The sequence below is a fragment of the Nuphar pumila genome, chromosome 4, assembly GCF_984573655.1.
Source record: "Nuphar pumila chromosome 4, dmNupPumi1.hap1.1, whole genome shotgun sequence".
In the NCBI taxonomy this organism is placed as follows: domain Eukaryota; kingdom Viridiplantae; phylum Streptophyta; class Magnoliopsida; order Nymphaeales; family Nymphaeaceae; genus Nuphar; species Nuphar pumila.
The window spans coordinates 130,774,465-130,846,553 of NC_143252.1; the positions used below are offsets into that span (position 1 = coordinate 130,774,465).

At 38.0% G+C, this 72,089-nt stretch overlaps 2 protein-coding genes across 3 annotated transcripts; both read left to right on the forward strand.

The window, feature by feature from the left end:
* Positions 1–26,755: 26,755 nt before the first annotated feature.
* On the forward strand, positions 26,756–35,932 carry MLO1 (Seven transmembrane MLO family protein). Of its 2 annotated transcripts, none has more exons than XM_090003568.1 (14): positions 26,756–26,968; positions 27,110–27,167; positions 28,090–28,316; positions 28,929–29,045; positions 29,220–29,280; positions 29,450–29,544; positions 32,217–32,291; positions 32,415–32,503; positions 32,717–32,766; positions 33,821–33,861; positions 34,695–34,904; positions 35,039–35,106; positions 35,210–35,270; positions 35,378–35,932. In XM_090003568.1, exons 1-14 carry the CDS (start codon positions 26,840–26,842, stop codon positions 35,636–35,638), a joined length of 1,542 nt encoding a protein of 513 aa, XP_089859694.1. In that variant the 5' UTR covers positions 26,756–26,839; the 3' UTR covers positions 35,639–35,932. The 2 variants fall into 2 exon arrangements, with proteins under 2 accessions (XP_089859694.1, XP_089859695.1); XM_090003569.1 differs by having other exon boundaries at positions 35,039–35,074.
* Positions 35,933–47,682: 11,750 nt separating this feature from the next.
* On the forward strand, positions 47,683–54,092 carry LOC149841067 (uncharacterized). Its single transcript, XM_090004646.1, has 3 exons — positions 47,683–48,676; positions 50,377–51,238; positions 53,649–54,092. The coding sequence occupies exons 1-3, from the start codon at positions 47,708–47,710 to the stop codon at positions 53,693–53,695; spliced, it is 1,878 nt and encodes a 625-aa protein (XP_089860772.1). The 5' UTR covers positions 47,683–47,707; the 3' UTR covers positions 53,696–54,092.
* Positions 54,093–72,089: the final 17,997 nt, after the last annotated feature.

Sequence of the window (72,089 nt, forward strand, 5' to 3'; positions counted from 1 at the left end):
GGCGATGACTTCGGAGGACACCGTTTCACGGAGGACGGCGACACCAGAGGACGGTGACGACGTCGGAGGACGGCGACGGTGACGACGTCGGAGGACGGCAACGGTGACGACGGAGGACGGCGACGAGTTCGGAGGATGTCGTTTCACGGTGGATGGCGACGAGGCTGAGCAAATGTTAAAGGAAGGCGACGCCGATTCACGGAGGACGGCAATGCCGAAGAGCACCGGTTCACGGAGGACGATACAAGTCTGTGAAATCCCTGTCGGGTGCGGTATAAGTTCGGCTTATTGCTGCCGGAATACCGCCCGACAGGGATCAATTTTTTTTTTTATTTTTTTTTTAAATTTAGCGACAGATTAGCGACGGATAATGTCCGTCGCTAATCTGTCGCAAATTTGCGACGGAATTAACGACAGATAAGTTTTTTCGCCAATTAGCGAGCAAAAATTCGCGATGGCCTCTATCCATCGCTAATCCGTCGCTAAGCCGTCGCTAAACTGTTTAGCGACGGATTAGCGACGGATTTAGGTCGTCGCTAATCCACAGGTTTCTTGTAGTGTGCTGCCAATGCTTGAAATTCTGACCAGCAAACTTTTTCGGCATACCGGACATGTCCACTTTTGGTATAAAAGTGGAAGAGGTCGACATGCTTAGAATCTTCTCTAAGACTGTTGGATCATATTTCGGATCACACAGTTTCACAATCAACATCATGACATAAAGCAGGAAATACAACAGTATGGAAATCATGGTTGACAGTCGATCAAAACAAGAACAGGGAGCAAGCACGACAATTTTCGCATAAAACCAAAATCCAGACAGCAACATATGAACAAACATATACATAGAACACAATAAAACCAACAAAAGCATGTTAATAATGTGTAAAAGGCTAAGGCGTACGAAAGTACTCTTCTTAAAGAAGATTTGCCCCCACATACAGTGCAAACAGGGTTCGACGTCCTTCCCACTACAAGAAAAATGCTAATTAGCGACGGAAATTTGCGACGAATTTTTTCTGTCACAAATTTGCGATGGATCAGCGAGCGAAATCTATTTGTCGCTAACATTTAAAATATTTGCAAAATTAGCGACGGAAATATCTTCGTCTCTAAATCCGTCGCTAATTAGCGATAGCTTAGCGACAACATTTTTTCGTCGCCAAAACACTATGAAAAAATGCTAATTAGCGAGAGAATTTTTCTGTCCCTAATCCATTGCTAATTAGCGACGGATTAGGGACGGAAAAATTCCCTCGCTAATTCTGTCGCTAATTTTCGATTTAAACCGTCCACCTGAGGCGCGAAATTTTCCCTCCCCCTGTTCCGCACTAAATCCCAATCGTCAATTTGGGGTGATGATGTCATCCTGTGCACAACCCTTATAAAAGGAGGTAAGGAAGGGACGGGGGTGTTCTTCCCCTCTTTTGAGTAGGAAAGCGAGAGGGCAAGGAAGTATGTGCTTGTGCGAAGAGAGCCGTCGATTTCTTTAGCTGGAAGATTCCTAGCCGTAGATCTCCCGTGTCTCTCTCTGTGAAAGATTTCGGTGCCCGTAGGATTTTTCTGGTGAGTCGACAGGTGATGGTTTTCGACCGGTCGAGGGTTTTCCGGTGTAGGTATTCTAAAACAGTAAGTCTCTCTCTCTCTCTCTCTCTCTCTCTCTCTCTCTCTCTCTCTCTCTCTCTCTCTCTCTCTCTCTCTCTCTCTCTCTCTCTCTCTCTCTCTCTCTCTGCTTCGTCTTGGATTCGATTTTGAGAGATTTCCGATGTTCTCTCGTTTCAGTTAAGTTCCTTTTTTATTTTTTAACTTTAATTTTTACTTTTCTTAAGGGATCTCAGTTTATGAGTTTTTGGTTTGTTCTGTAGAAACGATCAACCTTCATGTAGTCACGGATCTCTCTTCTCTTTCTCGCCTAAATATTTCGTCTCTCTTTTCTGTGCGAGTTTTTGCGGCGTCACAAAATTTGTGCATTAAGCACCTGATTGCCCTCCATCACGCCATACGACCCCTTCTCCCGTCATGATTGGCTCGCTGCGGAAGAGCATCCCAACGCCAGAATGCACCGGTTCTGTAAAAAAAAAATTGCTCCCTGCCGGAGAACGCGCCGGCAGCGAGCAATTTTTTTTTTCTTTTTTTTAATTTTTTTAAAAATTTAACGACAGATTAGCGACAGATATTATCCATCGTTAATTTAAAATAGCGAAGGACTCTCGATGGATTATATCTGTCGCTAATCCATCGCAAAGTAGCGACGAAATTAGCGGCGGATAAGTTCTGGCACTACTTAGCATCGAAAAATTCGCGATGAAAGTTTTGTGTCGCTAATCCGACACTAATCTGTCGCTAAACTGTTTAGCAACGGATTAGCGTCGAATTAGCGACGGATTTAGGTCGTCGCTAATCCACAAGTTTCTTGTAGTGTCCCCTAGGATACAATAGCCTTGGTGATCTGGATCGGTGCACGCCGATGGTAGATCGCCCTTCGAAAATAACATCAGGAACTACAACTCCAGACCTCACAATTTTAGCAAAGCAAGAGAAAGAGAGAGATGATAGAGTGTACATTCGTCCCATTGGAACCTCTCTAACCACGTTTATATACACGTGAAAGAGATTTGTTCGAAAGGACATGACTCTTAAAGAGTTGCCCATTTAAAATAGACATGACCCTTGCAAAGAGTTACCAGATTTGAACAAGTGTGACTCTGCCAAGGGTCACCAATTCTGAATGGGTGTGACTCTGCCAAGGGTCACCAGTTCCAAAAGGCATGACTCTTTTTCTTTATATAATCCAAGAAAAAACAGAAAACCGGGGCAAAAGGATACATTGGTCTTGATTGGATATGGCCCTAAAGGGCCAATTACCCGAACTTAAACCCGGCTCGACACGATGGGCGGGCGCGCGCACGTGTGTGTGGTAGTCATCCAAACCCCTTGTTCTTAGGAACAAGCGTAAGGGTTTACATATGAGTTATAAAGCCCACAACAAACTCAAACACCATCAATATGGGACTATTCCACACCATCAAAACCAAACTTTTTCCAAAAAGAAAAAACACCCCACGTTTCTTCTTGGAATTTTCTCTCCCCTCCCTTCTTGCACCTAACATTCTCCCACAAATTCAAAGAATGAAACGGGAGAAGGGAGACACACAAAGAGATTTAAATTTAACTGGGAGAAGGGAGACACACAAAGAGACGAACATGAGAACGTGATCATCAATATATGCCATCATCAGAGGTGTGTGAAATACCATAGTGACACTCCCAACAATGATAAACCATATGCAATAAAGACCGAAACCACTAGCGACACTCTAAACCAATGGTAAACCAAGGTAGCTCCTTTCAACCAAAATGTCTAATGACACTCAATCAAAAAATATAAGTGATGTACAACTAGTAGTGAAATCAACTCTTGATTTTTAAATTCAACGATCTCAATAATGGTAAACCATGTGCAACGAAGACCGAAATGACTAGCGGCACTCATGGATGTGTAATCAATAACAAAATTAGCTCTTAATTTAAATTCAGTTGAGTGAAGGAACATACAAACAGACGAACGAGAGAACACAATCATCAATGTATGTTTGTCATCATCACCGACATGGGAAGTACCATAACAACAATCCCAATAATGGTAAACCATGTGCAACGAAGACCGAAATGACTAGCTGCACTCATTGATGTGCAATGAATAGCGAAATCAACTCTTGATTTTAAATTCAGTTGAGAGAAGAGAGATACAAAGAGATGGACACGAGAACATGATCACCCCATAATGAACCATGTGCAACAAAGACTGAAATGACGAGTGGCACTCTGATGGATTGGTGAACAGAATTAGATCTGTACAATCGAAATGACTAGTGACACTCCAAATAACATGTAAATGATGTACGGTCAAAATGATTAGAGTTGATTTCGCTATTCATTGCGATTGTGTTCCAAACCACTAGTCATTTCTATTGTGCCATAGTGGGCATCTCCACTGAAATGCTCGTCACTTAGTCGAGGTTTATTCCTTATAAGATTTCATGGTTTGGAAGAGATGACTACAATGCTACATGGCGGACCTTGGAAAGTGGCCTGGAAGACGCTGGTAGCGAATCAATGGATGCCTGGTAGGGAATTGAAACTTAAAAGCCGCTAACAAGGTACTGTTGTTGGACCAAAGATGTCTTTGAGGGCATAGCCAAATATGTGCATGGATATTGATGGACTGATGTGTGTTTGCTCTCCTATGTCTTGGTTCAGCTTGACTTTGTGCGTAAACCGCAGATTGAAATTGATATTCTCAACAAGCAAAAAAATTCTGTCTACGTCAAAAAACACTAGCTCAGTCCACGATCCCCCCTCCCACGTCGTGAGGCATTTACAGTAGAAGGGGGAACCACCACCCCCTTCCTCTCCCATGAAATCGAACGTGGGAGAGAAAGAAAGGGGGGGGGGGAGGCTCCTCCCCCTTCCCCCTTCGAAGTACTGATGAGAAGAGGGAGAACGGGAATTAGGAGCACCGGCCTCAGGTAAGTTCTCCTCACCTTATCTTTTGTTTTTCTCTGTTGTTTTGACGATGAGTCGTCGCAACTCCATAGTTGCCGACATGTTTTAGTGAAATAGGGATAGGGAAAGCCTTGTCCCTGGGCCACTGTTGAAGAGTGGAGTAGCAGAGGTTTTTCCTCTACTACCATCACTAAAGGAGGAGAGAGGGATGGCATCTACATGGGATCGGCGATCGCCAGTGGTGCCCCCCTCCCCCCCTCCTTTACAGAAAATGGCAACAGACCGACAACAAGCATTATTAGAATTGTTCTGCAGACCGAGTTGGCCATCGACTTGGACGACCCAAACTTAGCCGGGTCAGCCTGACCAAGTAGGCTCAGTCTTGGTGTGCCCAAACTAAGCCAAACGAAAAAATAAAAAACAGATCGACTTAGTCTGGACAGACCGAGTCAGGTCTGAGTTATTCGACAGACTGATTTGATCTGAATAAACTAACTCGGTCTGAACAGACCGAGTCAGATCCGGGTTAAGCAACAGACCGACTCAGTCTGGACAAGACCAAGGCAGGTCTATGCTTTTTGACAAACCGGCTCGGTCTGGACAGACTAAGTGAGTCTGTGTTGATAGCAAGACTGACTCAGTCTAGACAAACCGAGTTGGGTCTGGACTAGGCGACAGACCGAGTCAGGTCTCGGTGGTTCGATGGATCGACTCGGTTTGACAGACTGAGTTGAGTCTGTTAGTTAATAGAATGACTCGGTCAGTGTCGATTCGGGTCTAATTACTTTTTAGAACCAACTTGATCGAGATAGATCGAGTTAGGTTTGGAGTCTAGCTGACAAACCGAGTCGAGTCTGTGACATTTCATAGACCGACTCAACCAAGTCGAGTCGATGGAATGCAGGAATCGAGTCAAGTAGAGTTTTTTGTTTGAGGTTGACTCAGTTGGAATAGAATAAGTCGGATCCATTGTTATAGATGGACTTGATCAGACCAACTCGATCAAGATCGAGACAAACCATTGCAAGCAAGTTTGGATTGAGAATACCGGATTCAGGATGCAATATGAAATTGAGTTAAGAACCTAAGCGATCCATTTTAAAATTTAGTATAGATGTGGATCTGAAAGTAACATAGCGTAAAGATGACATAGATGTCGTTATGATTGGTCAAAAGAGCTAAAAAACAATTTTGCCCTTGATATGCCTACATAGTAAACAAGATATAACTTGGTACCCCGAAGTCGGATTAATTAAGATAATTTTTGGATAATTGGATTCTACTTATTGAGTAGGATCCATTAACAAGGGATGTGATGACAAACTCTGAAAAAATAGTGTCAGAGTTTGACATTTAAGTTTAAAGGTATTTTGATAATTTTGACAATGATACGAGATATTCGTAGATTTTTATGCCTTGAGAGGGGCATTGTAAGTGTCATGAATTAATCTGTGGTAGGTTGTCATCCTTAACGGTTTAGACATGTGAACATATATTAAAAAGTAGTTAGTGGATATACATTGATGATTGTATAATGTACTGACTTCGAGATGTGAATATTGAAAGAAAGTTGTGTATAGGATGACCACAGAGAACATGATGGAGAACTCTACTATGAGGCATAGTGTGGGGCAATGTTGAGGTGTGTACCTTGTGAGTAACTTGAGAATATCTTAAACGTTCCTACGTGACCTTTAGGGGTTAAAATATTGCTCACTAGACACATGTAAGATGTATTATGAACCACACAATCTTTAGGGCAGGTATAGCTCCTTGAGATACCCTGGGGGCAGGTATAGCCACATTGGCTCTTTGACTAGCTATCGATTGAGCTCTTGAGCTCTCGGCTTGCAATCGGCGAGCAGCTGCAACACCTGTGTTCGTAGTCTGGGTTGGTTTGAACTACGTTATTTGTGAGTGATTTATATGTCTGGCTAACATCGTAGACTCTAAGTTGTCTATATTGGTTGCTACGCCCGAAGAGGTTGTATCTGGAATAGCCGATTAGAGTAAAGTATGTGTTTGAGAATTATGTGAGAGATACATAAAAATAGGATAAAACTAATAAATAACATATATGTAAAATTAACAAACTAAAACGAGACTATTAGCTTAGAGCTCAATACAGTTGTACCGATCATATTTATTTGTAAATAAAATCTTATTGGGTTGTAAACTTACCTCTTTTTCTTTTTTTACAACTGTAGGTTCAGGAGCTGTTGTCACTCACAGGACTTAGTAACAGACTGTGAGTCTGCCACATCAGAAGTATGGTTTACCACTACTTTTTTATATTACTTATGTATTTGGATGGTTATGAAATTGTAAAGGGTTGCATGGACCTTTAATTATTAAATAGAAAAAAAAATTTCTGGCGTGATTTTGAGTTTATTTTTTAGATTATAAAGTAATTTTTTCTTTAGAAACTAACGTCCACCAACCCAACCTCAAGAGTTCTGGGATTGAGTCGTTACAAAGCAAGACCGCCTTCACCAATGAAATCGGCCTATGCAGAAAAAATCTATACAGACTTTTGAGATGATAGATTATGGGAGAAGAAGAAAATTCAAGAAAGGTCCCTTTGGAGATACCTAGGCACAACGATAGTGGACTATCATCTTCTGGCCATCAGACCGATGTTATGGCATTGGATTCAACAATGCCTTCCAAAGCTAAAAAGAGAACAGATGACGTTTCAACGTCTAGTGAAGATCATTTGATGGTGGATACCAATTCGGAAGCAGCATCAGAACCTAATCAGAGCCCTTCTGCACATCAGGGCAGTCGCTCCTCTCCATTTCCGGCGTCGGCTTTCGGCACTCTTCCGATGATGCATACGGTAACTGCCCCATTCTCCAACTCCACACCCACTCCCGATCAAACAATGCCACATCACCATAAACCAAAAACCCCTCCATCTTTCACGCCAAAAATCGCTCCCTCTCAGAACCGATACCCTTCCCATCACCCACTCCGCCCCATCAGGATGCCACTTTCCCCATCACCCACTCCGAAGCTGCGCCTATTTCGAAGCCTTCCTGACGATCCGAACGTCTTCAAAAACGTCGTGGGATGGGAGATGATCCAAAAGATAATGAGGAGACTCATTCAGATCAGTCAGTACCTTCTCCAGATTCAGATGCTTCTTTACCTGTTCAGACGGGTCCTACAGATGTCAGTCCACTGACTTTGATCAACTGTGATACCTATGTTTCCTCATGAAGTGCGTAACTGGAATATTCGAGGTCTCGGGCGCAAGTAGGCGAGGCTTTTCATCGCTGACTCACTGAATTCAATTCAACCAGACTTGGTATTTCTCTTAATTAGAAACGAAAATCTCTGAATCTGCCTTCATTACAAATGCAATTCCCTCAAATATGAAATTGTGGGTAATTTGGAATTCTCGGCAGCAAGTAGCATTCTCTGTTTTTTGGCAAAAAAACAGAGTGAAAGTGGATATTTTATGGATGTCAGAGCAGTTGATAACTGTTTTAGTTGATGACGGATCGGATGCGGTAGTGGTTTGTGGAGTTTATGGCAAGAAACACTACTGAGCATCGTCTTCTTTGGCAAGAGCTTAGCGCTCATCAAATGGATTCACCGTGGATGGTTGTGGGTGACTGGAACGTAACACGGTCCATAACTGAGTGATGGGGCTCTAGCTTTCATCATATGGGTACAACTGACTTCAACAATTTCATTTCAACTTCTGGCCACCCACTTTGTCTCTTCACTTGGCATAACATGCAAAACAGAGCGGCATATCTTGCCAGTAAGCTCGATCACTGTTTTGTGAACGATTTATGGATGCTAAAATACCCATCTTCTGTGACTACTCACTCTCCCAAAATCAATTTTCGATCACAATGCCTTATCTATTACTACTTGTGTTCGGAGTCCTAGTGTGCAGTCTTTTTAGACAACTTATTGAGAGAAATAGAGAGAGGAACAAAGATTTGCATATGGTTTTTATTGATTTGGAGAAGGCTTACGATAGAGTACCTAGGGACGTTCTCTGGTGGACAATGATGAAGAAAGGTGTTTCTCTCAAGTACATTAGTATAATTAAAGATATATATGAAGGACTAGTAACCAATGTCCGCACTTGTGGAGGGGTGACAAACAATTTTCCTATAACGGTTGGGTTACATCAAGGATCTGCTTTAAGCCCTTTCCTATTTGCTATAGTGATGGATGAGCTTATGAGATCAATTCAAGAAAATGTGTTGTGGTGTATGTTGTTTGCTGATGATATTGTTTTGATTGATGAGTCTAGAGCTGGGGTTAATGCTAAGTTAGAATTATGGAGACAAACATTGGAAGCAAGAGGTTTTAAGTTGAGTAAGAGTAAGACAGAATACATGGAATGTCGATTTAGTAAGCAACGAATTAGTGATGGGAGTGTAGTGAAGCTTGGTGAGCACGAAATACCGGTGGATGATTCTTTCAAATATTTGGGATCTATCATTCAAAAGTATAGAGAAATTGATGGATGGAGATGTAAATCATAGGATAAAGGTTGAGTGGATGAAATGGAAGAGTGCAACTGGAGTGTTGTGCGATCGTAGAATGCCTTTGCGGTTGAAGGAAAAGTTTTATAGGACGACTATTAGGCCCGCTTTACTATATAGTACAGAATGTTGGGCTGCAAAGATACATCATATTCAAAAAATGAGTGTAGCTGAGATGCGTATGCTGAGATGGATGTGTGGAAATACAATAAAAGATAAGATTCGAAATGAGGAGATACGTAAGAAGGTAGGCGTTGCACCCATTGAAAATAAGATGAGAGAGAATCGTTTACGGTGGTTTGGACATATTCGACGAAGGCCTAATGATGCTCCAGTTAGAAGGATGGAGAAATGGGAAAATATATTAGTTAAAAGAGGTCGGGGTAGGCCTAGGAAGACATGGATGGAGGTGATAAGAAAGGATATGAATGCTTTGAACCTCACCGAGGACATGGCATTGGATAGAAATGAATGGAGGAGAAGGATTCATGTGGAAGACCCATAATGATTTTCTTTGTTGGTTCATATCGCCGACCCCAATTGTTTTGGGATGGTGTAGTTGTAGTTGTTGTTGTTGTTGTTGTTATGGATTTCCATTCCTTCTTGCTATGAGATTGTAGCCCATGCTTGGTCCACTAACATATGCGGGTGCTCGATGTTCAGGGTGGTTTCAAAATTAGGTTGGGGTTGTTCGTAGAACCCTTAAGGAGTGGAAACGGTTGGCGATGAACCCTTAAAAATCAAATTTCAAAAGCATTGACTCTATTGCAATCTCAAGTCAAATCATGAATTTTGGAAGCCAATATTGAAAAAAAATCTATTCTTCAAGTGGAACTCTGACATCCTACGCTTGGAGTAAGCAGATTGGAGATTTTTCAGAAAGCCTCATGCTACTCTAATCTTTTTACCTGCACCACTATCAGCAACAATACTTATTGACGGACCAGCGGCCCCTGGAATCAGCTCGGAAGAAAATGCCATGCTTTCTGCTCCAATTACTGACGATGAGGTAACCCGCGCAATATTTTGATCTAGATGGGAAAAGTGCACCTGGTCGGGATGGTTTCCCAGGTAAATTCTTTATAGCTTTTTGGGAAATTATTTCCAAGGAAATATGCTTAGCTGTGAAGGATTTTTTCCAGAAAAGAAAAATCATTTTGAGCATTAATTCTACTCATATTATCCTGATTCTTAAAGAAGACGATGCTCACAATCTTGCTAAATTCAGACCAATCGGTTTGTATAATTTTATCTATAAAGTTATCACTAAAATCATCGTCAATCGTACGAGTCCTATCCTTCAACGTATCATTTCTCGTAACCAGAGCTATTTTGAAAAGCCGCACCATTCAGGAAAGTATTCTCTTGGCCCTTGAGTTAGTAAATTCTATGGCCTACAACAAGTCTCCGTCAATTCTTTTTAAAACTGATTTTGCTAAGGCCCACATGATAGAGTGGATTGGACCTTCCCAAGGGACTCCCTTTGTCGTTTTGGATTTGCATATTTTTGGGTTCATTATATTATGAGATGTATATCAACTCCTACTTTGTCGGTGGATTGGACCATGTTTTTAAACCAATTTGTAAACCAAACGGTGATAGTAAAAAATGCTAATCAAGAGAGAGAGAGAGAGTCACACAATATACAATAATTGAGAGAGAGAGAGAGTCACACAATATACATGGTTCGGCAATAATGCCTACGTCCACGGGCCAATGAAGGCTTCTTCCCTTAAGTTTTCTCAACGTGTTTACACATTGTTATATACATTGTATTAGTAGCTTGCCTAGGAGATATGATAAACTTCTTATCTTTTCTAACTTCCTCCACGTTATCAGAATTTTTTTTTTCCTAAATTATCTCTTGTGCTATCGACATTTGTGAGAGGCCAAATGTGGTTATTGACATCTTTGAGAGACCGATCGGTCTCTAGTTGTTCACGGCAAATGTGGACATGTGTATCTCGATTGTGATCTTTGCTAAACAGATCTAGATCCGATAATATTGGATTTGATAATATGCCCCTTCAAACTAGGCAGTGGTGTGGTCCACAAACTGAGTTTGGGTCGAAGAGAATGAAAGGTGGCCTTAGTCAATGGCTTGGTGAATATATCAGTAACCTGGAGATGAGACAAAATGAAGGTGGTAACAAGCTAGTGTTGGGCGATTTTCTCACGCACAAAGTGGTAACTGATCTCAATATGCTTAGAGCGATTGTGAAACACGAGGTTCACTGTCATATGCAAGGCAGAGAGATTATCGCAAAAAATCATGGGAGCTTGCGAAATGTAGAGGTCAAGATCACGAAGTATAAATGTGATCCAAGTGAACTCAGTAGTGGCAAAGGCTAAAGAGCGATATTCGGCTTCAGTGCTCGAGCGGCCAACCATTGGTTGCTTCTTTGTGCTCTAAGAGATGCAATTACCATCAAGGCACAATATCTAGAGGTAGAGCGACGGGTGATGGAACATCTGACCCAGTCAGCATCTGAAAACCCATAGAGAACGAGAGGATTATGAGCAAGAAGGTGGATGCCAAAATGGATGGTGCCTTTGATGTACTGAAGAATATGCTTGACGAGCTAAAAATTAAACTCAGTAGGGGCGTGTATATACTGACAAACATAATTAACATTGTAAGATATGTTCGACCGAGTGAAAGTGAGATACTGGAAGCTCCCAATTAAACTCTAATAATATTGAATGTTGGCATAGGGAGGTGAAGAAGCAGGTGGGGATGGTCGGCCGACCATAGGAGTGGAAGTAGGGTGGCAGCCCTTCATTTGAGCCCTGTCGAGAATCTCATACGCATAACGAGTTTGATTAAGAAAAAGTCTTGCATTAAACCGTTGGACCTGAACTCCCAAAAAGTGGTGAAGATCACCAAGGTCGATTTCAGTGCTCAACCGCTTAATAACATCAGTCAGAAAGGCAGGATTGCTTCCAGTGATAATGATATCATCAACGTATAATAATAAGAAAACACATCTGTGGGCATGATGGTATATAAAAAGAGATGAATCAGCCACACTGCAAAAGAAGACCATACCCAGCAAAAAAGAGTTAAAATGATCAAACCACGTGCGAGACGATTGACGAAGCCAATACCCAGCAAAAAAGAGTTTAAACGATCAAACCATGTGCGAGACGATTGACGAAGCCCATATAAAGCATAGTGAAGTTTACACACATGGGCAGGTTTAGAGGGATCATGAAAACCCGAGGGTTGGTCCATGAAAACAGGCTCATCAAGGGAGCCATGAAGGAAGGCATTTTTTATATCATGCTGACGAATAGGCCAAGAGGGCATTAAAGCAACTGAAAGGATGATGCAAATGGTTGTTAGTTTGATAACAGGGGAAAAGATCTCAAGAAAATCGATTTTGGGAAGTTGGGTAAAACCCTTGGCAACCAAGCAAGCTTTGAGACAATCTAGAGAACTGGCAGCATGAAGTTTGGTCTTAAAAACCCATTTATAACCAACAATATTTATGTCCAGAGTTTGAGGAACAAGTTCCCAAGTTTTTGTATGGGAAAGAGCAATCATTTCGTCCTGCATTGCCTGATGCCACCTGGGGTGAGGGAGGGCTGCTTTGATGATTTTGGGTTTAAGAGGAATATCAAGAGTGGCTAGAAAATATTTGGGATTGGGCTTGACAACACCGGTTTTGAAGTGAGTCAACATGGGATGGACATTAGTAGGGAGAGCGGGAGAAGAGGAAACAGGGGAAGAGGTCGGAAGATGAGAGGTGGGAGAGGCTGAGGTACTCGTGGGAATGGGGTTTGAAGACACTATGGGCGGTGATGGTGGGGCAACATGCTCTAGATAATCAAGGATAGTGCTTCGAAGAATGGTTGGACTTTGGTTGACTTGCTTCTAGAGAGAAATATCATGATCATGAGACGAGGTGCCTTGGAAAGGGAAGCAACCTTCATAAAAAATAACATGACGACTGATGTAAATTCGACCAGTCTCAACATGTAGGCAGCAATATCCCTTGTAGTTATCACTATAGCCCAAAAATACACATGGTAGAGACCGCAGAGAAAATTTAATCTTGGCATAATCACGCAAATATGGAAAACACTGTATCCCAAAAACACGAAGATATCCATACTCAGGCCATTTGCAAAACAACTTCTCATATGGGGATGCCATTTTTAATGTGGAGTTGGGTAAACAATTGATTAACCAAACGGCTGTAAGAAAAGCTTCAACCCAAAACTTTTTAGGCAAGGAAGCATAGAACATCATGGGAAGACTCAGATCAACAATACTATGATGTTTTCTTTTCGCTCGTCCATTTTGTTTGGGCATGTGAGGACAAGAAACATTATTGTGAATTCCATGTTCTCTTAAGTGTTGTTGAAAGTTATGTCCCGTGAACTCTCTGCCACCATCAGATTGAAAATTTTAATAGTGGCATCGAATCTGATTGAAATCAATTTATAAAACTCATAAAATCTATGAATAAAATCATATTTCAATTTCAATGGGTATAGCCAAACATATCTAGAGAAGTCATCGACAATAATGACATAATATTTGAAACTTTGGTGAGAAACCTCGGGTGTGGGCTCCCAAATATCACAATGTATCTTCGCAAAAGGTTTATTAGAAGATTCTTTAGATTTAGTAAACGGAAGTCGACTGGACTTGGCCATGATGCAACTCTCACATATGGCTTTATTTTTATTTGCAGGAAAAGAAATTAGCCTTTTATTTTGCAAAAAATCAACTATCTCCATACTCGGGTGTCCCAAAGACAATGCCATTCATCTTTTCTCACATTGTGTTGTCTATTCGAGAAAAATGCCTCTTTTGTGGTCGGTTCTAGGATGTAGAGTTACCGCTTGTAAGCCATGAAGCTATATGTCTCTTGGTCACCTTGTCCTTTATAAGAAACTGATTATTATAGAACTAAAAAAATAAAGGCTGATCATGTGTTAATTGGCTAACAGAAATCATTTTTTTTCATGTCAAGAACAACTAGAACATTATCGAGTCTAAGTTTTTTCTGACCAAGATTAAGATCAATTGAACCGACATGGGTAATCGAGAGTTTCTCTCCATTTTCCACCATTATTTTCTCACGACCGAAGTAGGGATTAAGCTTATGAAGCATACTTGGGTTGACGGTGACATGAGAACTCACACCCATGTCAGAAAACCAAGCATGATCTTGATTATCTAAAACTGTCATAGCCGCTAATGCTTGGGGAATATCGCCGACTTGGTACATTTGATTAAACCTGTGATAACACTTCAACACAGTATGATTTGGTTTTGAACAAATTTGGCAAACTACATGCTTATCCTTATGCTGATTTTCTTGTTTGTTTTGGTGGTTTTGATTGTTCTGAAATTGTTGATTCATTTGGCACGAAGATTGATTTTCATTTGAGAAAAAAACATGACCTCGAGACAAAAAACAGTTTTGAAAACATCCTCTCTTATTGTTTTGATTTCTATCTTGTCGTTGGCTATGAAAGCCATATTTTAATTAGGACGGGAATCTTGATCAGGCGTTTGAAGAGTTTTAAAGGTCTCATGAGACTGGAGCAAAGAAAGTAACTTTCTGTATGTAGGAATCGACAGCTTCATCATATATATGATGAATGCTTCATACTCATGTCCAAGACCATTTAATAGTGAGAAAACTTTGTTTCTGTTATCGATAGGTTTGTCGATGGCGGCAAGCTTATCATAGGTATTTTTAAAAGAGGCAATATATTCGGATAGTGAAAGGCTACCTTTCCAAAATGTTTGAAGTTTCTGCAGTAAATAGCATTCACAGTCTTGAGAGTCAAGAGCAAAGGCTTCTTTAAGGGTCGACCATACTTGTGCAGTCGTGTAGAGTCCAACAATGAATTCGAGAACATCCTTGGATAAGGTGTTGGTTGTCCACCCACGCAGAAGCCGATCTGATTTCCTCCATGCGACGAAATCTAGATTTTTGGCACGAACTCCATTGTCATCAATTAGAAATTGCTCTAGAATGTATTATTCATGTCCAATGAATCTCTAGAAGTCTTGACTTTCTATCAACCCCAATAGTTGTGTCCTCCAAAGTAAATAGTTAGTGTGTGTCAATTTTAATAACATGAAATTAGCAACTTTCAAAGTTGCGAGATATGGGAACTTGATTAAAGAAGAAGAGACAACCATGAAATCAAACCGTATAAGCTCACGGTTCTAGCTCCGATACCATAAACGAATTTAAAAACTAAACGGTGAATAGTAAAATGTGATAATAGAGAGAGAGTATCACACGATATACAATAATTGAGAGAGAGAAAGAGTCATACGATATACGTGGTTTGGCAATAGCGACTACGTCAACAAGCCAATGAAGTCTTCTTCCCTTAAGTTTTTTCAGGGTGTTTACACGTTATATACATTGCATTAGTAGCCGGATGAGCTTGCCTAGGAAATAAGATAAACTTCTTATCTTTTTCAACTTCCTCCACATTATCAAAAAAATCTTTTTCTCTTAAATTATCTCTTGAGCTATCGATATTTGTGAGAGGCCAAATGTGGTTATCAACATCTTTGAGAGATCGATCGGTCTCTAGTTGTTCATGGCAAATCTGGACAGGTGTATCTCGATCGTGATCATGCCAAACAGATCTGGATCTGGTAATACCGGATCCGATAATAGTTTTAGTCAGGGGAGTGAGGCAAGGTGATCCCCTCTCACCTCGTTGTTATGGAAAGAATGAGTCGACGAATCCAGCAGGCTGAAGGTGAGAGATCTATACTCCCTGTGGCGGCATTCTATGCTGAGCTTCCTAAAGATTATTCATGAATTTGAAGAGGCTTCTGGTTTTCTTGTGTCTTGAGAAATCGGTGTTTATTTCCTTCAATTTTATCATATTCAAGGACTCGACACATTGCTAATTTATGTGGATGGCAAATGGTATCTTTACCTATCAAATACCTAGGCCTCCCTCTGCCCTCTTCGAAAATCCTATTGTGAACCATTGGTGAAGTTTCGCAAAAGTCTTGATAGTTGGAGTAAGGTTTTGTCTATGGCCAGCCGAATAGTTCTTATCAAATCAGTCTTAGCTTCTTTCGGAATTTATTGAATGATGTGCTTCACTATCCCCTGTGCAATCATTAATCAAATGCAACACATCATGAGGTCCATCTTGTGGTATAACACCTCATCAAAACAACACATTCATCTCATGTTGCGGGAGAGTGTTTGTTGTCCCTTGAAGGAAGGAGGCCTTGGTTTGAAATGGTTGCAAGATCCCAATTATGCATGCCTAGCTCGTATGGGCTGGAATTTGATTCAAAATAGTGACAACCCCTGGAGCAATCTGATTCAACAAAAATACTTTGTGATATAGCTCAGTGTGGATTCAGCATCTGATACCCAAAAAATCTTTAAGGTGGAGTACACTCAAAGGCTTAAAGTTCATCCAGGGTGCCTTGCGCTGGCATCTTGGCAAAGGAAAATACTTTGTGATATAGCTCAGTGTGGATTCAGCATCTGATACCCAAAAAATCTTTAAGGTGGAGTACACTCAAAGGCTTAAAGTTCATCCAGGGTGCCTTGCGCTGGCATCTTGGCAAAGGAAACAGGTTTTCATTTTGGCTGGACCCGTGGGTGTATCATCAACCTCTTATTCAGATCCTAGACAGACCCATTAACAAAACTCTCTGCAGATTTTTGGCTCCAATTAAAGTGGCCGATATGGTTCAATCAATCGAAGCAGGATGCTGATATGGACGTCCCATTGTATATTAAGAACCGGTTATCATAAAAAGGATGCTCTTTGTCTACTGTGACATTAAATCCTGAAACGGAGGATTCCATCACCCTGGGATCAGCCTCCTCCTTTTCTACAACTTATGCCTGACAACAAGGTCGAGTAAAGTGGCGTTTTCACTCTGGCAAATCTTATCTGCTGCAGGCATTTCTTTCCCAAGGCACCACTAACACTATTTTTTGCGATTGAGAATAGAATTCTGATGCTACAAAGGCTGCAAACCATTGGGTTTTATTTGGCGAGCCGATGTTTGCTATGTAGACAAATGGAAGAAAATTGAAATGATGAACCATCTATTTATTGATTGCCCTGTAGCGCAACAGACCTGAGACTTGATCAGTAGACTCTTTGGTCTATGGCACTGTCCCTAAGGATCTCTCTCTCTCTCAGGCTCTGCAAAAATGGAATTGCTGTCTTCTTCGCAATAAGGCCTTCCAACAAGCTTGGTTAGTGTGTTTTCAAACCAATGTGTGGCAATTATGGAAAATTCGGAATCAGATTTTATTTGAAAATAGGAGCTTCACGAGTAACCAAATTCTCAAGATTAATTTTTGTTCTGGAAGAGAACAGGTTCTTAGAATCTGCAAAATGTTGACCACCCAGCAGTTTGGAGGTGATGTTATGCAGATCAATGGACATCTCCTCCCCATCAATGGTGCAAGATCAATATTTTTAGTTTATATCGATCTGGCTGGAAAGCGGGATTCATCATCTGTGATTCTACCGACAAATTTATTAAAGCATGCAAAGTGGCATATGGGTATGCAATTGCTGATCATGAGTTAAGGTGTTGGACAAAAATCTTATCACATGTTTGGATTGTTATAACAATCTAATCGAAGCGCCACTTACCGAAAGCAGCCATAGTCGATTCGAACGAAACTTCGATGGAGGTGGGTTCTTCAACCAATCGATGCCCTCGATGTGCCTGAGTTGCCAAGTCAAGAGGTGAGCAGGACTCTTGAACCCAGAGAATTGAGAGTAATTTGTATCACCTTAGCTCTCATCACAATAAAGTGGTGATGTATATAGTGGGAGGTCTACATTCATGGACAGTTACCAGTTACCAGAGCTCTTCACACTCTCATAATTGTCCTATAACCATATCCTTCATCTGAACTAAAAACCCTTGATGTTCTCGGGTCAATACGAGTCACATCTGGTTGGATTCGATTCATAGTCCAACATTCTCCCACTTGACTCATTGACACAAAAAAACTCATTATCAAAGTTCTTTACTATTATCTCGATTCAAGTTCCATGTGGGTTCACATGCAATACTGAATCACAAGAATGAATCATACGAGTCATGAAGATGAACATCTCTATGCGAGATATTATATTTTCATGTAGTACAATATTATTCATTTTAGGTGTTTAGCATGTTAAGAGTACATTTATGAACAAGTTAGTATCTGACATATTTTTTTGGTCCTTTTAATATTGTTATCCTATTATTCTCTCTTCAAAATAAGGGACAGTTTATATGGAATCAACAATGCACAAAGCCATAGAGAATTAATTTAGGTTCAGAAATATGATCACATAAAGCCATAATGTATTATCATACATTAGAAGGAAACAAATAGACATATCCTCATTACATGTTGAGAATACAATTTCAGTGTTAGTCCTTTAGTAAGATGATATGCAGTTATTTTCTTTGTACCAATTGTATCAATACACATTAAATGATTCTCAGTTCTTTCTTTAACAACAAAGTATTTTACTTTATGTGTCTACATAAAGTGGAGCTCTTATTGTTATTAGAGAAAGATACAACAATTTCATTATCACAAAAAATCTTTAGTGGCTTCTCAATAGAGTCCATAATACCGAGACTCAAAATAAAGTTTTTAATTCATATGGCCTGAGATTAAGTCTTGTATAGAGCAATAAATTTTGCCTTCATAGTGTGAGCTGCATTTATAGACAGCTTCTCGCTTCTAAATTTGTATGACCTTTAGGTTCTCTACCTTTATGTAGGTCAACATATATTTATTTGTTCCTTTCAAATAGTACATAATCTTCTTCACAAAATTTCAGTATGCAATGCATGGATTAGACTAATATCTATCAAACATCCCAATAGCAAATATGATGCTAGGTCGCATGCAGGTCTGTGTATATTGCAAACTCCTAACTGTCGCTTGCCATCTAAACCTTATTATTATCATCCTGATAATAGTCTTTTAAGCTTAATTTTATTCCTTTTACTATGGGTATTAAACCTAGAGTACAATTCTCTATCTCATATATTTTAAAAACTTTAAGGATATAGGATCTCTAAGAGAGACCAAGCACACTCTTAATTCTACCATGATGGATCTCAATTCTAAAGTCATAAGAGGCATCACCCATGTCTTTGGTGTATAGTGGCACCATAATCAATCTACTAGATATTCAATGAGACATGGATTAATTGCACTCATGAGAAACAAATGACTTATTACATTTCTTCTCGAGTCATTTCTTATGCTTCATGTAGTCCACCTTCTTATGTCTCTTCTTATCGAAGAAGCACTTTATATAAGAACCAGTAGTCTGGGATTTGACATTTACTTGAGAGTTAGAACTCTCTTTAGAGGTTTTCTTTTTACTTGTCTTCTTGAAGGAACTTCTTTGTCCCAAGTCTATACTTTACGTGATGATATGTTATATATGTACTTTGTACCTTCTCACCCTTTAATCTTTCTTCATCTTCAACACACTTAGTTAAAAAGTTATTAAAGGATCACTCATCATTATGTGTATTGTAAGAGATTTTGAAGGGTTGTATTATATAGGCAATGAAGTCATAATTAAGTGCACTAGGAAGGAGTCAGAAATGGTGAGTTTCATGTCATTAAGTTGAAATGCAATATTTTTTATTTTCAGAATGTATTGTCGGATGTAACTGTCTCCAGAATATTTCATAGATACCAACTTGGACATGAGAGTACTGACCCTAGCTTTATTAGAACTGACGAATTAAACTTCAATGGATCTCATAAATTCTTTCATTGTCCTGCAGTAAGAAATGATGTCTCTATTTTTAGTCACTTATGATTGCAAAAGCAATATGCTAAGCCTATTTGAGCGCTCTCACTTCTCATAGATATCTTTCTAATTGGTTGTACTTTATTCTTTAAAAGGGGAAAGTTCGTCAGTTCTCAAAGCTAAATCTAAGTCCATGTATTTTAAAGTGAACAACACAATTTCTTTTCAGTCAAAAAAAATGGATCCATATAAAATAAAGATATTGCTAGAACTGTCAATGACCTGATATTGCAAAAATAAAATAAAAGACTAAATAAATGCTCATATATGATTCATATCGAAAAGGCAAAATGAGACATTTTATTATTCACATTTTCTAAGGCAAGCATAATAAGGTCATTATCGTAACTTTGGTGAAAACAATAATACTCAAGGTTGCTTTGCCTCCTCAATTCTCAAAGAATTGACATTTGGTGAAACTAGTAGATCATGTAACCAAAGGCAATTCATTACTGTACTTTTGGGTACGAACATGCTTCATAGGCGGGTGTACATACCTACCATTATACCTTATGTGAATTTGGAACACAATGATCCGCCTTTGGGTAGAATCATTGCTTCATAAAATCACACACAATTGCAATACTGGATTTCAATCTCAATATGGTCCAAGAAACTCTCAATCGACACATCTCATATCACTTTAGTGATTACAAAAGTAAGTTGGTCGAGAGTTGTTACCATAAGTATATTCATATTGCAAAGCATGTCCTAACATGTATACTTTGAATTAAGTTATAATCTCATGCTTATATATATTATAGACTACTCAAAACAATAATAAAATACACATAATATCATGCTAAAGACACACATCCATGATCAAAATAACATATAAATGTATGAGAGAAATGACAAAAGCATGTTATTACAGGTAATAACCAAAAATTGCCAAAAAATAGCCTAAATTTATCCTTAAAAACTATGAACTGGCCACTGAAAGCCTTGAATCAATCCTAAAAAGCCCTAAATCGATCCTAGAAAGCCCTAAATTGGTCCTAGAAACCTTGAACCGACCATGAAAGGCCCAGAACCAATTTCAAAATACTTGAATCGGTCCCAAAAGGATTGAATCAATTCCTGAGCTGATTTTGTTCCATAAAGGGCTAACAAGGTCAGGTTCTGAACCTGATCTAACCCATGGATCCTGACCAGGGTTGGATCCAAGGATCCAAACCTGATCCTCCAAATTGGAAACCTATACTCGGGTCGCCCATAATCTGAGCACCCGGATCAAGTTCAGAACGGGTCCCAAGTCCCTAGGGCTCATACCTAGTCCACCCGAAATCCAGGTCCTGGATTGGGTCACACCAGGTTGAGGATAAACCCAATCCACCCGAAACCCAAATATTGGGTTCGGGTTTTGGATCGAGTCCAACCAAGTCGACTATAGACCCGGTCCTCCTGAAACCTCTAGGTCCAAGACTAGGTCCTACCATGTCGGGCACATAACTAGTCCACCCAAAACTCCAAAATGGGTCTGGGTCTGATCGGGTTAGGGGCAGACCTAGTCCACCCAAAACTCGAAATGGGTCTGGGTCTGACCAGTTTGAGTACAGATCCGGTCCACCCAAAACCTTGTATAGGGTCTGAGTCCTAGACCAGATCCCACCGGGTTGGGCTTAGACCCAGCCCACCCAAAACCCCTGTATAGGGTCCAGGTCCAGAATTGGGTCCTACCGAGTTGGGTATTCATTGTAGCTACAATGCTACAGTGAAACCCGACCCCCCACCTCCTAGTCGACAGTTCTTTTTATGGTTATGCGCCCTTCCCCTCTAACCCTCTACTACTTTCACCGCCAACAACTGCCACTGACCACCACGATTGTCGATGATGGCAAGTCACTAGCAGCCTGTCGTCGATGGTCTCGATCGTCTGCAGGTAGTTGCAACAACGAAAACAATAAAAGAGGAAGAAGGGAAAGAGAGATGACCCGACTCCCGATGACCGCTACCAACCTTAATAAGGCCTTCACAGCGTCAGCAATAGGCCAACAAACAGTGTGTCACCGATTGACACCGCCCTCCTTTTGCCATCGACTCCCAAATCCTACAAGGGAGAAGAGAATGCCAACGAACCTGTCGAGCATGGCATGGACACCAACACACTCACAACCAGGACATGTGCAGCGAAAGCAACATGTGTTATGGGCCCATAACCCAATGTTAGAATAATCTAATGGGATGTCACTTATAGGAAGTGATCATGGTCAATTCAAATAAAACTTCGGTGGAGTTAGGTTGTCAGCATTCTCCTCAGCCAATTGATGCTCTCGATGAGCCCAAAACCTCAAGTCGAGAGGAGAGCATGACTCTTGAACCCAAAGAATTATGAGTAATTTGTATCACCTTAGCCCTCGTCACAATACGGTGGTGATTTATATAGTGAGAGAAAGTATAATGGGACATCTACATTCATGGACAATTATGAAAGCTATTCACATTCTCATAACTATCATGTAACCATAACCTCCATCTATCAATGCGGGTCACATCAGGTTGAATTTGATCCATAGTCCAACACTAATTTCATCAAGGGCGATCATTGAAAGCTCTAGAAAAGACTATTTTGGTGATTAATCTCATATTGAAAGGTAGAGGAAAGTCTTGTTTCAGTTCGACCATCTTATAGGTTGTCTGAGCAATTTTAATCGATATATGGTATCTTACATACCTAAAGAATTTAACAGAATGACCAGGTCCCTAGTTATTTTTGCCATTTCTATGGAGGAACTGTAATACTCACAAATTTTTTGGGATTTATTTAAATTATTTGGCATTTAATTGAGAATTTATGAAGTATTTAGATTTGAATCTCAATGGAGATCCAAATTGATCAACCCATGTGTTCGGGATTGGATCCAGCTGGTGGACCCAATCTAGAGTTGAATTGTTGAGTTTGGACATAGGAGAAAATCCAAACTAAAAAAATCCATTTTCAGTTTCGGGACTTTGGATCCGCTCTATATGGATCTTCATATGATTTAGGTTGAATAGGCTAACCCAAATGAGTTTGGATAGAGTTTAGACCCATATTGGAATTTAAACCAAATATGGGAGGGTTTTGGATTTATTTGAGACCCAAATAGGTACCACTAAGGATTTGGATCCATTAAAGACCCAAACAGATCTTTCTACGATAAATAGGATTTGGATCCGTTGGACATCCAAATGGATCTCCCTAAAGTAAAAAGGATTTATGATCCATTTGAGACCCAAATGGATCTCACTAGAGTAAAAATGATTTGAGTTCATTCAGGATCCAAATGCATCATATAAAATATATATTTTAAGGTAGGTTGAATTTAGATCCATTGAGATCCAAATAGATCTCATTAATATTTAATATCGATCAGATGAGATTTGGATTCATTTGAGACTCAAATGGATCTCATCAATATATATAAGGGAATATATTGAATTTTGAATTCATAGATCCAATAAAATCTAAATAGATCTCAATTAATACACTCTCCATCACATCCTACCAAACCCTGTCACATCTCACCTACCCATTATCCATTACCCTATAGCCACACCCTACACCTCTTTTCCTCTTTTTTCTCACTTACCATATACCCCCACTCTCTCCCCAAGCCTATAAAAGGCACCCCTTCTCTCCCTCACTCTCCATACTTTCAAGGGCCTTTCTCTCTCACAGTCTCTCGTGTCTCTCTCATTTTTTCAGTGAGCAAAAGTCACCCCCTCAAACTGTTGTTGCCCCTCTTCCGGTTGCACCACTACCTGTAGGGAAGGGTTGTCACTCTAATAACCTTCCTCCCTCTCGGTTGACTAAACTAAACTCGAGTTATATCGAGAGCAACCTTGATACCACCTACAATTGTTGTTCTCATCGGAGTGTTGCAAGCCTCACATATTTCGAGGTAAGAAAAAATATTTATTAACTATGGTATTTGTTCAATTCTAATGCATGCATATTATTGTAGGATAAATTTATACTAACTCTGGTATTTGTGTGATTCTAATTAATGCATGATTTAAATTAAGTTAAATAGATAGTCACATGCATTATTTTATGAATAATATATATATATATATATATATATATATATATATATATATATATATATATATATATATATATATATGCTTGCATGCATGGTTTTATGAATATGGGTATATATTCGCATGTTTTATGGGCATACAAGTGATTACATGTTTAGTTGCGGATGTAGGATACTATGAAAACGTCGATAAGCCAATCATTTTCCTTTCTCAAGCATTAAGTTCATATATATGTTACTAATGTGTTGGTTTTATACTACTCTTGTTCTTTTTTAATTGAAATATTTTAAATGAGTAATATTATGTATATTTAAATTAAGTATAATTATTTTTGTATGGAATGTAATTGGCTTGAGGTTTTTAACCAAAGCTAAACCAGTTTTTTTTATGATTATTTAATAAAATAAAAGTTTTAATTTTTGTGTGTTTTATAAGTGATTAAAAATCTCAGGGCATTACAAGAAACAACTCTGATCCTCGATAAACCTAGCTTGAGTTCCTTCTTTATAAAGTTGTTTAAATTCTACTTTTTCATTCAATAAACTGGTAGATGTTCGCCTAACCCCAACCTTCTATTTCGAATAAAAGAAGTGGGTTTTCATTGAAGAAATAATTTTTTAGTGGGTATATTGAAAAAGAAGAGAAGAACGAACAATAGTCACTCAAGTGACATGATTTTATTAAAAACAATATAAAAATAGGTTTGACAACCAAACATGTTAAATTGTCTCCCCCTGCTTTTTGTGTCTCCTGCAAATCTCCCCGAGGTTGTTAAAGGCGATGAGGCGAAGCGAGACATTGAGCCTGTTATGAAGTGAGGCGTTGAAGCGTAAGCTTCATGATCAAAATAATAAAATATATAATATTAATAAAATAATGAAAATTTTAAATAAAAACTACTAATAAATGACAGTATAAAATAAATACTACTTTCCTATAATTAACTCGTATTATTCATTTTCTTATATGCATGCACATGTAAACCACAATTAAGTTAGACTCATAGTGCAAGATAAAACAAGTTATATCTACAATCACAAAATCATATTGAATACAACGAGGGCTCCGCTTGTATGGTAGGAGTTGTTAGTTCACGTCACCATGTGCTAATACGTTGAGAGATCAAAACCTAATGGAATGTTGTGTAATTCCAACATGCACACACACGTATATAGGAAACCTGATTCACAAATGTCCCCAACCGCCACTCAAAGAGTCAAGACCCCAAACACCAAAAGCCCCCCAAAACGCCTTCCACCCATACCCCAAGCAAAGCTCAAAACCCTAATCCCCACCATCCAAACAGCCCCACCCCATTTGCCCAATTATGCAACTCGCCTGAACCAAAACCCCTCACACCACCACCAACCAAAACCATAAAAAAGAATGGCTACCAAAACCCACCTCATCTTCAAGACCCTCAACCCCACCACCTCATTCTTCCTTCAAGAGCCGCAACTCCAAGAACCACCAACAACAACAATGCCTCTCCCACTGAACCCATCAACATGCAGCCGTCTGTACCAGGAGAACTGGTGCAGCCCCCACCCGGACACCCTCCTGTCCCAATCATTGGTCCCTCTGGGACTCATCGACCAGACGCTATCGCGGCGGATCCAGGCATTCTTGTAGACGCTCGACCTCACTAGCCTCATCAACGTCTTCGCTGACTAGATGACCTTGCAGCGGTGGTCCGACCTTGTAGCACACGCCTTAGAAGCGAAGCGCACCTCGATGCGAGGCATGCGCTTCACCCATGTGAAGTGTGTGCTTCAAGCTTGCAAACGCCTCATACAGCGCCTCAGTACCTTGAGCTTGCGCTTCGCCTATGAGGCGTAGGCTTTAGTTATTGAGGCCTAAGCCTCTCACAACACTGAATCTCCCCCTGGCTGCCCCTCCTTTGTGTCTCCTCCTCCCCTCTCCTTGATTGTCCCTTCTTTGCTCCCCTCCCCTCGATGCCCACCCTTCAGCGACCTTGAGAGGTCTCTTCTCTTGTCCGATTTGAAAGGCCTAGGGTGTCAGATTTATTATTTTTTTGTAGATTAGTGTTTGGATTTGGAGCTCTCATGATTGATAGGATTTGGCATAAGCTGTGTATTAAATATTAGTACGAATGGCCCTAAATCAAATGCCTAAGACAAAGAACACAACTTCTTGTCAAGTCAAAACAAACCCGACAGAGTAAAATTACAAAATGAAATGTTTTGCTTGTTCTATTATATTGTTCCGTGAAATCAATCACCCGTAAAACAATGGCAATGGACGCGGCGGTGAAGGCGCTTGATGTTGAATTCCTGGCACTCTCGCTTTTGTCAAAAAAAATAAAAACCTACTTCTTCGTAATTTATGAGGTCATTGGGAGCCACCACTGTCTGTGGTGGTTTAACTAAACAGGCCAACAAGATGGACCTCTACCTACTCCCTGGCGTTGATGGTTGTCGTTATTATTATTATTTCTGCTCTACGATACCTCACGCTTAATGCCTGCGTTATGAGTGAACAATGGCCGGGTCCAGGTAGTCCAAATAGCGGTACAACGTTGTCACTACTCATAACACCACAACGGTGAGGGGAAGGGGGCAGGCAAGAGAACCAGAGGGCTCCATCTCTTCCGCAAGTCAGGTGCATTATTAATAAGGATCAATACGTGGTCGTACTTTGGAGGTGGGTCTGAGCCGAGGCCCCACCGGTTGGGGTTGTTTATGAATCCCCCTGATCGATTGAGGTACGGATAGTTTCGAACCTGTGCTGTCCTTTTCTTTTCTTTTTTAATAAACCGCCTATCGTCAGTGCCGTACAACGCACGTTAGCGTTTCCGCTGTTCTCATTTAAACAATTTAGATGATAAGCGACGACTTGTGCTCCACCTCCCGTGATAATCGTCTCTCGTTCACAAATAACCATAGCGATAATAAAAAACGACGAAGAAGAAGCCTTTCTTCTTAGCATCGACCACCTCAGAGAGAGAGAGAGAGGGAATGGCGTCGAGTGGAGGAGAAGACGAAAGTTCGCTGGAGTTCACTCCCACATGGGTGGTAGCAGTAGTGTGCTCGGTCATCGTCTTCATTTCCCTCATCCTAGAGCGGATCCTCCACTATGTTGGAAAGGTACGCTCAACCCCTTGCCCTATGCTTCCCGAGACAATGATAAAAAGTCGGGGAGACCGCAACAAAACCAATCACCCGACGGATCTTCGGGGCTCTTTTTTTCCTTCTAATTTTCTCGTCTTTGGTACGATTCTTTTGCAGCATTTGAAGAAAACGAATCAAAAGCCTCTGTTTGAAGCGCTGCTCAAAGTCAAAGAAGGTCTCTCTCTCTCTCTCTCTCTCTCTCTCTCTCCTTTTTTCTTTTTCTTGTCATTGTCATGTGAGTTCCCTCTATGATTTCCCCTTGATTCCTTGGTTCATTTCACAGCATCGGTCACATTTGATGAATGAATGTGGAGGTATCGATACTAGCATTAGGCTTCTTTTATCTACTGACTATTAGCATCTATAGATTAACGTACAATCTACAAGTACAAATGGTTTCCCTTCCTGATCCGATGTTTCGCTAGTGTATGCCATGTTAATCCCGTCTACCAACATTTTATTGTCTATCCGTTTCTTTTTTTGGGTTTCCACATCCTATTATGGCTAATCTTCAATAATAGATAGTAGGTAGATGCTTTAGTTCGGTATTGTTCTTACTCCTAGAGGAATTGAACTCAAAGAGCCTGGAAGTGGGGATATCTGTGGCGTAGGCCATTCTGCGCAAATTTCTCTTCTATAGTTGGTTAACCGAACGTTTGTAAATACCCTTTTGCTTTTTTCACCATTAGAGTGGGAAAAAGAACAAAAGAAGACTCCCCCTGTTTGAATTAACCATCTAATAAAAGCAAGAGAGTTCCCGGAAGGTGTGAAATTTGATTACCGAAATAGTCACATCGACAGCATGAGGATTTTCTCTTTTCTGTATTTTTTTTCTTTGACAATTGTCAAAAAATAATAATCACATCTGGTAAGTTTTTTCAAACTGAAGGTAGTTAAAAGGTCAAAGCTGCCATGAGATGATGGGATACCATCACTTTTTCATGTGCCTCTCGCTTAAGCTGTCCTGTCCTCTTGAGGAAATATCAGCATACTTGCTTCTGAGCAGCTGCATATGGCTTGGTTTGACAGTTTTTTGTTGACTTCAAACACAATATATTTGCTTCTCATAATTCTGGTTTGTTGATGATCTTTTTCAGAGTTGATGCTTTTAGGGTTCATATCTCTGTTGCTGACCGTTTTTCAAGGGCCAATAAGTCGCATCTGCATCCCAAAAAACATTGTTAATCACATGCTTCCATGTGAGAGGGAATCCTCATCTACAGAGACAGTGAGCCACTATCAAGTTTTTGGCTCTTCCAATTTATCGGGTAGCAAAAGGCACCTGCTTGCAACAGGTGGCAGCTCGAATCATTGCAGTCTGAAGGTAGGTCTGGATAATTTGATGATGCATTGTTCACTCCATTGTGAAATTCAAATGCTGTGCTCAGTAATCTGCTTGTGCCCTACATGAGGCCACTAATTGTGACTGGAAGCTGAATGGATGTTTATGTCTTGTTTGATATAGACGTCTTAGGATCAGTATTTACATCACATTGCAGGGATTTTGACTGGTTTGTTTCTCCCTTGTTAATGTATTGCTACATCATCATACATATGATGCTTTGGCCGTTCACAGCATGTATACTTTGTCACTGTCAAACCCTGTCAAGTTTCTTTTTGGCTAATGCTTTATCTGAACGATACATTTGTGTTTCAAGGTAGGTTAGGTGGTTGCAAATATTAGAAACATAGCTACATAGATCTTTCATTGCAGGCATTGCTTATGAGCTAAAGGTGAAATCTTCATAATCTCTTCTAGACATAATACTTTGCTTGTCCTATTTATTTATTTAGGATGCTGTCCATATACTTCTTTTTATTGAGCTATTTTCAGTTACCAATTGTGGGTACTGCTTTTTGTGGTTCTAATATTCGTGCTTGATTTTTTTTTCCATTTCTTTAATTTTTAACAGACTGATTTTGGATTTATGTTCAGGGAAAGGTTCAACTCTTATCACTTGAAGCAATACATCAGTTGCATATCTTTATCTTTGTGCTGGCTATTGTCCATGTTATTTTCAGTGTTCTTACCATGCTCCTGGGAGGTGCTAAGGTATCCAAAATAGGTGTTTCTTTTTTCTTTTTTATTCATATGTACCAAATATCTTAATTTGGCTACAACAAAAATAAAGTTGCTGTTTTTTGTTCCCACAACTAATGAATATTGTGGAGAAATAATGGTTAGTGTGATCATCTATTATTGACTTTTATAAGCTTTCTTTGCTAGATACGTCAATGGAAACATTGGGAAGATTCAATTGCAAATGATAAGTACAATATGGAAAAGGGTTTGTGCCAGCATTATCAAAATTTTGTTTCTTTACATGAAAGCTTTTTTTTTTTGTGCAATTAGGAATCAAGGAATACCTGCCTACTCCAATTTTCTTATATGCTGTTTTAGTGGAAGCTAGCTTTTCTTTGTGGAACACTCTATTGATTTAAGGACATTGTACGTAGTTTTGGAGAAGAAGGTGATCCATGTTCAGCATCATTCTTTTATCAGGGAGCACTCTCTTTTCTTTTCAAGAAATTTGTCTATTCTAAGTTGGTTGGTGAGTCATTGTTTGGTCACATTCTTAGCCTGCATCTACATGTTAATTAATTTCCTTTCATTGTTACAGTTACTTACTGTTTTGGAAGAAGCCATATTGATTTGATTATATTGAATAACTGTGGTAAACTGCAAAACGATTTCTTTTCAATCTAATATTTTCCTTTAAGTTATTCTTGGGAAATAAACATTGTTGTTTTTTCTTATCTTGTGTAGCTCAGTAGCTGCCCTGGTGTAGCATGATTTGACTCTGAACTTTTATGGTTCATGCTCACTTGATTCAACTTTCTCTAAAGTCAAAAAAATTGTAGTTGTGAGATGTTTGAAATTTGGCAGATTTCCTTTTACACCATATTCTTCATCCCAAGTGCAGCATTTCATTATACTTTTGTGAATTGAGAAGAAAAGTTAATGGTTATCATTTTCTTCTTTGGAGGCAATTTCATTGTTTTTATTATTATATTATATGCATGGATGAAGCTCTATCAACGAGAGAGAGAGAGAGAGAGAGAGAGAGGTGTTGTTAATAACCATGAAAGCCAGTGGAAGTTGTACACACACACATGCGCACATATACTATGTCTATGTATATGTGTGTGTGGATAAATATTTCTTTTTTTGAGAATTGATACTGCGGATTCCTATGAGATATATGGTCTAGTGCGGGTGAATTTGACTGGATTCTGCCCTTCAGGGGAAGGCCCTGTTCAACAAGATAGCAAAGAGAGAAAAGAAATGCAATAAAGAAGAACTTTACTTTGCTTTAAAGAATGAGGATGATACAACATAAAGGGGTTGACCCCTATGGTTACTCAAAAAGACAAAAATAGCTTACCATCAGCCCTATGAATATGTTACAAGAATACTCCTCTAGAATAAACATATTTACACTTAAAAAAGAGGGTAGCACATGTAATGAAAGCAAAAAGATACAAATAGGTGGTCTTATGGGCTTACAAGAACACAACTAATCAAAGACCACTCATGGGTCAATACACACACATGCACAAGGGCCTCTTAGGGGCCAAGAAACACATGTAAAGAATATATATGTATTGGAGTTGAAATGCTTGAGAAAGCATAAACAAACAAGAGGGGGATCACCCCCTATTATACACACAAGCATGGCTCATAGAGCCATTGGGATAACCCCAACAGCTAGAAATAGAGCCGTTGGGGAGATCCCAATGACTCTATGGGCATTTCCAAAAATGTCCACAATAAAATATTAAATAAAATTAAAGGAAAAAATATAAAAAACTACCTATTACAGGGCTATGAAATGAACCAAATACCCTTGATGGGTATTTCCTATTACAATATAATAAAGAATGTAAAACATTTATATACATATATATATTTGAATATATATATATATGTATATTATGCATTTGGTTGTTAATGTTGATTTTTTATTGAATGAATGCTCATATTTAATTTTTTAGATACTTATGTAGATCAAGTTGTTGCATTAATGTTACCTTTACATGTTAATCTCATATTTTCGGTATTTATTTGAGATTTTTTATTTCTTGTTGGTTGTTGCTTTTTCAATAAAGTATTTTTTTATTTATTTGTAATCTTAAATACTTTTTATAGTATTTTTTAAGTTTTCAAAAAAATTTGAGGCTTATGCTTTACGCCTTGAGGCTTACGCCTCACCTCAGTTTTTGGTGGAGCGCCTCGCTACGCCTCAATGCTTTTCACAACATTGGATAATATAAAGGGAAAAAGCCGATACAAGAACACACAAGCACAAAAGTGCATACAACTTCTACTAATAGCCATTTAAGATAACACAAACAATATAAAAAATGTCTTTATTGACTAACAAATGTTTAAGAAAAGCATTTAACAAAGTAGAGGATAAAAATCCCTATATATACACATGAAATGGCCTTGGGGAGCTCCCAAAGAGTCGTTGGGAGCAATCCCAACAGCTATATTTATAGCCGTTGGGAGCTCCCAATGACTCTATTGTCTTTTGACCATAGAGCCCCTACACCAAACTAGAATGACAATATTATAAATAAAAAAAATAAAATAATAAAAAAGACATATATCCCTAATGGACAAACTCTATTACAAGGGTTAAATGACCAAAATGCCCCTGATGAGCATTGCCTATTACATCTATATATATAGTGCTGCAGCAATGATTAATCATCATTAACGAAAAAAATATGACTGCTTGTTAATTTCTAAAAGGTTTTGGCATGTCAGAAATGCTAACAGTATCTCATCAGTGTTGAACATGGAGGTGAACATGAAAAAATTATGGTTGCATTTATGTCTTCTGTTTTATTTATTGCTTTTCAGTAACAACAACCGTTGCCTGGTTACTGGAGTAATAATATATGCGGAACAAGAATCATCTTCAAGGTTAACAAAGCATGAATGCTTCATTTAGTATTGGTTAAAATTTTATAAGTAGTCTTGCAGTTTTTCTCCATGTCATTATTATGTATTCAAATAGGATTAGTCCCTTTTAGATTTGCTTTGACAAACATGACTGCATGATTCAAATTCTTTGTTCCTCCCTTTGGTGGTTTTTCTTTTTCTTTTTAATTCCTGCTGGATATAGAGGTTGGTTTTCAATTTTCTTTTTCCAAGAGAATAGAATCAAGAAAGAAAATATTATTTTTAACTCATATTATTTGACATTTGTTTCAGCTTTCCTTTTTCAAACAATTCTATGCATCTGTGACTAAGTCGGACTACATTACCTTGCGACTTGGGTTCATTATGGTGAGGCATGAGACTCTAAAGTTGATTTTGTTTTCCTTATTTTTGTATCTTTCACGCTACAAATATATTATGTAATTTTTTTGTCTTCTGATTTGATAACTTACATGTTTTCTATTGTTTTAGACCCACTGCAGAGGAAACCCAAAATTTAATTTTTATAAGTACATGATGCGGGCGCTAGAGGATGATTTTAAGAAAGTTGTCGGTATTAGGTAATCTTAGAGAAGGCTCATAATTCCTTAGGTTTTACTTGTTTAACTAGAAATATCTAGGCTCATATATATATATATATATATATATATATATATATATATATATATATATATATATATATATATGTGTGTGTGTGTGTGTGTGTGTGTGTGTGTGTGTGTTTATTTATTTATTGATATAATGTTGATTACGCTTTCTTTTTTGTTTTACAGTTGGTATCTTTGGATTTTTGTTGTCATCTTCTTGTTGCTTAATGTTGGTGGTAAGCACATAATCCTAAACTATTGAGCATTAATTCTATTCACAAATCTACTTGTATTTCTTAAACAACATCTACAGGGCACTTGAAACACTTGGATCTCAAAACTGAGGGAGATCCCAGATTTGAGATCCAACCTATGTGCAAACCTAGGAAGATCTCTCTCTCTCTCTCTCTCTCTCTCTCTCTCTCTCTCTCTCTCTCTCTCTCTCATTAAGAGGGATCTCAGATCGATCTAAGATCTCGTGTTTGAGGTGCATCAGATCTTGTCATGGGGCCCACACAAACATCAGTGTTTCTGTCACCGACCTCAGATCCTTGGATCCAAGATCTGAAGCCCCTTTAGCCACTTAGGAAATGCAGCTCTCAAATGGCCCCTTAAGCCACTTAGGAAATGCATATCGTGGCAACTCACTTAGTAATTCCTAACTTATATTATCCATTACATATCACGTATATTATGCCAAGAAGACATTATTTAATATGACTTTTTTTTTCAGAAGCAAAAAGGTATAGTGTAGCCTTTGGGACTCATTTGTGTGTTCACAGGTTTTCCTCAAATTAATATTAGCACTTGTTTAATGTGTTGTCATGACTTACCTTAGCCACTTAGGAAATTCATGTCATGGAAACCTACTTAGTAATCCTTTACTAATATTTTGCTTCAGATTCTCACATATATTACGCCAAGAAGACATCATTTAATATGACTTTCTTTTCAGAATAAAAAATAATAAGGTAGCCTTTGAATTTTGAAAGACGATGCTCCTTAAATTCAGTATAACATGTACTAGACTACCAGTACTAAACATATGCAGAGAATATATCATATTCTGCTGCATATTTTACCATAGTTGGTAGTTTTCCAATTAGATATGGTGACATTCTTCCTTACAGTATGCTGTTTTCATCTACCTGTTATCTAAATCTAGTACATATGCCACCGTAATTGGCGATTCAGGTTTCATGACTGCTTTCAATATCACCAAATTGTGAATCTCTTTTTCAATTATATTCATAAAATAATTTTTACGTCCTTTGTTGTTTCCTTTTGCAGGATGGCACACTTACTTCTGGATTGCATTCATTCCATTAATTGTAAGCATGGAAATCACAGAACTTCTCCAATCACCAGCACATCTTGCATGTCCATGCACCTTTTGGTGTGCATTCCATATGTACGCATGCATGTGCACGTGCACAAATACATGGACATGTATACACACACACATGCAGAGAGAGGTTTAGGCCTGCACCAGTTGATGTAACTAGTTTTTGTAATCGTGTTGCACCAAATCACATCTCAAGTTTGTTGTTCTAGTGATCAACTAGGGTAATTTGAATAGTGGAACTCCAAGTTCATTGCAAGAGTAGCCTAGGTTCATCCATCTGTGGGTGAGAGCTGTTGTGCATATTTTCCACTCAAACTTGTACAGTTGCTTCTTTAGCCTAGGTACAATATATTTCTCAATATACTAGCTAGAATTGTCATGGAATGGCATCAGGAGTGTCTTGGTTGAAGTATCCACATGGAATGCCTAAAACAAGTGGGACCATGATTCACTGAACAGGTGGGCAATTGGATTGAATTTCCCACCTCCCTTTGTGTGGGATGCAGGATATACCTTGAGCGAGCGTAAATTTGACTATAGCTGATCAAAAGATAATATTCTTCTATGTATTCTGATGATAAGTTTATGTTGGTCGACCCCTGCCTTTTAAATCCTTTGATTTTGAAGAACTACTATATAAAATTATCAAAATAATTTGGAGATGAGCTTAACTGTTTTGAGAACTATCAACCATGACTATGTGGTTTCAAGGAAAAAGCCTGGGTGCAAATCATGGATTATATGTTATGCATGGTCTAGATATGGACCATCTGGTTCCTAGCGTGTGAATCAATTTCAATATTTCTTCTTTTTTTCCAGCTTCTTTTTGCTGTTGGTGCAAAGCTGGAGCATGTAATTACTAAATTGGGGCAAGATGTTGCTGATAAACACACAGCTATAGAGGGAGATTTGATAGTTCAGCCCTCAGATAATTACTTTTGGTTTCACAGGCCCCGACTTGTCCTCTACTTGATCCACTTCGTCCTCTTTCAGAATGCCTTTGAGATTGCATTTTTCTTCTGGATTCTGGTAAACTCCTGGTGCACCTTTCTGCCGTAGAAACCATAAGAACTAGCGAAATTATGGATAACATTCATTCTTTTCTGGTGGATGACGCTTAACTCAGAGACTGAAGCTCCTTCATATGAATTGTGCATGTGCAGACAACATACGGCTTCGACTCCTGCATAATGGGACAAGTTGGTTTTATTGTTCCAAGACTTATAATTGGGTCTCTCTCTCTCTCTCTCTCTCTCTCTCTCTCTCTCTCTCTCTCTCTCTCTCTCTCTCTCTCTCTCTCTCAAACTCATGTTCTTTCGCTTCATGAGGTGCAGGGTGATCATTCAGGGTGTTTGCAGCTACAGTACCCTACCACTTTATGCAATAGTCACACAGGTGATCTGCCAATTGGTTCTTGTTCTCTTTTGTCAGAATTCTTGGAAATACAGGTCGTCTCAAAACAGTTATTTTTTTTTTATTTTCTCAATTTGCTGTGTGTGTAGATGGGAACTTCATTCAAGAAGGTGATATTCGATGAACATGTGCATGAGAGCCTTGTTGGTTGGGCTCAAAAGGCGAAGAGAAAAAAAGGATGCCATGTCAAACCACCAAGCAAGGAAGGTGGAGATGGTTCAAATCATACAAACAGAGGAATTGGATCCTCTGAGGGCATTCAGATGGAAAAAGTAGAAACTGAATCCTTGCTAGAAGCTGGTCATGCTGGTCTTACCAAACCATCAGCTCCTCCACCAACACTGACGTGAAGTTGCACGCAACTTTTCAAGCAAAAAATGTGATTGTGCACGTTAGGCAACCTCAAATGGGCTAGAGCTAGGTTGTTCCCAGGAACCTGTTTTTGTTATTGCTTGCTATCAGAGAGAAGCCACGCTTGCTGTTGTAAGGAAATGAAGGTAAGTATCATATCGAGTGAAGAATGTAAGTAGTGCATACTTGTCCAGTGTTGTGCAGGCCTCGCCCCCTGCTTACTGCTTAGACTCTTCCATAGCATTCTCAGTTATTGGAGAGGTACTGTTAGTTATGATCATGTGTTCAAATCATATACCAAGCAACATTGGTTGTGCTTACTTTTCCGGTCCTTGGCAGCTCTGCGGTAACTCTGGTGCAGACCTAGTAAAGGAGTTGGGTTCTGATTTGGGTTCAATGAATCCAGACTCTTTTTTTACCAGGTTTTGCAAACGCCTGCCTGATCCGACTGTTCTATTTAACCAAATCTCAGTGGTCTTTCACAAAACCAAAATTTTGGTGAGCAACCAAGGATCCGAACTGTTCTATATCAAAGGGATCTCCTTAGAGAGACAATCCGTCAAAATAGATCAGATTCAGTAGGCAGACTCCTAAACAAAGCTCGAGTCTGGCGTTATGTCCAATCCAAACGTAGATCCAAGATGTGCTCAACCATGCATTTTCCTACTTTGTGCACCCAAGCGTTGATTCCCACTACCAGCCAGCTGTGTCGAACTTTATTCATCATCGGTAGAAAGTGGCGCATGTGTATATGTTACGGCAGGGTTTATGATGACACTTGCATTGTTAAGTGGGAAGTCCGCTTATGGTATGCAGCTGCAGCAAAAGGCAACACAACATTGTTCGTTAGCCATTCAGTTGGCAAGCATTAATGTGCACTACATCTCAAGTGCATAGGCATAGTTCTATGTTCCATGTCATGGGGTCTCTTTGATTACCTGTGGTCACATGTCATGTTTTGGGGGTGTTAACTTCGTGTTTGCAAAAAGTGGCCTTTCATTGGGCTTTTATATGCCACAATCAAGTATTTTTTCACACAATTATATGTAGAGAACACGTTCGTGAAATCATTACACAAAAATTGAGTGTCATGTGGCTGTCCACATTGCCTCCTGAACTTTGGGGCTGCATATCTCCTTGCACGTTGAAAATCTTTGAGTCAAGGTCAAAATTTTGTTGACACATTCAAATGCGATAAAGACTCTAGTGCAGTCGCTTTAGCGAAATACAAAGTCTACGTTCAAGAACACCATTAGGGACAAAAACATTGCATTTTTAAGAGATATTAAGGTTCGTCTTATTGGTGTGGTCGACGCCCATAACACCTATATAGGAAACCTTTTTTTTTACTTGCATTGGTGTACTATTGTGCGGTCCGTAGTGGGCAACACCTATATTTTGTGAGTAACATTTCAAAGTGCGCATGGGTGCTCTCAAGTATTCTAATTCTCCAAGGGCATCTCAGACATACATGAGACCCGCTCTTGTCACCCAACCTCGTTGTAATGCTTTGAATTTTCAAAAACACTTTGTCCAAATTTTATGAATTACTTTTTTCTTTGTAGCAAAATTTTAAAAAGACTTTAGTAACGAAAATAGCTTATAGTTAGTCATCGATTTTAGAAGATATCGGGTGAGTCATAGGTATGTGGCCAATCACTCATTGTCTATCAAAATATTTTATTTAAGCAAACCAAAATATATTATTTATTATAGACAATACTGCTTAATGAAACAATACTAGATAAACTGAGTTTTTAAATGAAATGTCTAACGAAATCTGGAAAAGCTCTAGATCTTGATGTCGCCTTGCTTTGCATCGCATATTGTAGGTTATGTATATGTATCCCCCATAAAATGGTCCAAGGTCATAGTTGAAAACAGTATAGCTCATTTTTTTACAACTTAGCATAGTTGAAAACAGTATAGCTCAATTTTTTACAACTTAGTGTATATGTATCTCATAGATCGAAGCAAGAGCTCATCGAGGCTAGCTTAGCCATATGGATATAATTTGGGTCATTCACCTAATCGGTCCAATAGTGTATTGAAATCACTACGGTGATGCATGAGTAGTACATCATACATTTATTCATTCATTTGTGTACCTATGATTATTGTATTATTTCAATAATTACAGGTTTGGCCCTTGTTACATAGGAGAACCTAACTTCGGCATCAAACAAAGTTATCTAGGTTTTTCTTATGCTATGTAATTTTATACTCAAATGCTTTAATGACCCTATCTGTAGTGAGGTGATAGATTTTTGTCTTAATAACCTTCGTCAAGCTAGTTTGGATGCATCCTACTACTGTAGTAGCAGAGTCAACCCCTAGGTCTTAGGGATAACCCGGTCTCTGAGCCTTCGAGTAACTGAAAAATTGCATGAATTATTTGGTTCATAAAATAAAGTATGTCACTCGAGGTGGTACTATCATTGTCTTTCTCGATGAACGTAAGTCCTGAAGGAGTTCGACAGAGTAATCTTTATTAATAGAACATCGAGTGTCATATAAGCAACTAGTGCATTATGCACAAAGAGAATATGAACCCAACTCCAACCAGTTTTTTGAAGCACGGGCAGGTTCCCATATGGACAGAGACTATCATTATATTTGTTTATATAAATGCAGACATCGCTCTTGGCGCTTACAACATTCACGAGTGCTTTACCCCATTACGGGTAGATAACCAACTCTGGTACAATGGCACTTATAAGTACTATTCTTGTAACATTAGTTTATAAAGGCATGCATAATTAAAAATTACTTTTGATTGACTGCTTAGGCGTATTTAGCCGCAACGAACATCGGCCTAACAAGGCATAATAACTACTTTAGTGTAATGACCTTTATGAGTATGATGCCCTTGATGGCAAAAATGAAACGAACTTAGCAGGGTTATAACAACGAGGGCATCATCATACCATCCATATTAGATTAGGTGAGTTTTGCCAGAATTTTTTGCAGTATCTCTCCTGTTTAATGAGAAAAATGCTACACATGTTTGAGGGCACATACATGCCATTTAGGATTCGAGTAATCATTTACCAAAAATGTTGGCAGCATTTCACCTATTTAATGAGGAAAATGATACGTTCTTTTTTTGTTCGAAGAGCATCTTGTCAAAAAATTTGGCTGCATTTCCTTTGTTTAATTAGAAAAATGCTACCTTCATTTTCGGATAGGTATGCATTATTATGCTTACAGTGCATCTCTCATGTTTTATCGAAAACCTAAGCCTTATGATGGTGACTTAGATGCTTATGTAAATGTAGTTTTGCACAAATTTAAAACCTCTTTAATAAAGATTTTTTCATCAAACAATGTTTTAAATGCGACAAAGCTTTTGAATCCTTTTGAGCGATAAGAATCAGTCACTGTTTATACACTTATTATAATATAGTTATATTTATTAAAAATAGGAACATATGCACATAACAGCTCAACGATAAAGTAAATAGTATAAAGCAGGAGCATATGCACATAACAACGTGCGTAAAGCAAGGCTCGATGAATGAAACTATGGATCAGGCTAAGTAACTTGCGTAAAAGAACATTATATATATATAGGAAAGTAGTCACAAGGATATGTGCGTGAATACCAAAGTAAGCTTGTAGTGGTCTAGAGAATATGAATTAAGTACTATGTCCCTATGGCATGTAATTCACCACAAATATCGAGAATTAATCGTAAGGATACACACATGAACACTGAAGCAAGCTTGTAGTGACCTAGAAGGTGTGAACCAAGGGCTAAAACCCGATATCGTTTATAAAGGTGTATGATAAGAAAAATCTCACCGTACACAATAGTTATTTCAACAAATACAACTTGAAATAGAGAACAATGTGGAAACCTACCAAAATCTAGTAGAGGTGGCTTAGTATAAGCGTAAAGGCATTGATAGGTCATAGCCAACATGTCCTTATGTCTGGTATGGTCACAACAAAGAGTGTCTCGTGTAGAACCCGTCAGAGTAAAGAAATACAAAAAAAATCTAGAGAGATAAAGTTTTTTTCTAGAGAGAGGGTTTTTTTCTAAAGAGAGTCATTTTCTAGAGAGAAAGCAAAACTAGATAGAGAGGAAAGGAGAGAGAAAGCTAGTGAGAGATGGGTGATTTCTCTAAAGGGAGAAGGGGTCCTATTTATAAAAGATTTTGGGTGTGAGCTCCACCCAAAGAGATAAGTGTACATTTTTTTTCCTGATTTCTCTCTACCCTTTTCGGATAAAGACGGACATGGCCTTTGTGGGATCCACCTAGATATTTATAAGATATTTATGTATGACCCACAAGATATTTTTATGGAGCCTGCAATTATTTTGTGAAACCCACATATTTTTGGGGTTTCATTGATATTTTTTGCAAAAAAAAAAATGAGTATGTCAATATCTTTGTAACGACGAGATGAAGCATATTTTCTCTACAAATTTTTTTTATTTTGCCAATTGAGCATTATATGTCTTCCTGAATGTTTTGAGTGTATATCACTGATGATATACACGTCCTAAGTATAATTGGCTTTGCGAGATCTCTTTGTTTTGCATTTCATGTCAATATGATAAAATTATGTAAAAATAAATCATATTTTTATTCATAAGTTTACTAAAAAAAATTGTGAATCTTATATTATTACCTCCTTAAAAGAATTTCTTTCTCGAAATTCTGTTATAGGTACTACATGAATAGCTTGAAATATTTCTTTTGTATATTAGATTAAGGCTCCTAGGTGTAATTGTCTATTTCATAATGTTGACATCTCACTTTAACAAGTGAGATGACCTTCAATCTAAGCACCTATTTTCGACGGTCTATGATATTTTTTGGTTGCTTTCTATTCAATATAACTTCTACCTATCAAGGGTATTCAAGTTCTTTGATAAGGTCATCATTTGTGAGTTGTTCGGTCGATACAACGTAAACATGACCCATCGCGGGTTTCTATTCTGTCTTTGGTGGTGGCAACCAGTGTAACTAAGGACGCTACTACGATTGTTGAGAAGGTCTGACTGATCTGGTATTCCTCCGTTGATCATCTGAGGTTTTCTTGCGACATTCTTTAACAAAGTAGCTATGTTTGCCGCAATATAAGCAACCACCTGTATCGCTATGACAAGCCTATCCGATGTGATATGTGCTATACCTTGAGCAACTAAAATTGGACTGCATGTAGGGCTGAACGACTTCTTCTATCTGCAATAGCCTCTTGATCGGTGCAGCGGAGTTCTTTTTTCAGAACTCTCTCTCACGAAAAGGTGGTTGTGACTCCTGTCCATCAAGGAGCGACCTCATGTTGTTCCCTTCACTTGCCGTTGGTTTTTTTCTTGCGATCTCCTTCGATCACTCTTAGTTTATATTTATTTTTGAAGTTGTCGCTACGACTGCGTGAAATGTCTGTGGCATACTTGTTATTACGCAAGATTGCAACCCTTCTGGTAACCCATAGATATACTTGTCAGTTCTTTCTTGATCGATCTCCAACAACCTGAAATAGTATCGTTCGAGGTTTTAAAACTTAGTAGTATAGTCGATGAGACTTGTAGTATGTTATTTCATTTCTAAAAACTTCATCGTCTTTTGATTTCTCGAGTGTAAAATAATTATCCAAGAAGCTGTTCGAAAATCACTTGAAGGGACGATCTCATTCTCGAAAAACTAAATTAACTTGGCGGTGTCTCGTTGCTTTCGTGCGTTATCTGTCATTCACTAAGTGCCAAAATTGGTGTGGAGGACCCACCAAACTCATACTCCCTAATAAGTCAACTGCATTTAGTTTTGACGTCCCAAACCTTTCTTTTGGACAAGATATGCATCATTGGGTTTGTCGACCGTTACCTTTTTCTCGAACGCATGGGACTCTACAGTCTATATGATACATTTCAATGTTTTTTTAGTAACTAACAAAATGTCTCGTTTTTTTAACCATAGGGCCAGATTGTTGTCCTATCTTGTCTCATCGACACTAATATCCAGAAACCAAACATTAGACAACTCGCATTATTTGAAAAGACGAGTTATTTACATGGGAAGGGAACCACTTTCCCTCTTAGGTACCCTTGTCGAACGAAAATGCCCTTCATTGGGTGGGGATATAACAAAATGCTCTTGAACGTTCTCGTCTCAAGATGGATGACAATGAAAGTGAGTGGGATGGCCATCACTTAGATGGCCCCACAGGTTGTCCTGGTGCCAACCTTTTTTTATATGAATGGTATCCTTGGGGCTGAGTATATATATATAATGCGTGGTAGATGCTCAACCTTTAGGTGCCAAGCTATCTGCACAATCATATTGGCAGTCCACCCACACTAAAAGTGTAAAAATGTGTGTTTTTTTAGTTTTAGTGGCAGTTAAAAGTCTATAACTAAAGCCCCAACGAAAACTGAGGCTTTTAAGGATAGGTTTTTTACTGTCGTTAAAGGTCTCAGTTTCTGTTGAAACCTTTAACGATTGTAAAAAACTAAAAGTCTAAAACGCACGTTTTGGTTATGACCGTCCATCAAGCCCCGCGATGGACACTCAGCAGAGTCCTGTTGGTAGCTGCACAACCCTTAGGTGCGCAGCTACTAGAGGGACTCTACTGGCCGGCCATCACAAGAGTAATGGACGGCCACAAAAAAAAAAACAAGAAAAGGGGCAAAAACATGTTTTTTTTCTCATTTTTGCCTCTTTAGAGGCTGATTTTTACCACAAATGTCCCAGTTTCTTTCGGGACCTTTAGCGCAGTCAAAAACTGCACTAAAGCCTAAAACACTGGCCGTCCATCAAGACCGTGATGGGCGGCCAACGGAGTCCTGCTTGTAGTTGCAGACCTAAGAGTTGGGAAGCTATCACTTTATATATATATATATATATATATATATATATATATATAGAGAGAGAGAGAGAGAGAGAGAGAGAGAGAGAGAGAGAGAGAGATAATTGTGTAACCCTTAGGTGTACAGCTACAGGAAAACGATGCTGGTGCCAGTGCCCAAAAAATTAAAAAAAAAAAGCAAAAAACTTAAATTTGCATATTTTTTCCCTTTAGCAACGGTTTATGGAAGTTATTACTAAAATTGTATTTAGGGGCAGCCGAAAACCGCTAAAAGGAAAAATGCAAATTTGCATTTTTGCTCTTTTTTTTGCATTTTTTTATTGACTGTCCATCACACCTTATGGACGGCCACATGCATCCCATCTGTAGCTGTCCACCGAAGGGTTGCGCCGCTATCACTCACTATATATATATATATATATATATATATATATATATTATTTAGTGTCAGTAATATGGACCCCTCCAAGATGAATAGTATCCATGAAAACCAGGGCCACCCCCTAAGTTGATCTGCTCTTTTCTTAGAAAAAACTACTTCATTGAGGTAGCTTAGCTCATCGGTGTAAAACCTTGAGCTCCTTTTTCCACCAGGGAGTGCACTCACCTTCAGCTTTACAGCAAGAAATTATTTGTGGGCTTTAAGCTCTGTCAACCTAGTGACACCCACAAGTTGCTCCTACCAGATGAGTGGATCTTGCACGTGTAATTTTTAGATTTATTACTCCAAGAAACCGCACTTGACATGAAGACCTCATCCTTATGATTCAGTCTGTTATACCTAACTCCCAGGTTAGAACCCCGCCACCAAAACCTATGCTGAGGATCAGCTTGCGCAGAGTAAGGATGGCAGTGGACTAGTGAGGCCCTGCCCGCCTTGCTCCCTTTGAACTGGGGATGAAAGGTATGAAACGGGGATGAAGGCAAGGATGATGGTTAAAATCTATCCCTGTGCAGGATGGAGGCGGAGATGGACTTATGCTTTCCTTCACCCCGCCTTGCCCCGGCCCCACCCCGTTCCCAACCCTTCAAGGGATGGCTATAGATCTAGGGGAAACAAGGCCCGGCCCTGCCTCGCCCCTGTTTGGATCAGGGATGGAGGACATAAAACGGGAATGGAGGCAAGGGTGGAGGTTAAAATCTATTCCCATGCGAAGATGGAGGCGGGGATGGAGGTTCGGATTTTGAGACAGGATGGGGGTGGAGACCTTGTCCCCCAGCCCCGCCCCGGTCCACTGCCATCCCTAGCGCAGAGAAGAGATTCTCATGACAATCGAACCTTGACCACACGTCTAGGCTAAACCCCCCCACCCCACCCTACTACGCCAACCCCCTTAGAGCGGAGATCGTGCAGGTTGATCCAATGTTGTTAGTAGGGATGGCAGTGGACCGGGGGAAAGCGGGGCCCCGCTCCGCCTCGCCCCGTTTGGACCGGGGATGAAGGGTATGAAACAGGGATGGAGGCGGGGGTGGAGGATAAAATCCATCCCCGCCGCGGAGGCGGGGCGGGGGTGGAGGATAAAATTTTGAGGCGGTGCGGGGGTGGAGGATAAAATTTTGAGGCGGGGCGGGGGTGGAAACCTTGTCCCCCGCCCCACTGCCATCCCTAGTTGTTAGATGACAGCTCACTACAAGATTTTACCTTTTTTCGTTTTTGCTAATCCAAGGGAAAGCCCTCTTATTGTGAACCTCATGATGTCTGGCTTCCAGTTGGTAACTGGACAATAGTGGCAAATGTTGGTAATTTATTTTTTAAATATGGGCGATATCTTTCATCGCCTACTGTTTTCTTTCTATTTATTGCACTTCCCTTTCACTGATTCCTTCCATTTATTGACGATAATGAAGATATTATAAATATTTTTTTATCTTTTGTTTTTTTTTTACTACAAATACAGAAAATTAAAAATGTCCATTTGCGAGAAAAAAAAACTGCCGTTACTTTTCCGTTGTAAATGGTTTTTGTCCGTGCATGACCTGCAAATAGAAAACGGGGATGGAGCTGGGCCGTTAGTAAATGATCTGCTGCCCTGACCTCTCTTTTTCAGTTTTTTAACTTCTGCATTTAAAAAAAGGAAAATCTAAAAAAAATACCTAAAGTTCCACATTAATCAAAACCACTCTATTTTTAATATTAAAAAAAACCTTTGAATTTTTGCACAGCCAATAAAAACAAACTTCCATCCATTTAACCTAGGTTATCATGAGTTAGAAGAGTTAATTTACTAGTTAACCCTTGAAAGACTTCTTTTTTTTGTACAATGTTATGGATAAAATGATAATTGCACATCACATTTAACAGCAAACTTGATGGTAGTAAATTCGTGAGCTTTTTTAATTAACCACGATATTTTGAGGTGTGTTTTTAAAAAGTTTAAATCTTAGGTGCTTTTTTATTAATGGCTAAACTTTAGGTGAGTTTGTGAAAATTTTCTTAAAAATAATATTAACGCCTCCCATCCTCAGCGTTCACAGTCAAAACTCGCACGCTGACGGCGAGAGATCCATTCGCACCACCACCACTATCAGAGACCCCCACCCTCTCACTCTCAGCGTACCTTAACATTCCTCCCTCTCTCTCTCTCTCTCTCTCTCTCTCTCTCTCTCTGCAGAGTGTTGTTTTGGGTGGTCTCTACAAAGGTTGCATTCCTTCTACACCCCTTTTCTGTTCCCTCATTTTCCTTGGGATTTTATAAAGGTTGTTTGGGTGCAACTTTTTTTTTCCCGGGTATGCAGGTTGTTTGAAAAAGAAAAAGCAAATTCAGGAATTTAAGGTGCTTTTGTTAGCAAACGTTGGGACTTGGGAGAACAAAAGTTGGCAATTTCTGCAATAAACTCAGGGGAGCATCGTCTTTCTACCCTGGGGGCGGTGTCCTCGTTGTGACTTTACTGGTAACTGCTCCTTTTCCCTTACCCGCTGCTGTTTAGCTCCATTGCCGACCTGATCACCACTGATCTCTCTCTCTCTCTCTCTCTCTCTCTCTCTCTCTATATATATATATATATATATATATATATATATATATATATATATATATAGAGAGAGAGAGAGAGAGAGAGAACTGAACATATTAGGCCTCATTTTTTGTTCTGTCCCGTACTGCCCCATGGTTTTAAAGTGTTTTATTGATCCAAAATTAATAGATCTGAACCCTTAGATGTGTTTAGCATACTTGATTTAGTGGGAATTGATTATTGTATCATGTTTTTTTCAACGAAAAAAACATGTAACATGTTTTCATGAGCCGGGGAAAAAATGGTACCTTCATAGCCATTAATTTTGGATCACCGGAAAAACCTGTATACAGGTCAGATTCCGGTGATCCAAAATCCGGTTTCCACTAAACAAAACCTATATATCACATCTATGGTGTTAGATGTGAGAAAAAACAACAAAAAATGGAATTTTTATAGGGCAGAACGAGAAGGTGCGCAGGAGGAGCGCATTACTTATATATATATATATATATATATATATATATATATATATATATATATATGGGGACCGTCCAACTTAAAGAAGGTCCAAACCATCCAAATTACTTTCAAAAAACATTTCTAGAGGTATTTGTTTGCAAATCTAATAGTATGGATGTGATTTCCGTGGTCAAAAACCTAGGATCCTGCTCTTGGATTAAATTTTTTTGATGCATAAATAGGATTTTATAATGTGCTAAAAATCAACGGTGTGAAATTTTTTAGACTATAAAAATCTTATTTACGCATCAAAATTATTTGATCCAAAATCTAGTTCTTAGGTTTTTTTTTTTTACCATGGAGATGGCATCCGTAGAGTCAGGCTTCCAAAAAAAACACTTATAGATACATCTTATGTGTTAAAATAACTCAAGCTTCTTCGATTAAGAATCTCACCAACAATTTGATGGTTTTCGTTAATATTTGATTAACCTTAAGTAATTTTTTCCTGTTTCCTTTCACTATTTTTTTATTTTCTTTCAGTTGAGGCTTTCTCAATAATATCTCATCCACTAATTTAGTTAGTAATTCATTTTCTAGAAAAGATTCAGAACACCCTTAACATTGTATTTGATAGTGTTGAGGAACAAACACGCAAACCATACTGAGTAGCAATAGTCTAATAGAACATGCAACTGAATGTTTTGGCCCTTTATGCCCTTGATAAGTAAAATGGTCATAGTCCAGCATAACTCGAGTAGTTTGAGAAAATTTGGTGAAAGGCCACGGGTCAACTGTACAAAATTAAATGAAATATTAAATCATTTTCTGCATATATAGTGGGCCTGGGGCCAAACAGAAGCCATGCATTAATAATCCCTAGTGTAGGTTGCCCCGTTCTTGTCAGCTAATTAATTGAAAAAATAAATTTTATAGTTATTGCGATATAATTGTGAGCCTTTTCATTGCAATTAATTTATTTTCCATTTTGAAACATTTTCAATCAATCTATAAGTTCCAAAGGGATGCAGTCAGAGTAATCAACCAAAACTGTTCAAATTACGATTACAAAGTTAATGTACATTCAAATAGGACCATATCCTGTATTCGTATACATAGTGTTTCACAACAGTGTATACAGATTAGCATAGCAAGGTCATTCTTGTAACAATCTGCAGGGCATCAAGTTTACCAGCTATCGTGCGAAATGCCATATTAAGTATTGCCAACCTTTTACCAATCTATCTATAGTAATAGAGGGAAAGGAATGCCAGATTGATGTTTTTCAATCCAAATTAGTAAAATATTCCACCTGAAAGCCATTGGTTCTTAATTTACACTTGGTGGTCAACTGAGTTTGCTATGGCCCTTACCTACTTGAGCCTATGCAATTCCCTAATTCAACTAGGGTACAGCTCATAACCTAGCCTCACCTTGGCACAAGTGAGGTAACCAAGTATGGCTTGGACTTGGTGAGCTCATCAACCATGTAGTCATGATTGACAACCTCATAGTTGGTTTTGATGGTTTTCTTCCAAACAAGGATGATTTTCTGTCATATCCAGATCATGTTTGTTGTTGGTTATGCTAAAAATATTTCTAAGTTACATTAATTGCTAGAGTATATTGTTTTGCATATTTATGTCATTTGATTTTGTTCCCATGGATCTTTAATGTTGCTTTAGCATGTATCATAATGATTTTCTTCTTTCTGATGCAGGCTGGTGTTTCCCTCCCTGTGACCCTCCATTTAGCAATTTTTGCATCCGGATGTTTCTTGAAGTCCAAAATGCTAGCTATGTGATTTGGTTCTTTCAGATAGTTTCTAAAGAATGGATACAATTCCTTCTGACTGTCCATATCCTGGATGCTTCTTCTGTGTTATGAAGGAAGGGAATCCTAGTAAACGAAAAACAAGCGTATTAAAGTTCTTCAGAGAACTTCCTTCTCAAGATGATGATGGCCAGGTTCTCCCAATCAGCGGCCTCTGGAATACTGCCATGGCACATCCCAATGATCCTGAATTCATTGAGTTGGGCATATTTGAATGCATGTCTGCTCTCATATGGAAGGGCTTGAAGAATAGGCGTTGGCTTTCCCATGACCAAAATATCCATATCCCCTATTATGCAGCACATATCATTGGATCGTACACTATGAATATGGAAGAATTTGCAGAACGTGCTGTACATTCAGGGGTGATCCCACCTTTGGTAGAGCTTTTAAGAGGTCGATTGACATGGGTGGAGCAAAGGGTGGCGGTTCGAGCTCTTGGACATTTGGCAACATACGCCTCTACTTTTCCAGCTGTGGCTAGTCATGGTGAAGTTCTTGAGCTGTCTATTCAGCTGGCAGTGAGTTCACTTGAAATTGTGTATTCTCATTTTTATCAGTTTGTTGATAGACGGCTTAGTTATCACTGTGATCTGCTCACTCGTGGAATGGGTGGTGTCGAAATGGAATCAAGGAAAGCTGAAGAGTGGGCCAGTCAATTGCAATGCTGGTCTTTACAGCTCATTAACTGCTTTGCCTTCAAGCCAGAGTTCATCACTATTGTTTGCAAGCCTGAGTTTCTTGTGAAACTGCCGGGCATGTGGGGAGGACTAGTTAATGAGAATTCACCAGCTGGTATTGGTTTACTAAGAACAATATGTCACCATAAACATGGTAGAGGACAGGTGGCTAATTTTCCTGGAATTATCGAAGCCCTTTGCAACATTGCTCGCTCTTCAGATGACTGGCAATATATGGCTATTGATTGCCTTCTGTGGTTGCTCCAAGATCAAAATACTTCTCATAAGGTAAGGTCCTCTGATTCATCTTGAATTTATGTGTTTATTGCAGCACATACCTCTTCTGGTGTCTCTTTTCTCTAACGTAGGGTGTATTCTATTTCTTGTCAACCAATGTGATAGTTTTGCTTCTGGATATGTTAACATATTGGAAAGGTATGCAGTGCTTAGATCATGTTTAAGCAGTGCTAGGAGACATTTTGTTTTGAGATCAAATTACAAGTTCGTCTGTACTAGAACATTATGTGCTGTTCTGTTCATAATGTGTTTTTCATTGGAGCCACACCGTTTATACCTTTTCATATAGAGTTTATTATGTTGGTGTTTCTGTTTTTTAATAATGTGCATTGAGCTTCTTGGGTTCACACATTCAGTCTAAAGGGGATGTTTTGACCATTTTCTTCAATTCCGACTTTTACTTGCTACCAGAAGTGGTATCATGATATTGGCATTTCTCTGTTTCATGTGGGAGAAAAAATGGGTCCATTTTGTGTTTGTTTAGTGGCCACACAGTAGTCAGTTGTAATACAGTTTTATGGCCGAAGTGACATTTTTAAGTACTGGTAACTCTTTAGGGATATGTAATTATCTGGTGGATTATGCATGTCTTTGTGTATCAGATCATATAGAAAAAATGGTTCCTGAACACTTCATTGTCGATGTTAATTTTTGGGATGTACTTTTCTTTGAGGGTTTCCTTAGGTGAATGTTTGGGTGACTCACGAAATTATATTGAAGGATAGAATAGATGTATAAAATCTTGAGAGTTGTTCATAAAAATTGCAATTATCAGTGATGTTTGAATAAGGTGATAACCTAAGTCACATGGACTCGGCTATAAGGTCGACGCACTCGCGTTGACACGCCCCGACATGGGTGCGGACATGGACACGGAGCGGACATGGTCGGCCAAGTGTCGGACTCGGTCAACTTTGACCGAGTCTATTTTTATCCATTTTAAGGCAAAAGATATATAAAAACTAAAAAAAATTTGATCTTTTTATATATTTTTAATATATATATATATATAGCCGAGTCTTATTATTGTTATATATATATATATATATATTTAAATATATATACATATATATAGCCGTGTCCCCGTGTCCAAAAATTTTGAAATTGCTCCGCACCTGTGTTGCATCTGTACCCGTACCCGCACCCGCACCCGCACCCATGTGACATAGGTGATAACTTGTTTACCAGGTGCATATTACAGTAGTGGAATTTCTCCTTCGATTTCATCTAGTTTTCTCCTTTGATGATTCCCATAATGCCATCATAAATTATTAAAACGCTGGCATATAGGACTCCCAAACATCAGTTTTATACAATGAATTTTCCCTTACAAAGTGACAAGATGTGAACTGTATGATCAAGTTGAATTCAAGTTTTTATTTGTTGAATCTTGAGATTTAGAAGATTGACCATACCCCAAAAATTATCTATACTGGAAATGGAAAATGATAATTCAAGTTCTTATTTGTTGAATCCTGAGATTTGAAGGTTGACCATACCAAGAAAATTATTTATCCTAGAAATGGAAAATAACAGGAAAGTATCTTCATTGAAAAGCAGAGGTATCATCCATAAGATCAGAACTTCGATTTTGAGTTAATGAATATTGAACATATTCTCTTAATACAGTAAATTTGGGGCTTATTGTTCTTTTTAACAGCTTTATTCATCGTCCCTTTCAATTTGTATAGGTAATTGATAAAACTGCACCTGTTCTCGTAGACTTGGCTGAAGCAACTTCTCTGGGTGATCTCAAAAGACTTGGGGAATCTATTGTTGATGTTCTTCAGGAATGTGTCCAATCACATGTAATGGTAAGGAACTCTCTCAGCAACTGCACAAAGGAACAACTCAGTGAGCTTGCAGACTCCAGGCAGAGAATGAAATGGGAGAAGAATATGCCAAAAGAGGATCTCCATATCAAACAGGCTGCTGCCTTGGTTGTAAAACTTGAAGGAAATTCTCTATTTTCTTCAGGTAACATTACAGGTGCAGCTGCCAAGTACACTGAGGCATTAGCTTCTTGTCCTATGAAGTCCAGAAAGGAGAGAGTTGTGCTCTATAGTAATCGTGCTCAGTGCCATCTTCTCATGCAGCAGCCATTGGCTGCCATAAGTGATGCTACACGTGCACTCTGCCTTCATAATCCAATCAATCGCCATGCCAAAAGTTTATGGAGAAGGGCTCAGGCATATGATATGTTGGGATTGGCTAAGGAAAGCTTGCTTGATGCCATTCTTTTCATCAATGAGTGTTCTCAATCAAATGATCCAGACCTCTCAATTAGGAAAAATAAAGTTCCTGATTATGCAGAGCGTTTGGTCAAGAAGCAGGTGCGTGCTGCTTGGTTGTTTAGGGACTCTGCTATAAAGCATCGAAATGTGAACTGTGATGGTGATACTGGTGATATTTATGGAGAAGGGGGTGATTCTGAATGGGAGACTGCAAGTGAAAGCGATATTGAAAGTGCTGGTAGGGGAGAAACAGGTGATGATGACAGTTGGCAAAACGATGAAGAGAGGAAAGCTAAGTACGAAAAGACTCCTAAAACGGGTACTGTAAGCAACTGATTTGGCTTGAACTTGGTTTTGTGCAGTGTGAATGATGCTGAATGTTTGTTTTACGTGCTTTGACTGTGAATCATGTTGAATGTTTTTGTTAGGAGCTTTGACTTTGTGTTGTTTGGCAGCATAAGAAATTGGCTCTTTGGAGATTGTAGTGTGGTCACTGGCCTGCGACTTTGAGTATGAACTTAGGTATATGGCTTTTTGTAAACCCACTAGAACTATCAAATGGTTAAGTAATTTTCAATTCATATTACATTTATGGAGCTTTTCATACTGACTAATTTTCATGATTTATGTAGTTAAAATCACTAAACTTAAAATATATTCATTAATTTGTAAAAATAATAAAAAAATTGAAAACTAAAAAATCTAAAAATTATTCAAGAAATTACTGTATTATGATTTAAAAATGTGTTATAAGTGAACACCTTGGCACGCTTTTGGCTGCATAGCTCATAGGACATGCAGATCAGGCAATATATAGGCACTGAAGCTTTAAATATTTGGTTATACCCCTGTGTCAGAAGTACAGTTGCAGGTGCATGGTATGTATGGGTATGAAAGGGAATACTGGAGCTTCTGAAAAGGTGGGTGCGGAGGTGGATCTGTGCATACACAGGCAAGTGTACTAGACTTTTACATAGTGCATCTACATATGAAGTTACAGTAATGAACCAAAAACATTGTCAACAAAATATAGTTACCCAAGAGCTACTAATCAATCAAAAGATTAGGTCAAATCTTTGTTCTCAAAACATGTCAACTACAATAATTAAATTAACAAAATGCACTTAATTAAGTTGGCTTTCTATTAATTGCTAATGTGTTGTCCTATTGCTGTTAATAAGGGAACTGATATATGCATGTTCCTTTCCAATGAAGTCAGCGAGATGAGATGTATATAACATTTCTATTTGCATGGAGAAAAGCATTTTCGATACCAAGTTCTAGTAGAGAGTATTCTTCACGTCGACTTATATTCAACAAGAGCGAGGAATTCAATTGCATTAAGCACGGCACCATCCCTAGAACTTCTCTTTGTAATCCATGTCAGGTTTGATTTCACCCTTTTGCCTTCAGCCTTGCCTAGTATCACCATCCAGCATAGTCTTCCAGTATCCTTAAAAACACCAGATATTTCTGATTGCCAACTTCATCTTGTAATGTTAGTAGTAAGAAATAGATTTGTGCAATCTCATGTCCCACTTTTTTCAGGAGCCACCATTTCCATCATTGCTGCCTTCCATCTATGCTTCAGCACAGCTTGGTTGAGGTCTTTTAGAGTGGGAGAGGTATGTGGCATTTAAGGTCTGGTAGGGTTTTGTAACAGATTGCTAGCATACAAAAGTGAAAAGGGACTTTTGAATCATGAAACCTCTTAACTTGGAACCAAAAGAAGTGCATCGACACTTTGACTTGCAAAGACGCTTACAATGTGAAAATTGGGGGATTATGTGTTGGTGTCTTCATCAATAAAGGAGAAGGAATTGATGATTTTGCTTCCACCCTTTTCAGCAGTTTCATGTCTTAGCAAGCTCTTTTTTGTTTTGGTATAGAGGATAAATGTCATTGTTAATGACTTCATTCCATGGACCAATACTCCATAGATGGAAGATAGATATTCTTCACTGAAATGGCAATGTTATTTCTCCTTGGGGGAATGTGGAGGATGAGAAAACAATGTATATAACTATGGAAAAGCAATATTAACTATGTGCTAAAGAATGAAGGGACAATTTTCAAATTGTAACTTAGTGGAATATTTTCCTTGAAATGGAGCATCATACTGCTATGAGTTTTAACCCAATTGTACTCGTGAAAATTCTTTATTGTTAATGGATTAATTCCCTGGACCAATACTCCATAGATAGAAGTTAGATATTCGTCACTGAAATGGTAACATTATCCCTCTATGTGAGAATGAAAACAGTGTATATATCTAGGGAAAGGCAATATTAACTATACTACCCTAATTGCTAAAGAGCGAAGGGACCAATTTCAAAATCATATGTGCAGTGAAATATTTGGCTTGAAATGGAGCATAATAGTGTTACAAGTTTTAACCCAATTGTACTCGTGCAAAGTCATCATAACCTCTAGATTGGAGAATGGTCCATTGGAACAAGTTAAGGATTTTCAGTAAGCATGTCTGACTAGTTATTTTAACAAATCTGGCACAGTTCTTTTGATTATGAGGATTCAGACATATACCATACATGCACATATGCATGCCACACACATATACGTCCATGGAACCACTTGGCACTCTATAGTTATTACCTTTTTCTGTTTTTCTTATTTTTAGTTCCATTGAAGCTTTGGTTTTTAGGTTTGTTGCATGGATACATCAAAATAATTTGTGCTTGTGATTGATTTTTATTCTCTGAATGAAGCAGAACTGAGGCTTGGATACAAGGTACAACTTACAGAAGATGAACAATAATTTGATGCAGTTTTGAGTCTCCATACTCATGCTGCTATGCACATGGATCTACACATTCTGCTGTGGGTCAAATTGTACCATCTTGTACTAGATGAGGTGCTGCTGAAGAAGACTGGCTCATAAGAGAACCAGGTTTCTCCTTGGGAATTCATGCAATTTATAATTTTTTCCCTTTTTTCTTTTTCATGGTTTTTCGGTCATTTTGAGATTGTAATCTAGTTGGTTGGTTCAGTTCTTCATAATTGAGGAAAGTAATGGAAATGGGCCCTGATATATGAGTGAAGTTGGTATTGCTTTGCTTAGTCTTTGGTCAGAACAGTTCATTGTACATAGAACTTGTGAGGCATGGACCCTAGTGTTTCTTCCATATTGAGCTGAATTATCAGTTTATATTCTACTGAACGTCTGACTCCAGTTTTTATTATTTACATGTTTCACCCTTTGGCTTCAAGTTTCATGCTTTTCCTTTCCCAGAGTTGGTGCTGTCACCAATTATTGTGCTACCCTCAACAAATAATTCAGCTTTAAGAAGGTTCCACCATCTTATTTGTGCAGTCTCGCCGGTTATATTCATCTGACAGATGGATGGCACTCAACATATGGTTGGCTGCTGAGGGTTGCGCCCGGTTGTCCACAGCTGTGATAGAATATATGGCTCACCAAGCTCGACATTATTGTTCTTGGCACCACACTTTTTATCATCGCTTCTATTGAACCTCACACTTTCCAAATACTGTTGGGAGCCATTGCACATTTCATGCATGATGGGCTTTATGTTCCCTGAACTGGGTGCAGGGTAAGGTGCCCCATGTGACCTAGCATGGCAGGCCAGGCAGTTAACTGTTCTGCAAGTAGTTTCCAAACTTAATGTTGTTGGACCATTTGTTGATGTGCCATAGATCCCACATAACAAATATCGGTGATATTTTGAGAATATCACGCTAAATTTGAGATTTTCAAACATTTTTTGGGTTTATCGCAAGATTTTTGCCCCCGAGATTTTCATGGGAGTGAGACTTGTGTCATTGTTTCTATCTATCAACTAACATTGAGATCAAGTGCTTTGACACTAATTTCAGACCGTCACTTTCTTCTCCAAAAGAGTATATATCCGGCCGAGGTGAAAGAAGGGAGCAGATGGAGCTTAGGTGAGCTGTGCAAGTGGGCACGTCAGGATGCCCACAAAAAATTTGTTGGTTGTGTAAAAGCATCAACTGTGACAACTTTACTCGTCACATAGTTGGACAAGGGGACTCATCTTTTGAATTTGAAGGGAAAATTTGTTGCCTGTTAATTACAGAATATCTGTGTTAAGCACTCTTCATCTATGTTTTGATTTGCGTGTAGAGAAATTGGCTTTCGGATTCTCATTCAAACCGATGATATATATATGCCACATGAGACCAGATAGAGAATGAAATGCCGTGCCACTCCTCGCAGTTTAATTTCACCATGTATCTGTTTGTCCATCATCAAAAGTTTAAATAAGGAAAAAACAACAGCAGCCAAATTCCCGAGGAGTTGAAAATTTTTTGTTGTTTTAATTAGCAAATTACTGCTAAAAAATAGATAAATTTAAACAATTTAAGAACAAAAATATTGTAAGAATAATACAAATATATAAAGATATAAAATAACCCTTTTTCTAGCCAATTTAAACATATCATGATGCTTTTGTTAGAATGACAATATTACAATATTTTGAAAATATCTTGATACCCCTTTTAAAATGACAACCAAAGCACAGTTTTGTTCATGGTATTTTTAGAACATCGCCCAATATTTTTTTTCTTTCAAAAGGAATATCGCCAATATTTGACTATGCTGTCCATTTAAACTTCATATATTTGGTCTGATGAATCTATAAGCCACAACCATTATTATTGTTATTTGACTAAGGATCAAAAGTTCTTGCAAACTTAAGCTCTGTGTGCTCACTTTATGGTATTGGATCTGTTGAAAATGAGTAAAATTTATTAGTTTTCACATGGAAAAGGTGAAAACAAGTCGGTTCAGAGCTGATAATTTTCTCAATCGGATTATATCTGCTTGCCCAATTTGTACTCTGATCTAACTAGACCTGATCATTTTTTTTCCAATCCAAACTGGATCTGACAATATGTGTGAGATCCATTTCGGACCCAGATCAGAACTCCAACCGATTTGCATCCCTAGTCAAGTACTTACGATACGGTTTTTATTCTAAAAGAGAGTTTGGTTCCCTCTCCTTACCGTTGTATGCTTGTTCCATGACTTTCCAATGAATTGATTCTCCGTTCTTCAAAGAAAATCTTCTCTGGTAATCAAAGAAAATTAACAATGTTCTCCACGGCACCCCAAGGGTTATGTTGCAATACAGAAGCCCTCTTTACTCGTTCTTAAGATATAAAATAACATGATCCAGATCGGTTCTTGATCAAGCATATGCAAGCCTTTGTGATGCAGGTCCAGTGTTGGATGAAGTGTTCTGCCCAACTAGGGGGAGCCACTTAGTGGCTGCCCCCTATAAAGAAAAGGGGCGCTGCCCACAAGGGCTCTGCTCATCTGGTAGGGGCGACTTGTGAATGTCATCAACTTGACAGGACAAGTTCGAAACCTATGGGTAGCATCCCTTATCGCAATGTCGAAGCTGGGTGTACTCCCTGGTGGGGGGGGAACCTCAAGGGTTTTACCAACCAGAGGCTAGCCAATGTGCGGTCAATGATGGAGGGTTATTTCCTTGGATTATCCAAAAAAAAGGGTGCCTACTTTATAAGTGTTTTGCTTCAAACATGAGGATCTCCAAATTTTTGAAAACAAAAACAAGTGTTTTCATGAAAAAAAGAATTAGAAAATGACCCAAAAATCGGATCTGAATTTTAGAGTGTTGTGGGGTTTGTTTTGCAAGGTCAAATGCATTTCTTTCTCTGTTGAGCAAGGATCAACTAGACTAAGAACCCTTGATCATCGTTTTGAAGTGATGGCATTGCGAAAGCTTGTACCTCATAAACTGTCTTAAATAAATAGGTGAGTTCGGTAACGAGGGCCACCAAAACTTGAGAAAAGAACAAAAACACAAACAATATGAAAATGTTAGGGCTATCAAAACTTAAAAAATACATAAAATAAATAAAATATGAATTCAAGGAACTTGAATCTCATCTTGGGCTTAGGTATCCCTTTATATGTTTGACAAGCGTAGGAACGCGGGTGACACTTTGGCTTGGTGCGAGCTCTGAATGGGTGTTAGATAGGAGAGTTGGGCTTTAGACTAGGCTTGATAGGGCTTAAACTAGATTAGGTTCTATAGAGATTTTAATCGAATAAGGTTAGTGCTAGGGAGATAAGATGAGATACTAAAATAGGAGGTGACCCTCTATTTATAGTATTTCTTGTGGATCTAGATATGTTTCCTGTGTATTCAGAATCCAACACTCTAGATTCAGTCTAAATTTGATGGATAGCTCGTAATGAGCTGTTTTTGAATTAAGGGTTGCGGCATGTTGCCTTGGATAGATGGTTTTATTTTTTTAAAGCAGATTTGAGAGGATATATCATTCTAAGTCTAGAAGCTGAATTTGCATGGATGAGGGCGGGATGTGCTTTCTGAAACCGGCAAAACTTGTTGATGGCAAACAATGTTAATGACAAGTTTTTCGATAATAACAAATTTATTTATAGTTAATGGAAGATGTTAACAACAATTTATGGGGTGGTTGACTCTTAACGATAATTAAATATGTCATCAAGGAATGCTGACATCATGACCCAAAAAAGGCTGCCACTGACAATAATTCAAGGGGTTGATGACAATTCAAGGAAGAGATAACAATAATTAAATGTGTCATTATTATTCAAAAACTTATTTTGGATATAACTTTTGATCTCGGTGTCAAATTGACCTAATTTTTGGTTTGTTGGAAAGCTGAAAACATCTTCTTTTATCTTTTCTTTTGGCTCAAAAGCTTAAAGATGTCAATTTATATGCCAGAATAAGATTGAAGTTAACCTTTGTAATAAAAATTAAAGATTTTGGTAGAAAAGATATCTCGATCCAAAATAGAGTGTATATAAAATGCCCCTCTTTGTTGTCGAGTGTGCAAAGTTTGATCGATAATAAAAAAAGTAGACACACCAAATTTGAGAAGAGCAAAAGATTGGTTCTAACAAAGTATTTTTGAAAAAATATCTTTTGAAAGACGAAGACAGACGGCTTGGCGGTGCAAGATAATAACTAAACATGAGGGTCTCTATGTGATTTTTGTCTCATGGGCATAGAGGTTTGGTCAAACGAGGTTGATATACAGATTAAGCTAGTACCTTGTTTTACACAAGGGCTTTTCCTTGAAGTCCATGATTGTGAACGGGAAGTCTTGATTGAAGAAGGTAATGCCAAGTGATCTTGCTTTCTCTTGACACTTATAAATTTCATTACGCCCATGTATTGTTAAATCTTGACTCATGGAGATTTTTGAGGAGAAGTTTAGAATTTAGGTGAGGATCTTGAGAGCAAGGAATGTGGAACTCTTCAAGGGAAGCCTCTTTGTCAGGTACTACCTCTGTATAAACGAAGGGCAATCTCTCAAGATCGAAACCAAGCATTTTGTCTGCTGCTTCGAGCCACGATGGGATTAGGCCAATGTCTTGGATTGCTTCGGTGACAAGGAGTTGTTGGTGTTCCCACATGGAAAGATGGTGTTCGAGCTTCATTTGTGTGGAATGATGGGATCAAAGCTGGTGGGTAGCGGTGAGATTTTGTTTGCAGATGTGTTGGGTTCTCCTGGTTTGTACACAAAGTGCGGGAAGGGATGGAGATGTTGCATCGATTCGAAGCTGCCTTTGCTGTGGATCGACTTGTCGATGGTGGGGATGAAAGTCATGAAAGGGAATGTAAGGAGGTTGAATCACGTTGTGAAGTTGCTGAATGATTGAGACCGATGTAGGTGTCTGGATGGAGAGTGTAACTGTTGAGAAGATGAAGTTTTGCTCTTTTTGCATTGTTGATATGAGTCGTATTGGATCAATTATCATTCTTTTTAGAGGAATGACCATTTGAAGATCAACGAGTTTTAGAAACTAATGGTGGATGCTTTCACAGAGAACGTGCTCGAGTTTTGCTTGTTGTGTTAGTCAGGTACATTTGGTTTCATCTCATGAGATTTAGAAAGTAAATATCATTTGAACAGTACCTTTGGCAAAAAACCTCAAAAAGCAAGTTTTATAAAAAATGAGTTGGCACGTAACCTAAAAAGTGAGATTTAAAAAGTGAATCTCATGTGTGATTCATGATATTTTGAAAGTAAATGTATTTTGAACAGTATTTTTACTTTTAAACACAACCAAACGTACCCCTCATGCGATCCAACTCTTCTCTGTGGCAAACAGAACGAAACATTAGTTTCTTCTTTTTGTCATGTGCATGTGTGGGAGAAACAAGTAAAATGAGATTCTGTAATAAAAAAAAGTAGCCAACGACATCACTGCTACCCGTTCACATGAAACTCGTTCGACCAGAGAAAATGGCGCACACGTGTGTGTGTGTGTGTGTGTGAGAGAGAGAGAGAGAGAGAGAGAGAGAGAGAGAGGTGTTTTAATTAGATTATGTTTCAGTTGATGACTATTTTTAATTATAGCTTCATAATGCCATTATGCACTTATATGAAATGCCATCAGCTTAAAAGACGGCATTTTTTTTGAGAAAAAGATAAAGTGCAATCACATTCCATATTTCAAATGTGTGCAGCTGCACTTGAGCACCTTCCATCTGCTGTTGAGCCCCACAGCTAATAGACTGAATGAAAAAGATGAGAGGCAGGGTTAGATGATTGGGCCCAACAAATTTACCAGTACCTGAGCCAAGCAAAACACAGAAAATCGCTATTCAATGATTTTCTAAATAAACACAAACACAGAAAATCACTGCACATGCTAGCGATTTTGTGTAAAACACAAAACAAAGAAAATTGCTACATGCACAGCGATTTTTTGTATTTTATGTGACCCAATCACTGGATCTGATCCCGAAGATATATAGTGCCTAGGGGCTGCAGCACATTAAAAATATGCAATGTGATTGCGCCTGATCTAGCTACTAAGTGTTCTGGTGTTTAGACGTTTTGCCTCATGGATGTTGAGACTTGCAAATGTTAAATAGGCTTGACCTTAACACATTACAAAGCAGATTAGTTGGGTTGAGATAAGGTGATATTGAAAATCATCACCAATGGTGATTTTTCAATATCCACCACACATTATTGTGACACCGTGTACGACCATGGAGAGTCCTGAGCTCTTTCAAGGGCAATTTTGTACCACCACAGCATTTTGGTGGTACGGACAAATCTTCCGTACAGGATGTGTGGTGGATATTGAAAATCACCCCCAATATATGGGGAGTCCTGAGCAAGGGCAATTTTGTACCACCAGAGCATTTTGGTGGTACTAGTAGGGGTGGCAAAACCTGACACTACCCGCCAACCCGCTTCTTAGGCGGGTTCGGGTTGGGCTTAAACCAACCCGTTTAATAAATGGGTTGACCCGCCTAACCCATTTATTAAATGGGTCGGGTTCGTGCTAAAGGTATGCCAACCCGACTGACCCGTTTAATAAACGGGTTAGTTGGGTGGGTCGACCCACCAACCCGCCCCGCCAATCTAACCCACCCGTCAACCCGTTTACCCGAACCAACCAGTTTATAAACAGGTTGGCGGGTCGTGTCAGGTTACTCATTTAATAAATGGGTCGGGTTCGTGTTTGCCACAGCCGACCCATTTAATAAACGGGTCGGGTTTGGGTTGAGGTATGTTGACCCGTCAAACCGTCGGGTCGACTTGCGAACCCAACCCAATTGCCACCCCTAAGTATGAGCAAGTCCTCCGTACAGGATGTGTCAAAGGTTATATTCAATCTCCACCACCGCACATTTCAACTTTGGAGTTGTGCATCTCTCTCGAAAATTTGTGGAAGGGGCCTCTATGCATTTAAATATAACTGATATATATAACGACCTAATATTCTACCCGTGCATTCTAGGTTGAGAAGCTAATTTATTTATTTATTTTGAAAGAAGAGGCCTCTTTAATTAATTAAAGGTATGTCCAGTAGCTAAAATTTATAGAGTTAAAACAATGTACGTCCATTCTTTATCGGTGGCTAGCTTTGGCACGAGACCCCAAGATCGATGTTGGTGGTGTTCTATTAAATTAAATCCATTGATCGATGTTGGTGGTGTTCTATTAAATTAAATCCATTGATCCCTAAAGTCATATCTTATCATCATACCACTTAGAGAATTTTATTAGTGCAAGTTGTTTTGATTAAATCTGACTCTGCAGTTGGGTCCAACATGACCCATTTGACAAGAATCAGCCTTTGGATTGTATTTTTGATATAAAAATATGATTTTTTAAATAATAAAATTCAGTGTTTTTACCACTATTAAATTTTAAATTACCAAAAAATCATGCACGTAGGTAGAATTTCAGCTATTCAAATGTCGGTCTTCACTAAATGGGCCGTATATATCACATTTAGGAGGTCATGTTTGATCAAAACAACTTGCAACAAAGAGAACCCAAAGGTTAATAAAAATCATTCATGTTTTTTTTTTATAACTGAAAAAAGCTCTCTCGGTTACCAATATAACCCCAAGGGAGTATACCTAGACTTGCACTATAAGAAATCTAACATTTACTTGCACATATGTATATTCATTTTTTGCATATATGAACAAACTCTTACAATTATTCATTCATTCATTCATCACTAAATGAACATTCTTATACATACATTCATTAAAAAATGAACTTGCTCATACATACATTCATTCATTTATTAAAAAATAAACTTGATCATACATGCATTAAAGCATTCATTTAAAAATGAACATGCTCGTATGTACATTCATTCATTTATTTATTTTAAAATAAATTAACGCATATATTTATTTATTTATTTTATTCATTTGAAATGAACATGCTCATTCATTTTATTCATTTTAAAATGAACATGCTCATACATATCTTCAATTTTTGCATTCAATATGAACAAACTCTTATAATTATTTATTTATTTATTTATTCATTCATTCATTCATCACCAAATGAACATGCTTATACATGCATTCATTAAAAAATAAATCAGTTCATACATACATTCATCTATAATGAACCTCCATAATTGCAAACTCTATAACTCTAATATTCAAATTTGAAGCCCAGCAAAAAACACAATATTTAAAGCATGCATACACACACAACTATATATATTTCTTTCTTCAACCCTCCATAACTCAAACCTCTATAATAAACCTTTATAATTTCAACCCCCATAACTCTAACATTCACATTTTAAGCCTGCAAAAAATACAACATTTAAAGCACACACACAATTATATATATTTCTTCCTTCAACCCTACGTAACTCCAACATTCACATATATACATATATAACTTCAACCCTACATAACTCCAACATTCACATATATACATACATAACTCCAACCTTCCATAACTCATTATGCACATATTCAACCCGCTATAAAAAATTTGATACATAAAAAAGAAATAGTCTAAAAATCCATGCATATATTCAAACAAAAAAAAATTCATACATGTGAATAATGTCAAATAACAAAAAAATAAGTTTTGTTTCAAATATATACAAACAATTTGAAAGTTCATAAATTACATGGAGGAAGACAATCTCAGAACAAGAGGTTCATCACACTTGTATACGAGGTCTACGAATAAACATAGTCCAAAAAATTATACACACACACACACACACACACACACACACACACACACATATATATATATATATATATATATATATATATATATATATATATATAACCAAATACAATATCATCTACATTATTAGAATCTTTAATTATATTAACTTACCTAAGAAGCTTGTATGAAACTTAATTAATTGCTGTCCACCATTTTCAATAATAGCTCCTTCAACCTTACGACCTCATATTCTAAACCTATGAGTTACTCTTGCATTATATCTATCTTATCGTGATACATAGTGTTTTGATGCAAGAGTCTTGCTTAGCTTGGACCTGTACCGAGTACTTCCTTGTTGGACACCTTCATGCAAAACATCCATACATGTTCATATTTTTTTGGTCTCAAAACTTGAGAGAGGACATCCCCTCACAATAGGTTGTACACGGATACATCCAACAACTAAGACAACTGAGTTATCTTGTCTTTGATCTTCGTTTGCAAGACAACATATTAATTAAATAAGAATTACATATTTTGTTTTTATATATAATTTTTTTATGAATAACATTGAACCTTAATAAAGCAAATAGGTTTTACCATTGCTTGCTTTGTTTCTACACTGACAACCCTAAGTTTTTTCCTGATATGGGTTATGCAAAACATCTGCCCTCGAGAAGGCTTTACCTCATCATCACCAACCTATGAATAAATAAAATATGATTAAAAAGTGTAAAGTTCTATACATGAATGACAACCATGCAAAATATTATATATACATTCTCTTCTTATTATCATACAAAATTCTTCATGCTCATAGTGTGCAAAAAAAGTGAGATATATATACACTATTAAAATTGGATATAATGAATGCATACCATTAACATATAATGAAAAATGCAAACCTTCGATTGATGAGAATCAAAATAATGCATGAAACATTCTCATTGATTATCAGTGATGTAAGGTGGACGTGCAATGAGGCGCTTATCGAGAGTACTATGTTGCATGTCGATCATCCTAAGCTCGAACATGAAGTTTCTTCAGGCTCTAATGTATTCTTTCAACACTCATCCTTTCATATTTTTAGAATTTCATATTTTTTCTATATTAACAATATATGTATCTTACCTATTATTGAAAGAATAAATATTAAAAATCAGATTAATTACAGAATATGTAAAAGAAATATACATACCAGCATCGAAGCTCAAGCATACTCCTTGTAAGAATGTGATAATGCATGCTAAGTAAAAAATTATAAAGGTATTTGAAAAAGATCTTGTATAATAGTCCCTATGAAGCTACTAAGGTATTGTGTCTTTCACCCTATGAGTTGTCTATGCTTATTAATGATAGCATTATGTGTTTATCTCAAGCAAAGGCCTATAGTAGCCAAAGCACGTGTACAGACATGCATCAATAATTTGTTAGTTATTATAAATAATACAATATTGTCAATATGACATAGCAAATACCTAATGACTCAACAGACTTTTCAAATTCCTGCATCGATGCTTGTGATAATACTAGTCTAGGATTTTGCATTTATTGTAAAATGAATAATAAGTTAAAATCTAAATGATATAAAAAAATAGATTTTGCATGCATTCACTCAATATATTACAAAAATTAAGAATTAAAATGCAAAACTCCTAAAATTTAAATCATATATAAGAAAAAAAATCATAAATTTAGCATGCTCACTCTAAATAGCTAGATTAAAAAATTAATAATTAAAATAAAAAATCTCTAAAATCTAAATCATATAATATATATATATATATATATATATATATATATCATGCCTACCCTAAATAGATTATAAAATTAATAATTAAAATATAAAATCTCTAAATTCTAAATATATATAAGAAAAAAATAGATTTAGCATGCATTCACTGAGTAAATTATATAATTAAGAATAAAAATATAAAATCCCTAAAATCTAAATCATATATAAGGAAAAAAATATTTATCATGCATTTACCAAATAAATTATAAAATTAAAAATTAAAATACAAAACCCCAAAAATCTAAATCATATATAAGAAAAAAAATAGATTTAGCATGCATTCACTAAATAAATTATAAAATTAAGAATTAAAATTTAAAACCCTTAAATTTTAAATTATATGTAAGAAAAAAAGAGATTTAGCATGAATTCACTAAATAAATTATAAAATTAAGAATTAAAATACAAAACTCATAAAATCTAAATCATATATAAGAAAAATAATAAATTTAACATGCATTCACTAAATAGATTATAAAATTAAAAATAAAAATGTAAAACCCCTAAATTCTATATCATATATAAGAAAATAAATAAATTTAACATGCATTCACTAAATAGATTATAAAAATAAAAATAAAAATGTAAAACCCCTAAATTCTATATCATATATAAGAAAAAAATAGATTTAACATGCATTCACTAAATAAATTATAAAATTAGCAATTAAAATACAAAACCCCTTAAATCAAAATCATACATGAGTAAAAATTTTGGATTTAGCATATATTCATTAAATAAATTATAAAATTACTAATTAAAATATAAAACCCTTAAAATCTAAATCATACATAAAAAAATCATATTTAGTATGCATTCACTCAATAAATAACAAAAATATGGATTAAAATACAAAACCCTTAAAATCTAAATCATACATAAAACAAAAATCAAAATTAGCATGCATTTACTCAATAAATTTTAAAATTAGCAATTAAAATATAAAACCCATAAAATCTAAATAATAGATGAGAAAAAAATTAGATTTAGCATGCATTCACTAAATAAATTATAAAATTAGCAATTAAAATATAAAACTTATAAAATATAAATAATAAATGAAAAAAATAGATTTAGCATGCATTCACTAAATAAATTATATAATTAACAATTAAAATACAAAACCCCTTGAAATTAAATCATACATGAGTAAAAAAATTAGATTTAGCATGTATTCACTAAATAATTTATAATTTATAATTTATAAAATTAACAGTTAAAATACAAAACCCTTAAAATTATAATTTGCAAAAAAATTAAGAAATATACCTTGGGTGAGGCTGTGGTGGCAAGCAGTTGGATAAGGCACCGATGGCGGTGGTTGTGGCCAATGAACACAAAAACAACACTGACGATGTTGGAGGATTGGTTGTCGGACAAGGCACTGGTGAACAGAGAGAGAGGGAGAGGGTGCAGTGGTGGCCGGTGAACACCGAGAGAACAAGAGAAAGAGGAAGAGAGAACAGAGAGAGAGAGAGAGAGTCTGTGATTGTTTTAGTGAGATTCAGATTTTTTTAATTTTGTGTCTTTTTATTGGTGCACTTTTTTTTGCTCAAGAAAACATTTACGGTGCACTTTTTTTTTGCGCAAGAAAAATATTTATGGTGCACTTTTTATGTGTACCAGAAAAAATTATTATACTCGAGCAGTATAGCTGCCGCCAGTATAATTCACTTTTTCATTGTTACTAAGCAAAATCGCACCAGTGAAAACGATTTTTTAATGACGCACTAGGAGGGACGCGCCATTAAAGATGTTATTTCTTATAGTGTCAGCCGTATAGCAAGGGATGCACACTCGTGGGTTTCATACTCTCAACATTAATTCAACTTGGTGGCATTCATGAGTAGTCCCTAATAGATGAATGGAGCATCATCAACCTAAATGTTCATGTTTAATTTGTTCAAACAAGTTGATCTCAACACAGATTTTGGGGATATCAAACAGACTTTACCCTAGTTATATTGCAAGAAATTGATTAATGTTGGTTTTGTTGGAAAAATAATTTATGGTGGATTGCACATTATGACAACTATGCTTAAATCAGTTGGCTCAAACGCATGCGTTGGACGATCTTTAAAGTATCAGAAGCTTACTGTGAAACATCATGCTCAGGTCAAGCTCAGTAAAAGTCATGTGCTTGTGCTCAGTCATTCCATTTTGTTCCGATGTCTTAGGACATGCCTTGTAATGTTTTATCATATTGCCCTTGATATACTTATCAAGTTCATTGCTATTGAATTCGCCCCTTCTTTGGTTTGAACTACTTTAAAAGTTTTTCCAAATTGAGTTTTCACCATGTTACAAAACAAGAAATTTTGAAAATAATTCTGACTTGGCTTTCACTACAACAAATTATGGAAACAGCGACACTCACTTGTGGAAGCTGCAGTTGGGCACCTACAACGGCAGTTCAAACTTCCACTAAACTTTTTTTTTCTCGCCTCCATCCTCATTTTGGTGCTAACTGCATATTTGTTGCTTTCTTTCATCTCTCTTCTGCTAAACCTGCTGATCGTCCCTCGTTTTTCCTCTCTGTCCCTTGTCATCCTTATCTCCTATGGGATCATGTGTTCACGGAAGATCGAGAGAAACAGAGTCGATCAAGCATTTTGGGTCAAGCTGTGTCACACTTTGCAGTCGATCGAGAGGCATCAATTATCTCTGGCTATTCATCTATCGACCCAAATCAAGCTCGTAACCACTTGGATCGATCTAGGGGGGGGGGGGGGGCGCAAACAGGGGTGTAGCAAAAAAAAAAATTGGTGTGATAGTCTGGGGTTCGGGGTCAGCGCCCCCCAATTTTTTTTTTGAGATAAAAAAAATGGCTACAATTATTAATATATAAAAATCTATTTCATATGGACAAATCAAAATATTTGCTGCAGTCTTTCTCAACCTCAACGGGAAGTTCTTAAACATTATCTAATGGCAATATATAACACTGGTGCGATAATTTGAAGTTTATAACAACGCAGAAATTTTATTTATGACAAAATAAATCAAAATACAAAAGTACCAACTAAAATGAACCCCGACAGTTACCCCAACATAAAATCAAGATCGAAGAAGAAGAGGAGCTGAGAGGTAATAAGTTAAACGGGTCGGATCCAGCACGGGCGGGTGCCCGCCCTCGCCAGGTGCTGGATCCGACCCGGAAATCAGGGCTAGGCTAGGACTGGGCTTTAAAAAAAAAAATTAATTGGGCCGGGATCAGTCCTTACCCCCCCCCCCCCCCCCCCCCCCCAGCTCCGCCTTTGAGTATAATGATGGAGAGTTGTACCACCAGCACCACCATAAGCCCTAATTCGTTCGTTCTCTAACCCAACATCATCAAAGGGACCTCCTAAGAACCCTAATTCCCCACTCACTACGACTCCTAGGAACACTTTTTTCATTTCCCCCCTTCTTTTGTGCCTGGAAATTTCTAAATTCAACGCATAAACTAGATACTAATACTTATAATAGGCGACAAAAGATCTCAGTCACGTATAATTTTCATGTCCTGGTTGTACATGAGAAAGCTAATGTTTATGTGTGGGTTCGGCACATGCATGTGTGATATTCCTGGTTTATTTTTCCATATTTCCTTTCTAAGATCTTCTGGGAATTTTGTATTTGATGTTTTGGGAACAAAAAAGTTAAAACAGTGCACCTGATCATTTTATGCAATGAAATTTTCATGTCTGATTGATCCCTTTGGCTGTTGTGTTTCAACGGGTAGAACCAAGTAAATCTAGACTACTCATCCACAAAAATGACATAAAATCATTTTTTTTGAAAAGAATGATCCAGGGTCTGTTCTCAAAGATCACGATAGAGCTTTCCAAATAATTCAATGCAATGTCTCTCAATAGAAAGAAAAGAACACATTTTACCCATTTGACAACTCGAACAAATAAAAAAATCACCGACACTTAACTTATTTCAATCCCTTTATTCTTCCTAATGAAATCAATCACCTACGTGCTTGGGTGCCCCCAACAGAGCCTGCCTCACTTCCTTATTGGCAGATCTGAACATGGACGAAAATAACACCTGCTTCATTCCTAGAGTGTCTCCAACCTTATTGCCCTTCACCTCCAGCTTGCAACTACCCTCGTATTTTTTCACAGAACCATTTGGAATAAAATTCAAACATACAAGTTATGTCAATAATGAGTTAGCTAACCAAAATCAAGTTCTTCTTAATCTTAGTAACAATGAGAACATTGTCTAGTTTCAAAATCTCATTTCCAACCTTTAGATTCATAGTCCCTGTATGAGTAATATCCAAACGACTGCCATTTCCCATCATTATTTTTTAAACCATTATAGTTCTTCAGTTTTTCGAGTTTACCTAGATCAGATGTGGTGTGCAAAGTGGCTCCACTGTCCAGGAACCAAGCTATGTCCTGCGAATCTGACACATTCATGGCTACTAGGGCTTGATGTATATCTTCAGCCTAAAAAGCTTGATTAAATTTGTGCCAACAATTAATAGCACTTTGATTAAGTTTATTATAGATCTAACATAACACTCCCTTCTCCTTGTTCTTAGTCTGATTTTGATTAGATCCATGATTCCCAGTCTAATTCTGATCACCCTTAGGTCGAACTTGAATTTGGTTCTCTCTACTAACCAATTGGCTTACTTGGGTAAACTATCTCCCTTTGGAATTAAATTGCTTTTATTATTTGGTTTGAACCATTGGTTTCCTACTTTTTGCACAAAAATTACAATGTGATGACTAACATTATCCTCATATGCACCCATGATTCTCATAGTTTCATGACTTTGGAGATGCGACACGACCTCAGAATAGTGAAATCTAGGGGAGTTTGAGAATGGTTGTCTCAAAAACATCATAATCGTCTCCCCAAAAGCCACCAGTTGTGGTTGTGCTCTAGTGGCCGTAGCTAGTGATTGGTGGCTGGAGAACTTGGATGAGCAGACTCTTCTCAAATGAGTTTGGGTTTTGTGAAAAAGATAAATGTTGAACAAGGTAGAAGAAGGTTAATAAAGTATGTTTGACCATGGTAAGCACACCTCAACCAAGGAATACAGGTGTTTGAAAATTATTTTACTAAGTGGGTATTCGTAAATTCTCAAAACATTAAGCATGTATTTGTAATTATCTCAAAAGTTAGGCAAGTTTTTGTAAATTTTATTGTTGCTAATAATAATTCAAGTTTAGTGAACACATTGTTAACATCAATATAACTATTTTAAAGTTTCTTTACAGAAAAGTACAACGATTCACTAAATTACAATCAATAGGCAAAATTATGACTGGTACAAAATTGATGAGAAGTCAATGTTTCTTTTTGAAAGGCAAGCTGGTGTTAGGCGTGAAAGAACGATGACAAATGAGAAAACCTGCTTAGGCTCACACGATTTTCGTGAGTGCAGGGTTCCATAATATTAAAACATTCCGAGTGTTGTCCAATGTACAGTATTACAGGTACTCATACAAACAGGAAAAGGTGAGACCACTTTACGGGATAACAAATGACTACATTAAAGGATGTGGTTAGGAGTTGTTGCTACATTAGAGGAACCGGCCAGCTTGATATGAGGAGCCGATCTACATTAGAGGAACTGGCCAACTACATTAGATGAACCATGTAACGATAATTGTGGTAACTCCAGGATTCATCCAAGAGGTTTATCATTTGAAGTTATCGGTTCTTGAGAGAAGTCTATGCTTATCTTATCACGCCCTTGCAAGCTCAACGGGAGGTCCACACGTTGAACTTGTGATGAAGATTGACGAAATGCGCAAACGAAAGTGGTTTGATTAGGCCATTCGTGAGCTGGTCATGAGAGGAAATGAAATGGACTTGAAGGTGGCCCTTGCAAACGTGATCACGAACAAAGTGACAGTCAATTTCAACATGCTTGGTTCGAGCATGAAAAACATGATTGACAGCAAGGTACATAGCCCCGATAGTGTCGCACCATAACATAAGTGGTGATCGAGGAAGAAACCCAAGTTCACATAGGAGTGTAACCAAAGTAGATCGGAGGTAGCATAGGCCAGGGATTTATATTCAGCCTCTATACTCAAGTGAGCCAGGGTTTTTTGCTTGTGGGATGACCAATAAATGACATTTGGACCAAGAAAAACAACAAAGCCGACAATAAACTTTCGACCATCGGGACAGCCACCCAGTCCGCATTCAAGTAGGCACTAAGCTGAAGAGAAGAGGATGATTAAAGGAGGAGGCCATAATGCAAAGTCTCCTTTAAGTAGCGTAAGACTATTTTAACAACATTTCAACGAGCATCAGTTGGTTGATGCATATACTGACAGACCTTGTTGATAGCAAAGGCGATCTCGAGATGAGTAAGAGAGAGATATTGCAGGCCACCAATAATGTTGTGATAGAGAGTGGGATCCTGAAACAAAGGGAAGCCATCTTTGAATAACTTGGAAGAGGAGCCCATAGAGGTAGAAACGGGTTTGGCGTCAACCATACAGGCTCACTGAAGTAGAGTAGGAGTGTATAGTCATTGAGAGAGAGTCACGTCAATGGAGGAATATAACACCTCGATACCAAGAAAATAACTAAGCTGCCCAAGATCCTTGATAGAAAAAGCCACACCAAGATGATAAATAAGGTGAGAGATCTTCGTTGAAGAGTTGTCAGTGACAATGATGTCATCCACATAAACTACAATATAGATAATAAGATCACCCTATTGAAAAATAAAAAGAGAAGCTTCTGATTGAGAAATAACAAAGCCATGAGAGACCAAGTATGAGATGAGGTACCAGGCCTGCGAAACATGCTTGAGACCATAAATAGTATGATCAAGCTTACAAACATGATGAGGAAATTGGAAATGTAAGAAACCAGATAGTTGGCTCAAGTAAACATCTTCATCTAAGAAGCCATTGAGGAAGATATTATTGAAATCCAGTTGATGAATATACCACTTAAAAGAGATTGCAAGAGACAGAACCTCCCGAATGGTGGTGGGTTTAACAATGAGATTGTAGGTCTCAAAGAAATCAGTCATTTCCTCCTGATAAAAGCCTGTGGCCACAAGACGAGCCTTATAACGAGCATCAAACCATCTGCATGTCATTTGATGCAGTACACCTACTTAGAGCCGACAACATTCTACTGCGGTTGTGGTGGAACGAGATGCTTGGTGCAATTTTATTAGAGGGCAATGTATTCATCCTCCACGGCAGAGCGCCAATGTTAATGCTTGATGGTTTGCTTTTAGGCATTGAAAGCAGTATAGGCAATGGGGTATAAAGATGTAGAGAGAGATTTGGGTTAAAATGAACCCATCATGGAATGGGTCACCATCTGATGAATGTGATTAGGAGGACGGGCTATAGACTGGACAAAGATGGACGAAACAGACGTAGAAGAAGACATCAATGAGTTAGGGGAGATAGACACGGCTGGAGGAGAATTGGGTGGACAAGGCGCAATGGGACCTGGGGAAGAAGACGCTAGGAAGGAGGAGGGATCATGCGAGTCAGACACAGAGTCAGTAGCAGGTGATGGGGTGATAGCAGCAGATGAAGGTAAGGGATTGACCAAAACCATCATGAAAGAAACACGCCACTGCGCAAGATCGAGCTCAGATGCAAGAGATAAAAGATCAGGTGGAGCAGAGGGAGACTCATCAAAGAGCACATAACGAGTGACATAGGTGCGAGCGGTTTGAGGATGAAAGCAAATATAGCCCTTATGATGGGGGGTAACCGAGAAAGATATAAGATTTGGTTTTCGATTGAAACTTGGTGGAATTGTAGGGGGTAACAAGAGGGTAGCATACACACTTGAATACTCAAAGATGATGATAGGTAGGGGACTGGTTTAGGAGAAGTTCATAAGGAAATGTATAGTTAAGTACTAGGTAGGTAGGTGATTGATAAGG

Excerpts from the sequence above, each read along its gene's own strand:
- MLO1 (XM_090003568.1), top strand. The coding sequence starts at position 26,840 with ATGGCGTCGAGTGGAGGAGAAGACGAAAGTTCGCTGGAGTTCACTCCC. Across the intron at positions 27,168-28,089 it reads GCTGCTCAAAGTCAAAGAAG|AGTTGATGCTTTTAGGGTTC; the intron begins GTCTCTCTCTCT and ends GATCTTTTTCAG. Across the intron at positions 29,281-29,449 it reads TAAGTACAATATGGAAAAGG|TTTTGGAGAAGAAGGTGATC; the intron begins GTTTGTGCCAGC and ends CATTGTACGTAG.
- LOC149841067 (XM_090004646.1), top strand. The coding sequence starts at position 47,708 with ATGGATACAATTCCTTCTGACTGTCCATATCCTGGATGCTTCTTCTGT. Across the intron at positions 48,677-50,376 it reads ATCAAAATACTTCTCATAAG|GTAATTGATAAAACTGCACC; the intron begins GTAAGGTCCTCT and ends CAATTTGTATAG. Across the intron at positions 51,239-53,648 it reads CGAAAAGACTCCTAAAACGG|AACTGAGGCTTGGATACAAG; the intron begins GTACTGTAAGCA and ends TGAATGAAGCAG.